Genomic DNA, 72,089 nt, shown 5'->3' on the forward strand with positions numbered 1-72,089 from the left:
TCCACACCATCCTTACTGCTGCCCTTCATTATCCACAACATCCTTACTGCTGCCCTTCAGTATCCACAACATCTTTACTGCTGCGCTTCAGTATCCACAACATCCTTACTGCTGCCCTTCAGTATCCACAACATCTTTACTGCTGCGCTTCAGTATCCACAACATCTTTACTGCTGCCCTTCAGTATCCACAACATCCTTACTGCTGCCCTTCAGTATCCACAACAGGCCAAAATGTTGAAACGGTGGTGATGGTTTTAACTTGTGAAATTGTGCGATATCGTGAGTGTTGCCAGACGAATCAAACCTGGCAGTTGTGCCACCACCAGTAGAACTTGTTTTTAACGCAAATTATTACAACCAGTTTAATATAAGTGAATTATTTGGAAGTTTAAATCCTTTCCCTTTTATATCCACAGGTTGATGACAAATGAGGTCATGGCGAAATTCAACATGAAGGGGGGGAAGGGCTAGCTTGCCTTCCAAAAGCTCCGTCTCTTCAATGTTATCACAGGTAAAAATCATATATCCTCACTCAGTGTTGTCTAGTGTCTATTTTGGTGTTTTAGTCGAAAACAGTAACCACGTAGCACCGTGACCACCTGTGAACAACCTGGCTGCGGTGCCGCGTCTCTGTGCCGACAGACTGCAGTGCCGACAGACCGCAATGCCGATAGCCCACAAGCAGAACCAGCTGAGTGAGGCGGTGTGCAGCGTGTCGGGGGACCGGCTGGAGCTAACCTCTCCCAGCTACTCCCAGGCCCCATGCCTAAACCTAACCTCTCCCACCCCTAATGCCTAAACCTAACCTCCCGCAGACCCTAACCCTAAACCTAACCTCTCCCACCCCTTATGCCTAAACCTAACCTCCCCCAGACCCTAACCCGAACCTCTCCCACCCCCCACGCCTAAACCTAACCTCCCCCAGACCCTAACCCTAAACCTAATCCTCTCCCACCCCCCACACCTAAACCTAACGTTGGCATTGCGGGCTGTCGGCACTGCGGGTGGTCGGCATAGCGGGTGGACACCCTGGCTGTTACCCGCAAGAAATGTCCGATTTTCAGAGTACTGTTTAAATGTTTTCTCTAGTGCTGGATGGATGTGTTTCCTATTCTTTGACATCTTTAAAGGGATACGTCAACATTTTGGGAGTTTAGGCCATTTGTCATATTGCCTATCAAAACTAGAATGTACATGGCTTTACTTTCAATCTGCAAAGAGCGGTACAGCCATCTATTCTGGTAGTTTATTCAGTGATTGAGCCTAAAACAGCGGCCTAAGAAGCAGACAATGGGATCCAACGATTAGACAAACATTCCTATGCACACTGTATGAATCGCTCCAGAAAACCAGATGGCTGATTGAGGGGTGAGTGTGCTCCCAAAACCATCTGTAACACCAGGGCTAGTGGCGCAATGGATAACGCGTCTGACTACGAATCAGAAGATTCCAGGTTCGACTCCTGGCTAGCTCGATGTTAGCTTAAAGGGCTAACACATTCCTACTGTTTATGTTCGCACCTCTGTCTAACAGCCTACCTTTATGTGCTAGGTTAGATTGTTGCCTGAAAGAAACAAGTGATTATTGCCTGTGCCATTGTCGTCTCATGGAATGGACCAGCATCTACAATTTTCTCTCCATCATCTTCGACATTTAGCTTGGAAGGAACATCTCTTATTAGCATCACTCCTTTACACAGTAGTTCATGGCAACCGACTCGGGTGGCGCTATCTTGCAAAACACTTGGAAGCTGTGCATGGTTATGGGCAGGACGAAGAAAGCCAAAAGAGAAGACAAGCTAGCATAAAATCGAGTCATTCATTTCAGTGAGTACAATGAATTCATATAGTTGGATAAAAACTCCCAAAATGTTTACCCTCTGCACTTTGATAGATGCTGAAGCTTGAAGTTACATAAAAAAATGACAACAAAGAAACAGCAAGGTTAAATGAGGAGAACATTATTTTTTGAATGGTAGACCCTACCTTGATGTTGAAAGGTGCTTGGTCAAAGTCAGTCCCTCCGTGGAGCTGGCTAGCCGTGATCGTATAGTGGTTAGTACTCTGCGTTGTGGCCGCAGCAACCCCGGTTCGAATCCGGGTCACGGCATAGATTCCTTTGTTAGACCTTCAGCCCTGCTGTTTTATGATGCCTGCTTTAGAATCCAATTCTTAGCAAAGCAGTGAATGTGCTGTACTTAGAGGATACTGGCTATATACTGTTGCTGGACATGGCAGCACGTGAAAGAACATGAAGGACAAGGTGGACGAGGTGGCCGATTGGCCAGCAAAACCATTCCTAACCTCTCCTAACCAAGTCCTAACCAAAACCTAACATTTCCTAACGCAGTCTTAACACGTTCACTGCCAATGACGAGATATCTCGGCTTACAGAATCCAACCGTTGACTGCCAATGACGAGATATCTCGTCTTAAAAAAAAAAAAAAAAAAATTGGCGGTGGGACGTGGATCAACGCCCCCCACGTCTCCTATAAAAATATTAGAGCCACCGAACGTGTACAACCCATTCCACCGACCCACTAAGTGGCGACAGTGCTCTCCAAACTAGAAAAAGAGGGAGCCAAAACTGCACGGGAACGCGTGAGGAAACCATTCTCTCTGTCAAATGGATTGGCGAAAACACTTTCGCTTTCGCGCATTATCGCGCTGGGAGCTGGCGGTGGGGGGTTCCAAAAATAGACTGGGTGGAAAACACACTTTGAAATACGCAGCATAAAGCCTAGAATCGCACAAAGCTTCATCAAAGCTCTCAAACCCAAGAAACGAGTGAGCCCCGTCCACACTCGCTGCCAGGGAGGGAGGCTGCTCAAACTCGCAGCAGCAGCAGCAGCAGCAGAAAACTCGCTTGTGACAAACGCTGCTGAAAGCCACCAGACACGCCCACGGAGGGAGGAGTTTGAAGGAGAGGGCGTTCAGAACTATATTGTTTAGATGTCTGATCTCTCACTGATGCCAAAAATAAATGGTTAAAGTGACTGTTCTGCCTGTTTGATTGAATTTCACAAAACTGCGATTATCTCAGCTTTCAGTCTCAGACGCTGAAACCACTCAACGGCTAATATCTACATAACTACTAACTCTACAAACTAACTCTTTTAGACAGAGAAAGCACACATTCTATTAGTACTTTTGTGAACTTTGTGTTCACAAAGTCCAAGCAGAAAATAATCCTCGGCTCTTGTAAAATGAGCCAGAATCCTCAAAAAAACCCTCTGGCAGAACCTACCTACAGTAAAAAAAAAAAGGCTGGCAGTGAATGTGTTAACATGGTTAACTAAGCCGAGGCTAATGGTTTGTTAATGTTCGCTCGCTGAATCTGAGATCACTCTCTGTAAGGTGCTCATACCGTCTGGTTGTGGAGTCAACAGTAGCATATAGCTAACTAATGTGTTCATGTTGTCTGAATTTACTCTGTCAAGCTGTAGCTGTAGTGACATCTAACATGTGATATGTGTCTGACAGCCAGCCTGCCCAGGTGAAAGGCAGCAGGTGGAGTGGAGGAGCTGAGAGAAAAAGAGGAGTGAGCAATGCTCTGTCAAAACTGAGGCAGGAGATACACATAAAGATTATTTGTCTGTAGGACTCAGACAAGATGATTTTACAGTGACTTGGACTCAGAGGAAGGTGAGAATAACACTCAGAGTGAAGCCAAGGGGAGAGATGCTGCAGCTGGAAGGAGGGGGGTGATGGAACGGGCCAGGTTGCTGCCATGGAGACGACTGAAAACTTTCACCGAAGCATAAATTACAAACATCTTCTATTTCTGCCGGACTTATCAAAAAGGCGGCAAGCGCTCTACCATAAATTACCCTTTATTGAGGTGATGTGCTTTAGATGGCCTCCAGAAGGAGCGCCATGGGTCTGCACAGGATCTTCTATTTTCCCTCTTTTTGTGTACATGCATAAAAGCCCCAAGTAATGTTTAGAGATTTATTCTACACATTCCCATCCTTACTGCTGCCCCCAGTATCCACAACATCCTTACTGCTGCCCTTCAGTATCCACAACATCCTTACTGCTGCCCTTCAGTATCCACAACATCCTTACTGCTGCCCTTCAGTATCCACAACATCCTTACTGCTGCCCTTTATTATCCACAACATCCTTACTGCTGCCCTTCAGTATCCACAACAACATCCTTACGGCTGCCCTTCATTATCCACAACATCCTTACTGCTGCCCTTCATTATCCACAACACCATCCTTACTGCTGCCCTTTATTATCCACAACATCCTTACTGCTGCCCTTCAGTATCCACAACAACATCCTTACGGCTGCCCTTCATTATCCACAACACCATCCTTACTGCTGCCCTTCAGTATCCACAACACCATCCTTACTGCTGCCCTTCAGTATCCACAACATCTTTACTGCTGCCCTTCAGTATCCACAACATCCTTACTGCTGCCCTTCATTATCCACAACACCATCCTTACTGATGCCCTTCAGTATCCACAACACCATCCTTACTGCTGCCCTTTATTATCCACAACATCCTTACTGCTGCCCTTCAGTATCCACAACAACATCCTTACGGCTGCCCTTCATTATCCACAACACCATCCTTACTGATGCCCTTCAGTATCCACAACACCATCCTTACTGCTGCCCTTTATTATCCACAACATCCTTACTGCTGCCCTTCAGTATCCACAACAACATCCTTACTGCTGCCCTTCAGTATCCACAACATCCTTACTGCTGCCCTTCATTATCCACAACACCATCCTTACTGATGCCCTTCAGTATCCACAACACCATCCTTACTGCTGCCCTTTATTATCCACAACATCCTTACTGCTGCCCTTCAGTATCCACAACAACATCCTTACTGCTGCCCTTCAGTATCCACAACACCATCCTTACTGCTGCCCTTCAGTATCCACAACATCTTTACTGCTGCCCTTCATTATCCACAACATCCTTACTGCTGCCCTTTATTATCCACAACATCCTTACTGCTGCCCTTCATTATCCACAACATCCTTACTGCTGCCCTTCATTATCCACAACATCCTTACTGCTGCCCTTCAGTATCCACAACATCCTTACTGCTGCCCTTCATTATCCACAACATCCTTACTGCTGCCCTTCATTATCCACAACACCATCCTTACTGCTGCCCTTCATTATCCACAACATCATTACTGCTACCCTTCATTATCCACAACATCATTACTGCTGCCCTTCATTATCCACAACATCCTTACTGCTACCCTTCATTATCCACAACATCCTTACTGTTACCCTTCATTATCCACAACACCATCCTTACTGCTGCCCTTCATTATCCACAACATCCTTACTGCTGCCCTTCATTATCCACAACATCCTTACTGCTGCCCTTCAGTATCCACAACATCCTTACTGCTGCCCTTCATTATCCACAACATCATTACTGCTACCCTTCATTATCCACAACATCCTTACTGCTGCCCTCCATTATCCACAACATCATTACTGCTACCCTTCTTTATCCACAACATCCTTACTGCTGCCCTTCATTATCCACACCATCCTTTGCTGCCCTTCATTATCCACACCATCCTTACTGCTGCCCTTCATTATCCACACCATCCTTTGCTGCCCTTCATTATCCACACCATCCTTACTGCTGCCCTTCATTATCCACAACATCCTTACTGCTGCCCTTCAGTATCCACAACATCCTTACTGCTGCCCTTCAGTATCCACAACACCATCCTTACTGCTGCCCTTCATTATCCACAACATCCTTACTGCTGCCCTTCAGTATCCACAACATCCTTACTGCTGCCCTTCATTATCCACAACATCCTTACTGCTGCCCTTCAGTATCCACAACATCCTTACTGCTGCCCTTCAGTATCCACAACATCCTTACTGCTGCCCTTCAGTATCCACAACATCCTTACTGCTGCCCTTCAGTATCCACAACATCCTTACTGCTGCCCTTCAGTATCCACAACAGGCCAAAATGTTGAAACGGTGGTGATGGTTTTAACTTGTGACATTGTGCGATATCATGAGTGTTGCCAGACGAATCAAACCTGGCAGTGGTGCCACCACCAGTAGAACTTGTTTTTAACGTGAATTATTACAACCAGTGCTCCATCTATCATCCTGCTAAACTGCAGCGTGTGTGTGTGTGTGTGTGTGCGTGTGTGTGCGTGCGTGCGTGCGTGCGTGCGCACTTGTCTGTGTGTGTGTGTGTGTGTGTGTGTGTGCGTGCGTGAGCGTGCGTGCGTGTGTGTGTGTTGTGGAAAGGGTTGAGGAGTCTCTAGCTACTTCTCTATACAGCAAACAAACAATGCCACTACAATCTCTCAAATATATTGATATCATTGCTTATAACAAAGTTAGCACTCACATTAGTGTCTAGGCTACTACTTGAAATGATGACTATTGATGTAGTGAGCGACCACTTTTAGTTTTATTTTGGAAATTAGAATGGAAATAGAAATGGATGTGTTATCTACAGTTCATGACTCGTTATGCAGGGCAGTTAATGTGAAGCGTTACCAAATGTTCTATGAAAGAAATATTGAACAGGAATTTATTGTGAGCTTCACAAATACATAGCTTGACATTGTAACAATAGGATTGTTAGTTCCTAGTGCATGTTGTTCGGGGGAACAATAACAGTGGGACACCAGTCGGATACTGATGAGTACAGCAGCTAGGCTAGACTAGAGCAAACGTTAGGTTTATGTTATATATATGTCTGTTACAATAAACGTTTGAAAGTAAGCAAGAGTCAATGCTTTAACCGTCCATTCTGTAGGGTCATTAATACAAGGCGGACCAGAATGAAACAGACATTGCCTTGTTTTTTATCTAATGTTTGCAGATATGACTAAGACAGGAAAGCCAGATAGCTACTGGAAGGACATCTGCTTGAGGTATGCCCAGGGAAAGTTCCATTTTAGTACCGGCCAACAACCTTCATCCAAGAAATGGAAAAAAAAACCTGGAGCAGATAGATGCTTGACCCTGCAGAGCAGGAGCAAGGTGGATCTGTTCAGGAGACCCGTTAAATGCTCCTGTGGGTTCCATAAGGTAGGTGAAATAATATAAAACCACCTTGAGTCCCTGTAACATGTGGATATTTTTATGGACAATATACAGTAGGCTAGATATATCTGCTCAATTCTGGAGAAAAATAACAGTGTAAGATACTTGCAAGTAACATGGCTCTCTTTTATATTTCTCCTCCCAGCAGGTAGATGTTTCATCAGGGGCTGGCTCCAGTGAGGCAAGGCAGACAGAGATGGAGGCAGCAGGCGGAGACACAGAGGCAGCAGGCGGAGACCCAGAGGCAGCAGGTGGAGACCCAGAGGCAGCAGGCGGAGACCCAGAGGCAGGGAGAGGAGACAAGGAGGCAGCAGACGGAGACCCAGAGGCAGGGAGAGGAGACATGGAGGCAGCAGGCGGAGACCCAGAGGCAGGGAGAGGAGACACAGAGGCATCAGGATGAGACTCAGAAGCAGGAAGAGGAGACACAGAGGCATCAGGAGGAGACCCAGAAGCAGGGAGAGGAGACATGGAGGCAGCAGGAGGAGACACGGAGGCAGTGGGAGTCGAGATGGGGGCAGGGCCGTCAGGGGCAGGACAGGGAGTGAAGTGTTATAATTGTCATAGGGTTGTGGAGGGGGACAAATACACCGCACACCTCTCCGACTACCATGTAGAGGAAATATGTGACAGCTGTGGGGCCAAGGTGCAGGGCATTCAAGGCCTAATGCAACATCTTGAAGAGGCCCACTATAAACCCTTCATTGTGCCATCACCACGGAAGCAAGTGCCATCCCCGCAGAAGCTTACGCCTACACCGCGAAAGCTAACGCCATCACGGCAAAAGCCAACGCCTGCACCAAGGCTCACAACATCGCCGCTGCTCACGCCATCTCCACCGCTCACGCCATCTCCACAGCTCGCTCCATCTCCACAGCTCACATCACCATCTCAGCAGATACTCCTCCAAGTAGCTCCGCCCCGCCACACCACACACTTGGACCACCTGTGGTTGACTGGAAAGGTTTTCTTCCCAAGCAATTCCAGCAAGTCATCGCGGAAGCAGACCAGGTGTGGATTTCTAAGTGCCTGTACCATGATAATGGCAAGCTGAAGCAGAAGTTGCAGGGAGGCTGGTTTTATCCACCACTGCTGCCCAAACCATCTCCTCCTGAGTCCGGGTGGTACCATCGGCAGAAGATGTTCCTCTGGGCACCAATGAGGGTGTGGGGGATTCCAGTCAACTGCCCAGAATGTTCCCGGAAAATGTCCCAGTCCGGGATCTACCCGAAGGCCAGGGAGGTGATCGATGTGGCCAGCCGCTACTACCTAGTGGGAGCGGACTATCCAAGTTGCAACCCATGTAGTAAGCTGATCTGCCCATGGAGCCAGGAGATCCTTACCCAACTGGATGTGGCACACAGGAGACAGTTCCCTGCTGTCCTGACTGCATTTCATGCCCTGGACAAGAAATGTATGACATTCCTGAAGCCAAGGACCAATGGGAACAGTTCCTCCTACTTCCAGTCTGCCTTGGAAGAAGCGCACAGCGAGGAGTGGGCAAATCAGACCATCAAATACTTTGCTGACTGTGAGCTCCATAAGAAGAAGGCTACCTACGTCTCCTCTGCAGCTGTCTATCTTCCTCCTCCACCCTTCAGGCCCCTTCCACCTGCTCAATGGTTTGAAGAAGTCCACTCCAATGAAATCCTCGGCCATCTGGATGAGATGAAGGGGGTGATCACCTCTACCTATGGTAGAATTCTTAAGATGGACTCTACCAAGAAGGTTAGATTTCAGCAGTAACAAATTATACAACCGGTAGTACAATTCATACAAGCAAATGCAGGGCATACATAGTGATTTACATAAAATAACTTCAACGTTTACTGTAGTAGTGGGGCAATGTCTTCAGTTTGCTAAAGAAAGTCATGTTTGTTTTACAGATTACCAAGAAGCTGGCTGGCGCTATAGAAGACTCTGCAGCTTGGATGACAAACATCGGCAATGAGTTTGGCCAGGTTCTGAACTCCGTTCTGACAACGGGTGAAGGTGCAGGGCTGGAAGAGCTGTGCCAAGGCATCGTCACCCGCTACAGGAATGCTTGCCAAGCTGAACCTGAGGTGATCTATGTCGACCGGGACTGCTGCAACCTGTCAGGTGGGTGAAAATTGCTTTCTATATCAAATATATTTAAGTGCTTTAGGCTCAAGTTATATGTGTGTAAAAAGTATTTTGGTGATGGTAATCTAAAGTAAAACTATCTCAACCTGAGCCCGTGCTCTACATACACACACACACACACACACACACACACACACACACACACACACACACACACACACACACACACACACACACACACACACACATTGTGTGTAACATCAACATTGTTGTATGTATGCCTATGTAATTTGGTTGTCTTTCACAGGTGTGTCTGCAGTGGAGAAACTGTTTCGGCCATGGAGGACTGCGGTGCGCTTGGACTGCTTTAATTTTATGCGCAGCAGAAGCACTTGGAGTGCCTCCAAGACCCTACAGGTGTTGCATTGTACACTAAGGTGGGGACACTCCAGAAGGGCGGCAAAGAGCTGGACATCCTTAGATATGCGAGGGGGTCCTCCTCCCTGGAGAGTTTTCATCGCTACCAGTGTACTTTCAATCCAGGTACATTCGAGTCTCAATGTTGTATGTCATTCATTTAAAAATGCTCCTTTCTATGTTATGACAGAGAATGTGCTTTATTAACACAGTAATTATCACTGTATTCAATAGATATTCATATGTATTCACTTTATAATAATGGTTTATTGAACCGAGTATTTTGTTTCTTAGGCTCGCGTAGCAATGCGAAGCACACCCAGATGTACACGCTGGAGGGACTATCGAGATGGAACATGGGACGGGCCAAGGAGGCAGTAGCTGTGGTGGTGTGGCTCATCCCTCAGAACCTTCAACGTCAGCACCATGACTCACCTCAACAGCATGAGCCAGCGGGTCCTTGGTCATGCTCTGGTTCCAGAGTTCACTCCACCTGGGAAACCTACTGGTAAGAGAGCTCTCAGCGCAACACTTGTGGAATATTACATCCTCTCTGCTTTACTTTTTTGTAAGCCACCCCCCTACTCGGAGGACATGAAGATTGTGCTGTGCTGTGAGTGTAGGAGATGTGTGTATGTATATCCTTTCCTCATTGTTTTTGTGCCGTTTTTGTACATTGTTTTACAGGGGAGCACATTGCTGTGGAATATCTGTTGGCCCAGTCCAACAGAGGCGACCTGATCCCGAAATCACTGAGTGGCCTGAGGAGGATGAGCCAGACGCCACTCTGTGCCAGGCAGCTGACCTTGGGGCTGGTGATTCGGATCCTCCGAGTGCTGTGGAAGCCCAGGTGTTGCTGGAGGGTGACACTGAACCCGGACCTGTCGTTGAGGAGGTCAGTAACAGAACACCTTACTCTGTAAAACCGTACTGCTTTTCTTTTAAAGTAAAACTGGTAACATATTAAAGGCACTATGTGTGATTTTTTTGTCCACTAGATGTCGCCATTTCAAACCAAAACAAAAGTTGTTTACCCAAGCAATCTCGATCCCACCCACCAGCGCAGAGCACTTCCTGGTTCCCCCGCCTCCCTCCCTACCAAGCAACGGAGAAATAAACAACTATTTTGTGCATAGCCTACCTACTGCAGACGTAAGTACATAAAACAAGCACGAATGCATCTCGGCTATGTATTTGGCTTGAGTAATGACAAATTTCACATGATAGTCATAAACCTTTAGGATATTGACAATAGTCCGCTTGGTAAGACTTATTTGTATCATCTGCTAACCGATCAAAATCCATGTCACGGTTACATGGATTTTGAAAAGGTTAGGTTACATATAGGTTACATTGTAACCTAACCTTTTGCATAGCCTGCCCTATTGCTAAGTACGGTTAGGCAAAACGTTGTCTAAAACTAGTTTGACATAGCTAAATTAGGATGATTTCAATTCAATGTTGGGGACATCGCTGGCTAACCACAGCTGTCTGTCAACAGTGAGTAGCTTAGCCTGTGTTTTTGTTCCGTCTGCTAATACCAAGACATGGCCAAAATGTATTCATAGTGCAACGCTAGTATTTTCTCATTGTTAGAGTTGTTCAAACTAATTTCAAACGCTTGAAACACTGCTGTTTTTTATAGGCAGGCAAACCAAGGTGTATGCCTGAAGCCCAGGCTAGCACCAGTGGGACACGGAGGAGAGGAGGCAGGGTCGCAGAGAGGAAGGTCGGCTGTTGGATGATAGCAGATCTTGTCAACATCCTGAAGAACCGCATAGCTGATGGAACTGGTCACGTCATTCTGGTGTAGCCCATATTTTAGTTTTGCAAATAAAGTATTTTTTCTGATAAACGAAGTTGTGAAATCAATGTACTGAGAAACATCACATACACTGTCTATTATATAAAGTAGGCTATATATACACAGAAACACAAATACTGGTAGGCTACTGTAGCTAGACACACTCAGCTTTAGGCAAATCTAATGTTACAATGGAGAATAGTGGCCAAGAGACATGTATGAAGTCATATCAACTTTTCTGGTGTACAGAAGATTGCAGACAGCAAACATAAAACATGATGGAACATGTATTATACAGGTTTGCTATAAAAGCACAATTTCTCAAATATCATAATCGTAGGTCCACTTGTTTTCTATATTGACTATCGTCAGCTCTACTGGATGACTGGCACCTTGAAAATCAGACAAATGGAAATGTGTTTAGTATTCATTTGAATCATCTATTTTGTAGCTGCTAGATATCAAGACAGGGTTCGTCCACATTGTCATAGATACTTTTACCAAACCTTGATTTGTTTGGACGGTGTTACAGCTATTTTCTAATGTAACGTTGCTTAGGTAAATATATGATATATGATATATATGATATATGATACAGAATATAAAAACAAACTGCTAACATCAGCGAAGCTAGCTTTTCTCCATGGCGTTTCTAAGTGTTTACACATTACTATACCATTCTGCGTCATAGTGACAGCAACTGGACATAATTATAACAGAAAATGCATGCTAAATGTGTAATGGGAAGTAACGTTATGTCATGCATGTCAACTTGTCACCAGAATGTCTGTGTATAAGTTATACACGAACGACAAGCTAATCAAATCCTGCAACAGGCCATACTAGCAGTGTAAAGTCATTTGAATATCCGTGAAAAGCAAGTTAGTGTAGAGAGAATTTAGATGTTGTTATACCCCTCCTAGCCATAGGGGGGCGCTAATTGCATAAAGCTACTCTTTGTTGTGGGACTTCAGAAGAAGTCTATAAAAGGACGTGACTAACAGGAAGAGGGGGTCATTTGCCAGCTACAGGAGGTTGGGAGAGCAGGCAGTGAACCGGATCCGTTTTGTTGGACTTTTGTTTTGTAAATAAACTGTTACAATTTACTCTCTAGTAAATGGACTTATTTAAAGGTTAAAACGAAATATCTCACCACAGTTTGGTTGCCGAAACCCGTGGTCGAGGGGGGAAGTGTAGTGGGTTTAGTTGGGCAGGCTTTGGGCCTGTGTTTGGGCCTTTGTTTCACGTCGGACCTGAATTCCTGTGGAGCGCGCAAATCAACAACAACACAGTCAGAGCAGGCCGGCGAGAAGCAGATGGAAGCCAAAGGTGAGTTGTGATTTGATTATTTACAAATACAAAAGTCTAAGTGTGTTGTGTGTTAATTGTGCCCAATAGATGATTGGTTACCGAATGATTAAAAGAGCTTAAAGAATAGCGTGGAAGAAAGATCGCTATGTTGCTATTGTGAAATTAGATTAAGAGGCAAGTTATTTAGCATTGGAGCCTCAAGGGTCCACTAGGTGGGAATCATTTAAACATTATAAGGTAACTGGGTTCGGTAACTAATCATATTTGTTGATGTAACAGAGATTCTGCTGCGGATTGTGTAGGCCTACTAGTGAGAGAGAATTAAGATTAACCTAGGTAAATAAATAAATAAAATCCTTAGAGGAAAATCCTTAGAGGAAAATCCTTAGAGGAAATAAATAAAATCCTTAGAGGCTGTGCGATCCTTTGTTCAGTAGTCTCTTAAAACAGACTGTTTCATCTACATCTGGCGAATGCAGCTATACACATGGTGGAAGCATTTGACCATTAGATGTTTTTTTTATCAAAAGCAGAATTGTTCACAAGATGAGACCTTAGAGGCCTGTAAAGTTTATGCTCTAGAGATAAAGACCTGAGGCGTAAAATTGAGAAAGCCAACGTGTCTGTTCTGGGAGACTATATGTTTAGTACAATAGTTAGCAGTGGCTAATGTGCTAAGAAACGAAAGGGGAAGTCGCATTGGCGACCCATGAAAAGAGACCACAGTAAAATCCTTAGAGGAAGAGGAGCATTAAGCTTTGAAGTCGCCGGATTTCCCCCGGTTGGAATATAATTAGCGCTATATAAATCAATAAGGAATAAAACGTACGTTAGTCATCCAGTGACTGAATTAGCTAAGCAAATCTAAGTGTATGGTAAGAAATGTTATGGGGAGTATATGTGAGAAACGGTAAGCTTAAAAGCTGGCCGCTCTGAGACAGTGGCACTCGGGAGATTTTGCATATTACTGAAATGAAAAGAGACGCTTTACCATTTGTGGTTGCACACATTTAATAGGGAGATGCTTCGAAGTGTAAGTGCTATTCAGTTGCTGGGATGAACAATAGTAGCAGTACCTGTTACATGTGGCTGTGTTGTCTACCGCGGTTGTTTGTAAATCGGTTTGTATGAAAGAAAATCATTGACTATCGCATCAATAGTTTCTATCCTTAGCTGGGGCTTAATAATTAGGGAATTAATTTATAAGCCAGCAGCTGATTTACGCCGGTTCTTTTATTGTGTGAGTTGGGAAGCACATGGCTGTCGGCCATTTTGAATGTCGTTCACAAGGACAATGGGACTTGTAGTCTTTGTGTGAATGAATGTAATGCATGTGTAAAACTACAAATATTTTACTCAACGTGATTAGAAGTAAAGCACATGATTATAAACTGTATAGTAAATAAGCAACTTGGTAAAATAAAGTAGAATTAGAGGAAACTTTGCTGTGTAATAACCTATTTGTGTAATTTTCAGAAATGGAGTTGAGAAATCCAGATACTGAAATCCTGCCTATCCAGCGTATGCTGAGTCTTCATGGGCTCATAGCAGTAGAAAGGACAACTGAATGGTCTTATTGGACAAAGGGGTTGTGGCCAGCTATGGGCACTTTTGAGAAAGCTAAATTGAATGCAGTGTTAGAACAATTATCTCTTAAACAATTGGATGACCAGGCCCGAAGGGAACATGAAATAGCCTACAATTTATGGGCTGCTCAGATCGCCAAAAGACAAGGAGAGGAATTCTTAGTACAAGCTATGCGTCAATTACAGATAGTTAAACAGGAGAGTGTAGAATTATTGACAGGAGAGGAGAAAATAAGTATAACTGAGGCATTTGTGAGTACAAAGCAAACAGGAATCGAACAAAAGGCAGAGCAGCAGCCATTTCGACCCAAAGGAAGGAGAGAAGGACTTCACAGGAAGGAAAACCACCCCCGCTCCAATTATGGCAGAAGAGGGGGGTGGGGTGTGACAGCAGGGCAGCCTGATCAAAGACAAAAGAACCGGACAGGATGCTTTTGTTGTAAAGGTGAAGATCACTGGATAAGAGAGTGTCCTTACAATGTGCAGGCTGGGAGGACTTAGGGCTCTATTCTCCCACAGGCCATCGGCGCTATTACGGGCCTTAACCGCAAAAAAACGTGCCTTGCGCCTGTTTCGGCAAGATAGCAATAGGCTTTAGGCTGCCAAATGCGCTTTAGGCCGAATGGGCGTGGCGCAGTCCCAAAGTGGGCGTGTCGGCGCTAAATACCAGCCTAGTGATATCTTGGGACCTGGCGTACATTTAGCGCTTTGCGCTTTTGAAAAGCAGGCCTATTCTGTGCCTTCACTGCCTCTTCTCTGTCACCCTTCTCTCTCTCTCTCTCTGAGTTCCCAGCATGCATTGTGTTTCTCCATTTCGCTACTAAATAGCAACCAAATGAGCCAAAATAGATATAAAAGGTAGTTCTAAATTAATGTGTAATGGTAACACAGCCTGCCATTGTCAACATTTCAATATTGGACCAAATAAAACATCGAAATGAAAACACCACCCTATGTGAAACATATATGTCCTCCTGGGCCTATATATACCCCTTGTCGAGTTAACGTGATTTAGAGAAGTAACAGCGGAACGTGCTTCGGAACGCGCTTCTAATGGCATCTGCTATACTGTGATGTCCCTCCAATAACTTGGCCCTATTTCACATTTAGTTTTACAATAAAAACACATTTATGCAATGACTTGACATAATGTAGGCTATATTTATGTGCATCATCCTTCCTGCAGCAGGCGAGAGAAAATGATATCTTTCTGGACAAACTTTCACCAATCTAATAGGCTATATTTTTCTAGCTGATGCATAGAACATTATTTTCACTTTGATATTGCTATAGTGTAGCGTATTTAAATGCTTGCAGTATTTAAACTGCAGTTAGATTGGTTTGAGAAGCATCATAATATGGAATAATAGCCGATATATGGAGACAGACGGGATGAAGGGAGGTGGGGGGGGGGGGGGATCAGAGGCTTGGGTTTCGTCTGGTTTTGCGGGACCAGTGGAATTGGAGCTAAAAAGGCAAGCGTGCCATTCGTTTATTGCACTTATCCAATGAGCATGACAGTGCATAATTTTATGCCTAAAAGGCGTGGTTGTAATGCTTTGGGCTGCATCTAGCGCCAGCACGACGATATCAAGTGCGCCTGTCCATGCCCACTGCTTTGATCTGCGCCTGCCGCTCGGCCTAGAAACTGCGCCGATGCAACGATAGGGCCCATAGAGTTATTTAACATAGTGACAATGCATCTCACCCCTTCTTCCTAAACGGTGATAAGAAGAGTTGAAGTAGGGGTGAGGGGGTAGAGAACAATAACATTGAATGAGACTTTAAAATGGTAAGATTTCAGCGTGGAGTGAGGAGAGCAAAATGAAAATTTGTTTGGGAATAAATAACACAGAATTGTCTAATTATGGTAATATCAATATCCATATTTTGAGTTGAATTTCAGATTCTTCCAATTTATGTTGCCATAGAATTAGAGACAAGGTGGATACTATAAATTTAAACAACACAGTGAATTTCATGTCCGATGAAGTCACTTTGGGTTAGAATTCCTTTGTTAGTATATTAATGTGTTACACTGCTTTATGATAATCCATATTTAATTTTGCTGAAAGGTGAGAAGAAGAGAAAATGAATTGTCTACCGTGATTAAGTCACAAGTAAATAAAATACTATGTTCTTTTATTTCAGAAGGAGCTCAGCTGAACTGGAGAAAATGAGAGCACAGAAAATTAAGGAATAAATGAAAGAGTGGGAAATCTGTGCTAGGGTTTAACATATTTTGTGTGTGTTTCAGAGAACTTCACATGGGCTGGAGGAGGAAGAGAGAATGCAGTCGTTGCAGGAAAAATGTACATTATGAAAGCGTATTAATGTTGGTTTTAACATTTCAGAAACAGGCCGAGATGAGATGGAGGTGCTGGAATTAAAAAACCACAGTATGAATAACTGATAAATTTCATTCATAGGACAATGGGAGGAAAACTTGCAAATAATCTAAATGCTAATTTTCTTACAGGGGACTGTAGCATGAGAACAGGTTATGTCATGCAAATATCTTAGAGATGAAACCCTAACATTGCTTTACTTGCAGAAAGGAAGAAAAGGCGTTATTACAGAAAAGGAGTTGTATCGAATTTGATCTTTTTCTATTGCAAACATTTGGTTACAGGAGAAGAACAACAGCAAGGCCCAGTCCATGTTAATCTGTTATATCAATGAGTGTCATTTAAGAATGATGTAGCAGGGAAAAGAATTTGGTACTAATATTTTCCTCTCACAGAAAAGGAGTTGAAAAGAATTGGAAGTCATGTTGATCAAAGGCTTTTATTGCAGCAAAAGTGATTGAAATGCTAATTTGAAGACCGAGGAGAGCTGTCTGTCTGTCATTGTAAACAGAGCGAAGATAACATTTCTTTCAGGTTAACTGAGGAACAAACTAAGTTCAAAGCAGCTGGAGGACGTGAACTTCACATGGGGTAAAATCCAACTAAAGTGTATTGGTTAATTGATATTCAGTCTAATATAATATTTCGTCATATAAGGAATTGGAAAATATAGGTCGGGTTTTATCATTAACACTAGCTGATGTGCAAGGAAACATAGACCACGTAGCATATTGACGCTTTGTCCCGTCCCTTATGCGCCACTTGTTACTAACATGGTACCCTTGAGCGACCCATGAAACGACTTGGGCTTTCCGACTAAACTCAATGCAAACCCATAGAAGTCAACTTTGACGCTTATGGCAACTGCTCCCCCATCAGCCTAACTGCTCGCCCATTAGTCAACTGCTCACCATTAGCGTCTGGGGGGAGGTTAGGTTTAGGCGTGGGAGGTGGGAGAGGTTAGGTTTAGGGTCTGGGGGAGGTTAGGTTTAGGCTAGGGTGGGAGAGGTTAGGGTTAGGGTTAGGGTCTGGGAGAGGTTAGGTTTAGGCATGGGGTGGGAGAGGTTAGGTTTAGGGTTAGGGTCTGGGAGAGGTTAGCTCCTCCAGACCCTAATGGGCGAGCAGTTGACTAATGGTGGAGCAGTTAGGCTAATAGGGGAGCAGTTGCCATAAGCGTCAAAGATGACTTCCATGGGTTTGCATTGAGTTTAGTCGGAAAGCCCAAGTCGTTTCATGTGTCGCTCAAGGGTACCATGTTAGTAACAAGCGGCGCACAAGGGACAGGACAAAGCGTCAATATGCGACGCGCTCAGAGTGAGAACGGGTTGGTGTATCATGTTCTGGTTGCAGATGGAGAAACTAAGTTGCTTTTAAAGGGTGTAAAGTGTCATCAATAATATATAAATTGATTAAGGGGAAGATAATTCAATGATGTCGTATCATTTAATGTGATCTGGCAAATCAGCATCCTGAGTAAAAGTCACTCTTATTTAGAAAAATGTACCTTATAGAGTAACTGTGAGATTAATCTTAACAGAAAGATGTTCCATTATTTGTGAGTGCAATGACTAACTATAATTGTTTGCTTAAATCTATTACAGAGGAGGAGTGGAGTAGAAACGGGAGAAAGCTTCCTGATTCAAATGGTACCGAGAGAGATGTTCAAATGAATTTCTGGGAAAATACAAACTCTAAATTTCAGATTTACTTTGCTTTAGGAAAAATTGTCATTTTACTTTGAGAATGGAAAAGCTTTCATTCATTCATTTAGCTAGAGTTAAAAGGAGCAGAGGGGACTTTGTTGCCTAAGGCATGTTTATATGCAAATGGTCTGAATGGCTCATTCACTGCCTGAGGAAAATAAGAGAAATCTTTTTCTGAACAAACATTTAGAAAACATTAGAAAGTTAATTGAGTTGCAGACATTTACTACTTTCCAAATCTATCATTATTACTGTTATATTCTGATAAGTAGTCTCAAAAGTAAGACATTTACAAGCCATGTGTTTTGCAGACAGTCATGATGCAGTGGAATTTGCACTTAATAGAAGTGTGATTATATAGTGATAAGGTGCAAACAGACACTAGTTGACTGGGAGACAACAGCTGGAGGGCTGCTGAGCCAGGGGGCTTGACAAAACAAAAGAATAATCAAGGAGTTGTTGATACAGAGAAGTTACCTTCTCAAAGTCATAAATAGTTTAACTGCGTCTAACAGGAACAGCCACAACTGCAATCATTCTATACCATAGATTGAAAGTATCGTAGGTTAAAAGTAGTCTATTATAACGTTTCTATTATAAATGCTCAGAAGAAGTTAACACATTGACTGCCAGCCCTTTTTTCAATGCTGTAGGTAGGTTCTGCCAGTTTTTTTTTTGAGGATTCTGGCTCATTTTACAAGAGCCGAGGATTCTTTTCTGCTAAGATTTTGTGAACACACAATATCTCAAAACAACTAATAGAATGTGTGCTTTCTCTGTCTAAAAGAGTTAGTTTGTAGAGTTAGTAGTTATGTAAGCATTAGCAGTTGAATACAGCATGGTTTCAGCGTCAGAAAAATTATTCCGAGATAAACGGCTTTTTGTGAAATTCGATAGAACAGTCACTTTAACCATTCATTTTTGGCATCAGTAAGACCTAAACAATAGTTTTGAACAGTAATTTCCTCCATAACAGCAGGAAACTCCCCTCTGCTTCCAACTCCTCCCTCTGTGGGCGTTCTTCTTGGCTGCAGCCAGCGGCCGTGTCACAAGCTTGTCACCAGTCTCACTGCTTTGCTGCTGCTGTGCGGCTGTGCCTGTCTGCGCGGCCGCTCTTTGAGGAAGTCTGGTTGGACTCGCTCGCTTCTTGGAGTTTTGGTTGAGAGCTTTGATGAAGCTTTTGCGATTCTGGTCATATTTATGCTGCGTGTTTCAAAGTGTGTTCCATCCGTAATCTATTATGCAAATTTGCAATCCCGCACTGCCAGCAATCAGCGCGAAAACGAAAGCGTTTTCGCCAATCCATTTTCATGAGAATGGCTTCGTCACACTGCTTTTTGCTTGCCTTCCTCTAGTCAGGAGTGCACTGTCGCCACTTAGTGGGTCGGTAAAATAGATTATACACATTCAATACCTCCAATTCTGGTATAGGAGACGTAAAAGGGGTTGATGGATGTCCCACCGTCAATTTTTTTTTTTTTTTATGTAAGCCGAGATATCTCGTCTTTGGCACTCAACGGTTGGATTCTGTAAGCCGAGATATCTCGTCATTGGCACTCAACGTGTTAAGATAAAAGAAACATAAGTCGGAAAAATGTCATAATGGGCACGAGATGAATGCAGTGATTGGAAGCGGAAGTGAGATGGGTAAATGCAGTGCTTAACATGGTAAGTGGAAAAGTACTTATCATATTACATTTGAACATGAAATGAAAGCTACAGCCTAAGTATGAAATATAGATATGTTAACAGCGAAATTATAAATGAAATAATAAACTTACAAAGATATGAAATGGATTCTTATTAAATAATATCTGTGTACAGAATTTCTATTTGCAGAATGAAGAGAGTGAAACTCTAGATATAGATCTGTAGAAGTTTCAGAAGGGGGGATTATAGAAGATATGATTTTTTATAGAAGATATGATTTATTTCATTGTGATGTGTTGCAAGAAAATATTGTTGCAGATTGGAGAGACTTGGAGAGATGGCGACACCACAGGGAAGTGATGATCAGAGGGAGGTATTCTGACTGGACTGTTGACGGGACTTATTGACTTGACTGAAATGAGCGCATGTAAATATGTACAATAATTATGGAAATGTTTGTTGGGGGTGAGGCAAACATTTAAATTCAAGTGTGGTTTGGGGCATGTGGTGATGACAAACTAATCACTAACTAATTAACATACTAATCATGAAATTACTGTGCCTTTTGAATTGTGCATGAAAATAGTTGTGTTGTGGGAAACCTTTGTATTTGAAACAGATTGATATGGAAGAGACGGAGATCAAGGAGCGATGGATCAGGTTTCAGTGGCTGATTGACTAAATGGATGGGGAATTTGGCAATATGTGAACATTTGGTTAAAATAGCGAGATGGAATATATCTGAAATGTAGAAATTGATATGGATGTACTGTGAAAAGTAATAAACTATTAGCATAGTATTTGGTTAATGCATGAATCCAAATTCAATTGTAATACGTAAATTAAATTGAGATATTGCCAAATCTCCCATACCAAAGTCCCAATGAATCAGGCTTTTTTATTTATTTATTTATTTTATTTTTACTTATTTAATAAGTTGATTACAAAGTGACACATTTGTATAATGTTTTTGTTGCATACATATTCATTTATTTGTAAATGAAGTTTGAATGTTAGTGTTTTATTTGAATGAGAAAATGTGTTATCTAAAATGGCGTATCAGTGTACAGGGTGATTTTATAGCCCATATGATGTTGGAGCAAGGCATTTTCACAATGGGATTTAATTTAAAAGACCAATGATGTGGAACTTAAGGATAGATCATAGAAGTCCATCAGATTGTAATTGAACATTGATATTTGGTTTGTTTGCATTGCAGAAATGCGGACTAAGATGGCGGACTGACATCTATAGAGTGCTATTGAAGAAATGGAGGAAGAAGACCTATGGAGGAGAATGGAAAATAAGCAGGTGTATCGCTATTTACTACTAAAAGTACATTTAGCCTTTTCAACCAAAGATCCTTAGGGGGGAAAGATAAAGGGTCAGTGTGGGAGGTTCTGATGGTACACTGATTCATCATACAAGTTAAATTATCCAAATTAAATAGTCAATACAATTTAGAGTTCATCCCAAATTAATTTGAATATAACCAGAGTTCTTGAAATCCCCTGAATATATCCTTTGTGTTAATAGCTAAAATAAATAATTGTCTATCTGGAAGTATGTGGCATTGATGATTTTCACATGTAAGGGGTTATATAGAGTGAAAAATATTAAAACATATTGCTATAGAATAGAATACCACACTCAGATTATATGTCATTCACAGAGAGGAGACGGTGAACGAAGAGGGAAGATCGGAAGACCGGAGCAGAGGGGATGACAACGACTTGGAACATGGATTCAAGACTCCAATGATGTCAACATATTCGGAATATGAATGAATGGGAATAAACAGGATGTGAGGGTTGGGATGGATGATTGCGAGTATGAATGAAGCGTCTAAGGGAGAGTGCAGATGCTGAGGAGGAGCCAATGGAAAAGCCATGATGACATCATTATACTAGTGTCTGAATTTTAATATCTGTTATAAATAAATGATAGAGCAAACTTGTATGGATGGAGCCAATGGAGACGACAAGATGACATCAATCACGTCAAATATTTGAACTGCTAATGAAATTATGTTGTATTGTATGTACTTTGTATATAATGTTGAAAAGTGAAGTGTATGATTGTAGTGCAATGTTTCATATGTTATAAGTCATGTATAGTGTCTAAGCTTAGCAATGATAGCATGCTATAGTTGTAATGAGATCCAACAACTTTAAACTGGTAGATTAGGCCAATCTATCAGAAGTATATTATGTAAATAACTTGGATTAGTAAGGAGTACATCATTACATGGAATGATATAGCAGTAAGGCACATTTCAAATACAGGCTTCATTAAGTGATGTCCCAAAAGCAAAGAGAGGGGGTCGCAGAGGACTTCTCTAGACTGTACATAGACAGAGTTTATAATCTGCATGTATTTGAAATATTTATAAGCCACTGCATTCTAAAGAGGAGTACACAGTTGGATTCGGAATATGGCAAAGTAAAGTGTACTTCTTTTAACAAGAATGTATATATCACACTCTTAAAAATGATGGGTTAAAAACAACCCAATCTGGGTATTTTTTTACCCAACTGAAGGATCAATATTGGACCAACCCAGCGCTAGTTAATGTGACCCTTCAAAATGGGTTGCTCATTTAACCCAGCAAAATGGGTTAAAAACTCTACACAATGCTGGATCAAATTAATTACAATGCTGGGTTAATTCTACCGGATGAATCGCTTAAATATTTTACCCAACTGCTGGATCAAATGAACTACAATGCAGGGTTAATTTTACCACATTAATTGGTTAAATACTCTACCCAAATGCTGGATCAAATTAACTACAATGTCAGATTAATTCTACCACAGACATTGGTTAAATGTTCTACCCAAATGCTGGATCAAATTAACTACAATGTCAGATTAATTCTACCACAGACATTGGTTAAATGTTCTACCCAAATGCTGGATTAAATATACTACAATGCTGGATTAAATTTACAACATAAATTGGTTGAATATTCTATCCAAATGCTGGTTTATCTTAACTGCAATGCTGGGTAAAATAAAAATACATTATGCAATAAACACTTTTAAACAATGTTGGAATCTGAGAAAAATATTTATTTTAGAAACATAACTCATTTCACATTAACATTAACAGTTTCATTAACACTTAATACTTTGCCCATAGCCACTGGCAAGCAGGCGACAGAAAATAAAAAATAAAATAAAACAAGAAAGGGTTCTTTTAAAATACAAACAGTCCCTCAGCCACATTCATTATTCAGGGCTTGACATTACTTGCCCCATCGGACAAGTTAAGTCTCAAACAAACTTTACTTTGGTGGGCCGCCCAGGTATATTTACGGCCACCCAAGTATATTATGTGGGGACCCATATTATCCATTTTTATTCTGCTTTGTGAAAGATGATGACAAATGTATCAGTAGAACTGAGTGAATTGTCCATTTGATAAGTTAATTTACATTTTTAATGACAAGACCAATGCCTAAAAAAGTTAATGTCAAGCCTGATATATAAAAGATGGCTGCCACACAAAAACCACACAAACAAGCCAACAACCACTGGCTTTGACATCAATAATGAAGACACCTTACTCTGTCATTGGGAGCACACACTGAACAATAAAACGTTTTCCCCCTTTCTAATAATGAATCCTATCCGTTTCAACTCTCAACAACATCCAGATCTCTACAAAACAGTTGCGACAGTAACAGCTAGCTAGTAGCTACATGACAAGGAGAGACTCCCCTGGTCTCTGATGAACACAAACTAAATAGAACATATTTGTGCAGAGTTTAAAGTGCCACTGTGTAAATTGTAAAAAAGTGCAATTAAAGGTTTAGAGATCAATATGAGAATTTATTCATGCTTCATATGTGCCAAAAAAAAAGTCAATCAGCCTGTAAATATTTTTCCAAATTATGCTGGAAGAATCCACCATTTTAGCCCTTTGCCTCAACACCTAACTTGCAGTAGACTCCCTGTTTGAGCATATGGTGTAAATATGAACTACATTTTGCATCATGAAAAATACTAAAACACGAACAATGCCCATGTAAAAGTCAAGAACAGTTTGCTTTAACCAGAGATACATAGAACTACTCTGAGCCGATGGGCAGCAGAAGAAAAAGGACTACTAGCCTCTACTTGCAAGCAAGTATTGAGGAACGGAGAAATTTGACCTGTGTAGACTCCCTTCCTCCCATTTCATAGACCACTGTCTGGAGGAATTCCCATGTGTGCGCACACTGCTTTGGGTACTCGATGTCAAAGATATAAAATACCTTGAAGCACACATCAACCGCCTGAAGCAGTGTGCTTTGCTCCAAAGCCTGTCCCTCGAGAATGACGAACGCCTGAGAGGAGCGGTGGTTGTCATTTCCCAGTGACAGGACGTAGGGGTACGGTCTCGACGACTTAGCCTGATGGAGGTACTCCACCATGTTTGTTCCAGCCTAAGAAATAAAGAAAGAAAGCAAGACAGAAAGACAAATCAAACAAAGTAAAAGATTATGTTGCAAAGCAAAGAGTAAGCAGGATAGAATACCAAGTTGGGGTGTAATAACAATATCGATACTGAATAAACAAGCACACATTCGCAATAGCTGTGACCACATATGCAATTTTCCAAAACTAGGCATCTCTATCAGTGTGTGTGGCACAATGCCTCCGACATCACTGATGTCACAATTTATGACATCACTGATGACATCAGTGGTTTGACATCACTAATGATGTCATCAGTGGGACTGATGTCATTGGTGGTTTATGACATCACTGATGATGTCATTAGTGGGACAGACAGAAGAGCCCCAGCTCCCATTTATATACTGATGATGATAGATAGATGCAGGATGGCAGGTGCAGGCCACCCTGCATTTTGAAACCCCCATCCCCCACCCCCCTTTTAGCCAATTGGCATGAACACAACACACCTTCACACACTTTACCTCCATGACACATTTCAGCCCTGTGCCCCTGCCATCCTATCCTGCTTTTCGAAAATTGCCCACCCCCCATGTGCCCTTCACACACACTTGACCTCCATGCCAAATTCCAGCCTCTAGGGTGAAAACTGTACCCGCTAAAGGGTGGTGAACTTTTTGTGGACCGAGCAACTGACTGACTTCTAGAGCTGCTGGTCACAGCTAAAAAGGAAGCAGCCAAGTAAAATCCTGTTAAAGAATTGTCTGTTAAAATCAGGCAACATTTTGCTTTCCCTATTTCATAAGGCTAAAATGTGCATGCTGCTGACAAAAACAACAATACTGTGCCATTCAGCACTATAAACAGACTTAAATGGCCAACATATTTGGAACACCAGTATAAAAGAGCAGTCACATGTTTAAAAAACATACAGCCCCTGTTCTGAATCTGATTACACTGTTTTGTGACTGTCAATTCATGCACAGCTTTTACATTATAGCTCGAAGGAGCAAGGTGTAATACAATGTAATGCAATGTGACCAGATCTGCCTCACCACATCTGGAAGTGTCTGGCTCGACATGATCGCACAATTTGAACAGCCAACTCATATTTGTGAGGAAGCATCGCCATCTCCCCACAATTTGGAAAATGTCAATAGATCAATTATTTTTTACATCGGGTGTCATTGGTCCTACTTAAAGGAATAGTTTGGATTTCTTAACATGTTGTTGTATGAGGTACAAGTTTGTAGAAATGGAGAGCTATCTGCTGAGTGAACAGGGTCATGGCAAAAACCTTTTTTTTTATTATTAATAATAATAATGATAATAACAAAACAAAAAAATGCTTCCATACTGCTCACCTCCAAGTCTCTGCAAGCCCTGAGATGCCAAGTTGACTTGAAAATACATCATTTTACACCTTGTTTTGAGCTCTGTAACCCAGGTGCTCAAGTGATAAGGAGAGCAGCTACTATAGCCCTCTACAATGCCAATTTCAGCTAAAACTGCGTGTAAATGATGTCTTTTCAAGTCAACTTGGCATCTCAGGGCTTTGGAGACTTGGATTACGCTAACTGAGCAGTATGGAAGCATTTTGTTTGTTTTGTTTTGTTTGACCTCTTTGCTCATGACCCTGTTCACACTCAGCAGACAGCTCTTACTTGCCTGACGTGGCCTGTCTTCCAACTGGGACCGCACAGGCTGCATTAGTACACTGACTGTATGCAAGTACCTCATACAACCCAACATCAAAAAATCAGAACTATCCATTTAAAAAGGCAAGATGACTAAGATCTGAGATAAAACAAACATGTAAATGCAAAGAAAATTATTAAATATCACCTGATTGACTTTTGGACTATTCATCTCACCAGGTGTGAATTTCACAATGCCCGTTTTTATTATGGTTAATATTATGGATCAAATTTTGTGATTACTAGTTCATGTTCAGAAATACATCTATTTACTGAATTATTCTGGAGCCCGGGAATGACATGCACATTCTTAAAATGAATAACATTTCCCTTTAAATATGCAGAAGGACTTACAGGCTTATGGTCAATGAAGGCCAACTTGGGAGTCCTCAATGGTGTGCCGGTACACTTTTCGGCCAACTCTGTAAACAGTTGGTGGAAGCATTGTGGGTAGCTGTCTCAGGGCAAGTTCCCCCTTGGCATCTGTAGGAAAACAATTGTATATGTTGGCATATCTGTGATTTGGTCATTTAGTAGCCAAATATAATAAAACCTATGCTAATATTGACATTTGCAAACTCTGCTGGACAACAACAATTACCCAGTGTTAATCCGTCTAAAGGAAATGTGAGTTTCCCTTCCCGTCTCGCCAGGTGCAGGATCTTCTGTGCATATACAGGCAGCCATGTTTCAAAAAGTTTTGGTGCAGCCTCTCCATGCAAAGCCAGAAAGTCCTGTGCAATCTAAAGAATGGAAAACAAGTTTTAAAACACAAATTCCATATGGCAGTTGCCATACTAACAAAAGATGTTATAAATAATGCATGCTCATTATATGTAAAATTATATTCCAATAAACATACCATGCCCGGAGTGGTTAGATGTGGGAACTGTTCGAGGATCTCGTGTATATTAGAGTTGTTTCCCCTTATCCACTTGGCCCTGTACACGACTGTATCCTGCATGTACGTCTCCACCTGGGTGCGGGGCTGAGAATTGAGTCTCAGCCATTCTTTTAGCTGTTCGGCTCGCTCTTCGGATATGGTAGATTCTATAAAAAGTACACATAAGAATATTGGCAATAACTACATTATATTGATATTTTGCTTCACCAACTTATTTTTCAGTTCAACCATTACCTGGTATGTATGCCCTTTCACGAGCGTCTCCTTGGCGCTGCGGTGGTCTCTGTGGCGTGCTCTGCGGCGTGCTCTGTGACCTGCTCACGGATCTCAGCCTCTTTCTAGTGTTCCGAAGCCTCTCTTCAAGGAATCCAGTGGCTGGACGGTGGTTCCGGCCTTGGGTGTACCATATTTCCTGGCAAGAAATGAAAATCTTTGGTGAATAGAGATGAGGCACATTCTGATTTCGACAGCGTGGCCACAGGGTGTGGCTAAGCCATCTAGAACAGGGTTTGTCTGTACGTCTATCTGTCTGTCCCCAGAAAAGTAGACCAATTACAGCTCCCACTGCTTGGTGCATGACAACAGCATCAAACAGCATGGAAGTCAAAGGAGGCACTCACAATTTTCAGTCCACCAGAAATGTTAATATCTGCACAAATATGAAAGAATGACAAAAAGTCAACTCGGACACTCATGGACGCCGCGGCTCATTTCCCGGCTGGCGGTCGGCTCTCACTCCCCAGCTGGGATGCGGTTGTCGAGAAGGTTTGCTACTCTGGGGCTGGGACTTGTGTGTCTGTAACTGACAGTTTCACATTTGTCCAGTAAAATAAATTCTTTATGACAATTTACACACGTTAATCCCACGTGCCCGACGTACAGCCAATCACAATGCGTGCGCGATCTGATCTGGTAGGCGAGCAGATCTTACACCCACACCGGATGCGACCTGTAGTAGAATCGTTGATTTTAAGAAGTGACCAATGAAATGCATCGTGATTCACTGAAATATACGTGGGGAAGGCAAAATATATTGTGGGTTTCATAGGATTTTCTTTTAGCCTGGACAGTGTAGTTTTCAAAGTTGAACTTCAGACATGGCTGACGAGGCTAGTGAAGCAAGTGCCATTCGTCCCGAGCACGACAGCTATTTAGACTGAGGATGAAAATAATGACTTCAATTCAGATTTATTTATCTCGTGTTTCAATCTGCTAAGCCTCAAGGTTTTAGTGAATGTTGGCAGTTCTGCCACGTTTCAGACAGTAAAATAGCTGACGAGCTGAATGGAGTATGAGTTACTTGAGGACGAAGACATCAATGGAAAAGACTATTCAGACCCAGATGATGTGACTGTTGGCATGCTAGCAAAGGCTCTGAGTGACAGTTCAAGATGACTGCAAAACGGGGATCGCTAAACATTACTGGGGCTGCAGTAATTGTCAACGTTCACTAAAACCTACATTTCTCAGCCTCTATAGTAGCTAGAAACATGAAATAAAAAGCATTTGAGAGCTCTGGCAAATATAATCATTTCTAATGAAAAGGCCCATGTCAGAATCTCATTTCAGGTATTCAAAGATTTTTGTTTTACATGAGTGATTATAATGTGTAGATGAAACACCAGGTTATGTTGAAAATCAAGCACTTTTCAAGGAGGATATTCAAATTCAAGCATATTCCTAACCTTGAAAACATGACTGTTAAAATCAAGCATTTTCCAAACTTTCAAGACTTTGTACGAACGCTGAAACAAAGGTTTTAGGGAACGCCGACCGTTCCGTCAAATTGTTCACAAACCTCAGGGATAGAGGGGGTGGTTTCAAACATGCATTAGGTTTAGAATGCCGTTCCAGAGCGCGCGCTTGGGTATCAATAGGTTAAGCTCCTCGACACCATGGAACAACAAGCCTCTTTTTGTCTTTTCCATTTTCTACTTTACACAAAATATCTGATAAGCCCCAGCACTTTAAAATGACTATAAAGGTCACTAATAATTGCATTTATCAAGCACATTCACGTGTTCTTCAAAAAACAAATGTTTTTCTATTTAACATCATTATGAGGTTTATCAAAAACTACTCACGCTGCCACTGCCTGATGAGTCTTTCAAGCAGGGAAATCCTTGAATCAAAGCTGAAGCCATGGCCTTTTTGGTCTCAGAGGTAGGACTGTAAACATAGAAAAACACAATGACATACATCTAGGGCTGTCCCTGACTCGGCGGTTAGTCGAAGTCATCGACTACGTAAATACGGCGATTTGCATAACGTGCGTAGGTATTAAGTGAAGAAAAGATCATTAATACACTAGATAGCTCAGTTCCAATATCAGATTTCAAAATAAAAGTTTTTAATGGCTTCTGTGTGCGTTAGTCTTGTGTGGTATGGCTTTTCGGGGGAAATCTGACCGGAAGTCATATTGTTATTGTTGTTGCTAGCGGAAGCCAGCCGGCTAACGTTAGGTAGAGAAGATGGCTGCGCTCGAACAGCGGCCCACGCTGGCACGATGCTCCTAAAAGCAATATGCTTATTGTTTTAAATGATTTGGCATCTTCTATTATTGTCAACACCAGTATTGTTGTATTGTAATAATATGCCATAAAGGTTTATTGAGATCCTAAAAAACAAACAAAAAAACTACTTTTTTTTCTGTAGAATGGTAGCGGAAACACTGCATCAATGATGATTTCATCGGTCTGAGGCTCGAGAGAGAGAGACTGAGGCAACAACCATTTTTAACAAATTTTTCCTCCTAATTTGGATTATTTATCTATTATACATAATATGTACAACAGTGATGTTCCCTTAGATTGGGTTGTTGTATACAGAATAGACACATAATTTGGATCATTAAATTGAATGTGGCAAATGTATGTTTCTCCATATTTTGTGTAAAGCCATACATGGAATGCATGATAGGTAGAACAGAGTTTATGGTTCATTTGGACCAAAAATAAAAAATAAATAAAATTTAGCATTTTTATTTTTGACCAGAGTGAAATGTTATATGGTCTCTGATTCTAAATATAGCTGAATCACTTGGTTTGACCAAGTAAAACAATCCTTACAAGCATTTTACGAACTGTCGATGGGAAAATGAATGGCAGATGAAATCCCTTGGTTCGTATGCCTGGAGAGGGAGTGACTTTGGCTCCACTCCGTTCACTTATGAAACAGAGAACGTGAAGTGCAGTGGGCTGCACTCTTTACAGTGAGTGTGATATGGCATACTTTCAGCGCAATGCACAGAGTTGGAGGCAGTCAAGCAGAAGACAGATTTGTTTTTATGCCATTTGATGTGCAATCTGGGAAGCCAGAAAAATAGACTGGGTTCCCAGATTGTTTGATGTGTAATGAGTGAACAGTGCCTGGCTGATATTAGCTGTCTTTAACCTGGTCACACACGCAGCCCTGCTCCCCAGTGCTTCACAGACTGCTGTTTTGTCAGTCTGACGACCGCTGCCAATGCAGCGAGGTGTTTTTGAAGCAGATGCGACGAGAAGCTGTGATGTGTATTTCCTGGCTGCCGGACAGCGGACTTTATGAGCCTCCCACACAATGAATCACGATGCATTTAATCGATCACGTGTCTTGAAAACGACATCTGACCCGTCCTACTCTGCCTCTGATTGGCCCTTATAGCGCTCAATCATCACTCGGGTAGTTTGAGAGAGAGAGAGACCGACCAATGTGGAGTTTGGAGGGGGAACTACGTCAACATCTGTTGTGGCGGTGCGCCATAAATGTATTATGAATGGGAAACACTGATGTGATGTCATCAGTGATGATGTCATAAGTACGGCAACCATTTTAGGGCATCCTCGCCCGTCAGAGTATTCATAGCTTTCAAGGGGCGTTACGTGCTGCTGGGAACGCCCACCTGGCGGTCAAAAAACAAACTTGTTCATTCGCTGCCAGCCGCGTCGACTAGTTTCTCATGCTGTTTGTTCAGCCGTTTGTACACACGTCTTTGCGGCCAACATTTCCTCAAAGGTAAGCTCAAGTAACGTTACAATAATGATTAAAATACCCCGTTAACGTTACTTGAGCTTACCTTTGATGAAATGTTGGCCGCAAAGACGTGTGTACAAACGGCTGAACAAACACAGCGTGAGAAACTAGTCGACTTGGCTGGCAGTGGAATGAACAAGTTTTTTTTTGACCGCCAGGTGGGCGTTCCCGGCAGCACGTAACGCCCCTTGAAAGCTATGAATAGGCTATCGTTCCTCAGTCTAAGCGTTGACAACTGACAACGCTTAGACTGAGGAACGATAGCCTATACTCTGATGGACGAGGATGCCCTAAAATGGTTGCCGTACATAAGGGCGCACACACACACACAAGGAGGCATTGTGACAAGACTGATTAGTGATGTCACACACACACACACAAGGAGGCATTGTGACAAGACTGATCAGTGATGTCATAGGGGGGCACACACACTGATGATTAGGGCTGCAACAACTAATTATTGATAAAATTATTTTTCATGGGCTAATTGTTTAGACAGCTCTTGTCCATTAAAGCAGCACTTTTGTGCACTAATAGTCAATTTGGGACATTTGTTTTTTTTATAAAATCAGCGCATTTATTTTGATCCGATTAAATCGATTAACCGAAGAAATAATAGACAGATTATCAAAATAATCGTTAGTTGCAGCCTTACTGATGATGTAATCAGTGATATAATGAGGCACACAAACACATACACATGGAGGCATTGTGACATCACTGATGCAATAACATTTAGTGAGAGCAACACACACACAGGTGTGCCAATAGGGCAGGCGAGGCCGAGCTTGGGCTAAAGAAATAACAATTTTCCATAAGAATATTTATAAAAAATAAAATAGAAACCTTACCTTTAAAACTATCTATCAGGTGTTTGAGTTGCCACTCCGCCAATGTGCCCCTGACAAAAACGTCCATTGGCCCAACCTGAAACAAACAAAGGGAGCTACAGTACACCAATAAAATAGCTATTTGAATGCCTGTTATGATGCTGATACGAGGGATTTTTAAGCTGATACCTATAACAGACAAATATCTTGTTTTTTGGAGCCACCGACCAAAACAAAACCTGGACGCTTTATTTTGGGTAAAGCATGGGTTTTATATGGATAAAGTACTTTGAATGCGGTGATGTTTGGTCACAACAAGCTTGACTGGCTGAGCTAACGTTTTCCAGCAACAGCTAAACAGTCCGCCATGTACTGTGTGCACCAACATAATAAACACCGGCCCGCAAACCGTTTTCCCATATTATAAATTACAAAGTGTATGCCCTGCCACCCAGGCTAACTAACGTTAGCTTACAGCTATGCCAAACAAATATTGGCTAGCCATAAGCAGACAGTAGGCATTGACATAGCCAGCCTAACTAGCGTTAGCTAACAGAGAAACAATGGCATGTTAGGCTACTACTGGTACGCTAGTTATCTTAGCCGTTCCCTCGCAAAACAGCCAACACGTCTAACGTTAGTTGCATATGATATAAGAGACTTTAATTTGTCTTTAAAACTAACGTTAAGCCCGCACGAGCCTTTAGCTGAAATGTAAATAGCTAGCTACGTTAACCAAACAAAACGAGGGAAAATAAATAACGCTAACACTAGTTATCTTAGCCGTTCCCTCGCAAAACAGCCAACACGTCTAACGTTAGTTGCATATGATATAAGATACTTTAATTTGTCTTTAAATCTAACGTTAAGCCCGCACGAGCCTTTAGCTGAAATGTAAATAGCTAGCTACCTTAACCAAACAAAACGAGGGAAAATAAATAACGCTTACACTAGTTATCTCAGCCGTTCCCTCGCAAAACAGCCAATACGTCTAACGTTAGTTGCATATGCTATAAGAAACTTTAATTTGTCTTTAAATCTAACGTTAAGCCCGCACGAGCCTTTAGCTGAAATGTAAATAGATGGCTAGCTACGTTAACCAAACCAGCTAACGCTAACTAGCCTTGATAAAAAGGGGGGGAAAAACAGGCTACATGATATTAGGTAATATTAGCTAACGTTACACAGACAATGATAGTTCGCCCGTATGGGAATTAGCAATGTAGGTCTAAAAGTGTACACAAACCTTTTATTTGATATTATCCTGCTTCCTCGAGGATCACGAAGACACGCAGCCAAGTCAGCCAGTCTGGACTCTGGGTGAGCAGCAAGTTCTCTCTCTGTGTGCCCTGGGCAGTGTTGCCAGATGCAGCGTTTGGTTTCCAGCCCACAGAGCCTCATACACTGTTCAAAAACAGCCAAAACTCACGCCCAAACTGGCAACGCTAGGTAGTGGGTAAACCACACTGAAATAATCAACACAGTGGGTAGATGAGGGAGGGGAGGTCTTGTCTGTGACGTCAAAATCGTCATGAGGGCTGTCCAATATTTTGATTCAGCGCATGGGTTGCACAAATATGACAAATTCCATGTATAATAACTCATAAAGGGTCAAAAATTGCATAACCACATAGTTGGGTATAATAATAACTAATTTGTTCTTAGAGTGCAGCATGGGATGATGAATACAACTAAGAGTAAGTTGAAATGCAATATAACAACTTCTAAATAAAATAGTTTTACTATTAATAAGTAAAAAGAGGAGGGAAACTGTAGAGAGAATTTAGATGTTGTTATACCCCTCCTAGCCATAGGGGGGCGTTAAGTGCATAAAGCTACTCTTTGTTGTGGGACTTCAGAAGAAGTCTATAAAAGGACGTGACTAACAGGAAGAGGGGGTCATTTGCCAGCTACAGGAGGTTGGGAGAGCAGGCAGTGAACCGGATCCGTTTTGTTGGACTTTTGTTTTGTAAATAAACTGTTACAATTTACTCTCTAGTAAATGGACTTATTTAAAGGTTAAAACTAAATATCTCACCACATTAGCCAAGTGATTACAACATTCCCAGAACAAATTCACAATATCGATAACAACTTGTACATTTCGCTATCATGCGTAACGTTACTGAAATGGTACATGCAAAAGCTATAACGTTAGTTACCATATGTAAGTACAGGAGAACACGCCAGCTCCGAGTCACTTTGCAGGCCAGATATAGCTGCTCGTAGGGCTCTCCATCTAGTGAAAGCCAGACCGGCAAGGTTGACTCTGGTCTGAGATATTTCTTTTCGGCGGCGATTTGGCTAAAGTATGAAACCCCAAACATAAGGTGGATCAGAGGATGGAATGTCTGGAATGCCCGCATCAGGGATCCGCCATCTTTGTCTACAAAATTTCTGTTTTGGGCTGTGGGCTGGGAGGGGCTCACTAGGTCGGCCTCTCGGGGGAGGGGTTTCTATGTAAACAGGTTCGGGTTGTAGGGGGAAGAAGAGAGAGGGCCATCACAACACAGGGAGGGGGCGTGGCTTAGTTGTAAACACAGAAATTAATCACTGTAACTCCTCAACATATACAAGGTATTGGTTTGGTGATATTTAATAGTGCAGAATCCTACACATAGTGCCTTTAATAAGATATATGAATAATATAAATCGACATCGCTCACATAATTAGAAACAAAAGTGTATATTTATTTCCTTGTTTTATTCTTTTTCCTACTTATCACTTTTCAGAATAGCCAATGTGACTCCAGAGGCGTGGTGGGCTGGGAGGCGGTTGATGCCCTGGCGGCCTACCTGGTTGGCTTGAACCGGACTATCACCGCGTTGTCACAGAAGGAGCAGGCGGACATAGTCCAGTTGTACACGGCTCTCAGTGACATGGACAAGAAGGCTTCAAGGTACAAAATAGAAATTATTTTGATAATTGAACAAACCTACAGAGCAGATCAAGAGTGTATGGATATTCTCTTTCACCGTTTAGGTACATCCAAAGCGCTAAGAAGTCAGGATGTCCATCAGGAGGATCTTGGAGAGCAACGAGGAAGCCGAGTGGCTCTACTCCTGGACAGCAGGCGGCAGAAAGGTGATTGGCCACAATTTGCAACCATTTTGGTTCAATACAAACCATTGAATAAGATACTGCACTGTCTCTCTGTCTCTCTGTCCTCCTCTCTCTTCTAAATCTTTTAAACCATATATTTTGTACAGAGAGAAAGACTATGAGTGGGGGGGATTTACAGATTTAATAAACTAGTCAAATGCATTTCATTTCATCATTCAGGATATTATTACACAGTTCATGCAATGTTTTGGTGGATGCTGCCACCTATAGTAGGCTAGGAGTGTCCTAGTACATTGGGATCTTGCCACAGCGCAGGTTCGAATCCCATCCGTGAAGTGAAAATAAAAGTGATGGCATCCCTTGCAATAAGTGCAGAAGTGTTTGAAAACACTGTTGAGAAGATAATCAAGTAGAAATAAAATTATATATTGTATGTTTTCCTCCTTTTTTCTCCTTTTCTTTTTCCCTCTTCCACCCCCCCCCCCCCCTCTTTCTCTTTCTCTTTTTCTTTTTCTCTTTCCCCTCCGCCGCAGTCCCTTTTGCCCAATTTTTGGCCGAGTGGCTAAGGCAATGGACTGCTAATCCATTGTGCTCTGCACGCGTGGGTTTGAGTCCCATCCTCGTCGTGATCCAATATTTCTTAAACAGAAGGAGCACGTGGACACAGCTCATGATGCAAAGTTCTACGATTCCCTCAATGAAACTCCTCTGCAAATGCCAGTAGAAATAAAGAAGTCACAGTCCATGTTTTGCTGAAACAGCATCTGATCTGCCCCTCAGTCAGAGCGTTGGACAAGTAGGTGATGATGGAGCTTCCTTTACTTTACTTGCCGTCTTGTTTTCCAGGAATGACCAGTCCTTGGGTCTAACTCAAGCCATGCAATGCATTGGCTTTTTCTTTCTGCATTCTCCTGTGTTCCTTTCTTTAACGTACAAACACCAGTCATAGAGAGCCCCAGGGATGACGTATTTTTGTAGTCAGAACGCGGAAGTCCCGGACTTCCTGGTTCTTCACTGTTTCTGCCTATGGGATTTTTGAATGGGTTTTTGCCGCGATGCTTCAAATAAGGTCTCTGGGCAACGCAAGCTTAATCAAACGTGAACCAGTGTTCAGCCAGATAATCTTCACACATGAGGACCACTTTCATGAGTTTTGAAGCGTAAATGCAAGCCCTAGAAGTAAAAAGCTTGTGCTAAGCTAATCCAGAACTACACACAGTGTCGCATAGGCTTCCCCGTCACGTCACCACTCAACCTGGACTGTTGGTGATGTGTGCGCTGCTGTGCACTGATTACCCCGGGCTGAACCAGGTGAGGGAAAGATAATTTCCGTGTTCGTGCTTTGAAGTGATGACGTTATTGACGTATAATCCCCGTCGACTCAACAGTGTAGTCTCATTTAGCCGTTTGCTAGCTAGCCGCCATTTTAACGGCACATAAAAGCTTAAAAACTTGTGAAAGTGTTCCTCGTGTGTGAAGATTATCCTACTGAACACTGGTTCGTGTTTGATTAAGCTTGCATTGCCCAGATACCTTATTAGAAGCATCGCGCCAAAAACCCATTCAAAAATCCCATAGGCGAAAACAGTGAAGAACCAGGAGTGTTAGCATCGATGATTTCCGGACTCGTTTCTGGGGCTCTCTATTGGGTGTCAGCTAGTCTAGTGGAGCATTGGCTTTATTAGTCTGTGTTGACAAAATTTGACAACAGAGTGCATTGGCTGGGAATCGAACCCTGGTCAACTGCTTGGAAGGCAATCGGATCCAACGATTAGACAAACATTCCTACAAGCACTGATGAATCGCTCCAGAAAACCAGGTGGCTGATTGGAGGTCTGAGTGTGCTCCCAATACCAGCTGTTACTGCAGGGCTAGTGGCGCAATGGATAACTGACTACGGATCGAGAACATTCCAGCTAGCACTCCTATGTAGCCGTTGTTAGCTTAAACTGCTGACACATTTCTACTGTCTCCATTCCCTCCTCTGTCTAAAAGCCCACCTTTACGTGCATGTTTAGATTGTTGGCTGAAAGAAACAAGTGATTATTGCCTGTCCCTTTGTGGTCTCATGGAATGGACCAGCATCTACAATTTTCGTTAGACCTTCAGCCCTGCTGTTTTACTGATGCCTGCTTTACAATCCTATTCTTAGCAAAGCAGTGTATGTGCTGTACTTCCCCGTGTACAGGCCGCGTCAAAAGTGGTGTAACAGCGCTCGCACACATGCTGCACTTTACCCGATCAAAAGGGGGGGGGGGGGGGTGCGGGGTCGTGATATCAGACACACAGCACGTATTTTCCTTGCATGATCATAGCCTACTTTTCAGCCACCATTTGCAAGCGTATATGCCAAGTTGAAAGCTTTTCTTTCTTTCTTTATCTCTCGCTCTCTCTCGTTTCTCAAGCTCGCTGCACCCCGCCCACATCTATCAGCGGGCCATCACCAGTAATTAATTACCTGCGTGTAGTGCGACCGACAGGCGCTGCCAATTGTGCACAATAGTCTCTCCCTCTCTCCGAGCTCTGAGTATGAACACCTCGGCCCGAGCGCGGAGTGCGCTCCCGGTTTGCGGAGCTTTGCCTCGCGCTGCAGGCCAAATCTGCAGACAAGAGGCGAACAGCAACAGCGTGAGCACAGGTTATCTTCCTTTCCTCCTCTGATTGGTTGCGCTCAATAAAGGTCAGCAACAAGTACATACAGAGACATACAAGTCCAATGCCATTACCACACATAGGGGTGCTGTCAGTCTGTCCGAGGTGCTTTAACTGGGGGCAGCGTATTTCATGCCAGCCTGACTATTGAAACTGTCGGACAGTTGATTCTAATGACTACTAAATAGTTATTAGAATCACTGTAATTGCACATCCCTGCCATTGAAAAGCTTTTGTCATTTTGACAGAAAAAGGGCAAAAAGGCATGTAATCCGAAGGAGGAAGCAGATTCGATGATTGAAGACCTGAAAAAGGAGTTCATGGCAAAGCAAGCATATGAAGCAGTAAATTAGCTGAATGTGTACACGTTTTATAGTTTAGGTGAGTTATTTTGAGTTGCAAGTAATTACATATTAAGTAATTAACTAATAACGTTTTGCTGCCACAGTAGATGCAGACTGTTTCATCCTGTGTTTGGCACAGTAGATTTTTATTAATTAATTTTATTTTTTTGATGATAGTGTTTTGGTGTAGTCTACTGACTATGACATGTCAGCGGATGAGGACCTACCACCCAGGAACTGGAGCCAGGCATAGCTGCAGATAAAGGGGCTGAAACAAGAGAACAAGATGCTGAGAGAAGGCAGACGTGATGACCTACTCGATGCCATGAAAGGTAGTTTTATTCATTTACAGGGCTCCACTTGCAACCATTTAGTCGCATTTTGCGAAAAATTTGGAAGGCAGTGCAACTAAATATTATAACTAGAGCACTAGTGACTTCCAAATATGCCCCGTTTTATTTTCACCGTATATCATGAGGGAGCGCGTTGTGGATTTCCCCATTTAAACCTACATGGGATGCTGCAAATAAACAAACTCACGTTTCCCAGTGTGTCTGCCATGGACAACAGTAGGATGAGATTTAGCCCATTCCTCAAATATGTGTCACGTTAACCTAAACATTAAAAGCAAGTTGGTAATTGAACTGTGAGGGAGAAGCATTTGCTAACCGGTAAGCTAAATAGGCTACCTAGTAGATCTGGAAAGCACATAAACGAGTGGTTCTCAGAGTGGTGTCCGGGGACTCCCAGGGGTCCTTGAGGGGTTTCCAGGGTGTGTCGGTTTAGGTGTCCTTGATGTGAAAAAGAAAAAGAACCACTGGTGCAAACAACTGTAGGATTAGTGAGAAAGTTGCTAAAAGCACAGAGCTACAGTATGAGTGCTTGAGCAGAACTGATGTAAGTTTATATGCACATTAAACTAGTGTGTTCAAAGCATCAAAAATACATTGGGATAGATTGAGGGCCTTGGAAAAGCCCACACATGTGTGGCACTAAATTATTGTCAAAAAAATTCTAAAGTTGAATGTAATTTCAGGTGGGATAATAAAGTGATAAAATGTCTTATATTTATCTTACTGAAACCTGCAGACACCCTGGTATGTATATATATATATATATATATATATATATATATTCCCTATATATCCCCTATATATTATATTTCCCTTCTTATTTGCTTGGAGGAGGACATGCCGCATAAGATGTGCCGTAGCCACTTTTCTGCTGTGCAGGCAGACTGATATGACAATGGCCTAGTAATCATTGTTCCCCATCTGAAGTTAAAGGAGAACTTCACTGAAAAACAATCCTGATTTATTTTTCACATGATCCCAGGCATATCCGAAAACTGTTAACAGTTTTGCAGACATTCATTTAGTTGGACCCACAACTGAACTCAAATCAAACTCTCAATAACTGTCAAACTAAATGTCTGCAAAACTGTTTACAGTTTTTGGATATGTGTGAGATCAGGTTCAAAATAAATCGGCATTTGTTTTCAGTTTAGTCCACCTTTAAAGCTGTAATTTGGTCTGTTTGTCTTTTTTGTCTGGCAATGCTAGCCGCAGTCAGCCGGCTGAATCGACACTGCTATTGGACAGGGCAGTAAGACAGCAAAGGGCCACGGTGCATAATTTTACGCTTAAAAGGCGTGGTTGTAATGCTTTAGGCTGCGTGTAGCGCCAACACCAAGATATCGAGTGCGCTGGTCCACGCCCACTGATCAGCGCTGAGCCAGGCGCTCAGCGCAGTTTCTACGCCGATGCAACGATAGGGGCCTGTCTCTTCTACATTCTGCAAATGCACCATAAACAGTCTGTAATTCACGCCCACAGAACATGCCCTTCAGACCAGAGAAATTTGAACCGATGCCGGTGATTGGAGAAATGGCGGGACATCCCCCTATCATTGCTCATTATTTTCCCAGAGTTTCCCTTTCCGTTTTCAGGGCTCCAATTACAGATGTTTCGGTGGTAGCATTTGAAATTGAGAGAGAGCCAACCATCTGTTTTAAGAGACTAGTGTTTCCCCCTAAACTGTGTGGGGTGAGACCGTGTGCCGCCTACAAAATTGTGTATTGCCGATCTATCATATGTCCCCTGTCATCATCACCTTTGGAGGACTACTGCGCAAGGCAACGGCAGGACGCATAGTAAGGCACTAGCCCTTCCTCTCAGTATTGTCAGTGCTGCCAATACTATTTTACACTGTTTTTTGCCCCTCAGACATGTAATTTCTCTCTGTATCAACCATTCGCTAGTCGACTATCAAAACCACTAGTCGACACTGTGCATCACAGTCTACTTTTAGGAATAAACAATCAGTTATGGGGGACAGCGTTTCCGTTCCGTTGGAATAAATTCTGGACACATATTAGATCTGTGTTTATTGAGCTTAACACAGTGGTAGCGCTGTCGCTTCACAGCAACATGGTCTTGGCTTTGTTTCCCACCTGGGACGCTGTGGGGGCTGAGGGTGTGTCCCCATTCCCATGTTCTCAGTGCCTACGGCCCAGGTGGGGTTGTCAAAAACGGCCTTTCTGTGTGATCCTGATTCGGTATTTTGTTTTTCTTTATTTTATGTGCCAAAAAATATATAATAAACATTGACCATGGCACGCCATCTGCCTAGCCAATTTTATTATACGGTTAGGATTTTATTATACGGTTTGGATTAACAACCGAAGCTCAGACATTATCTATGTAATCGATAAACAGTACTTGTTTCTTCACACAATTGAAATCCGCGCTCATAGTTTTGACTTGCTGTCTGCCCTCAGTAACAGTTTTGTGATGTCAGTGTCCCCAAGAATACAGCTTTAGCCCTTGTTTCAGCCTTGAAAGTTTATGGTAATAATTTGTTTTTTATTTTATTTTTTTGCAGGCATTTAAAGGCAGGACGTCCCACGTGGGAGGATCTCACTATTCCTCCCAGTTCCCCTCCCCCTGAACAGGTCCCCCGTTCAACCAGAGGAGGCACTGGACGTGCAGTGGCCAAGACTCTTGACCCACGTCACGTGGTAAAAACAGAATTCTCCTTTAAAGGGGAAGTTCACCCAAAAATGAAATTCCTGTCGTCATCTGTCATTATCCTATATACAGTATGTGTGTGTCTATTGTATTGTATTGTATATTGTATCAAGTTTGTTTTTCTTCTAGGTTTATGTTAGGTTTTAAAGGATGTGTTTTCATCTTTGCTTAATTATGTGATCTCTGTCAACTTGTTAACTGAACTCTGCTGTGTGACCTATATTTTGTAAGCTGTGCTTGATGGAACATGCATATGTGCTTTCTTCCACCGAAGTAAAGCCAGGTGCGACTCATGCACTCGATGTGGTTTTTGGTGTCATAGCAACAAACCTTCCTGCAGAGAGATCCCTGCAAGGGGAAGTGAGACACTTTAACTATGCGAACGGAAGTCACTGTCATGATACAACTGTTTCTTTAATTATGCATGACCTATAAGCAAGTATGTTAACGGATGTTTTGGGAGTTTCAGTTCTATGTGAAACTACCCGTAACGTCAGACAGCCAAGTGCCCCTGTTGTAAAACAAGGATATGTACCTGTCTAGCTTTTAGTTTCATGTCCTGGAGAGACGTCATGTGTGTACGTGCATTATATGATAACAGGAAATTGAGAGGGCCAGCCCTCATGCTAATTTGTATGCAATCACTTCATTCAACTGAATCACTGCTTATCTCAATAAAAGGCGTGCACTGAGTGACGAGCGACAGTGTGATCTTGGGGATGAACCGAGAAGTGTCGTCTCGTCACACTCCTTGTACAAGTTAACATTGAGAACTCGAGTCTGTCTATCTTTGAGTCTGAGTGGATTACGATTCGTGGTAAAGAACCTGGGGAAGCTTGCCTTACAACCAAGACCCCAACAGTTTAAATTTCTCCCCAATTCTACTTGGCCAATTCCCCCTGCTGTCCCGGTCATTGCTCCACCCCCTAACCGATCCATGTGCTTCATTTCACCTGACGGCGAGGAGCCCCCGTTCAACCAGAGGAGGGACTGGACGTGCAGTGGCCAGGACTCATACCCATAGTCCGGCTTTCCACCTGCAGACACAGTATTGACACACTATTGCAGACACAGTATTGATGGAGTAGTGCAGGGGCACTCAATTAAAATTCATAGAGGTCCAGTTAGAGAAAATGTCCTCAAGCAAAGGTCCGGAACATTGTAACGTACAGTAGCTTGCGTTATGATTCAGTGCCATTGAACTTAGGCTACTTCAATGATTGCAGTAGCCTAATGGTACAATGTCTGTATGTAGTCAACGACTGACTGTTAAATCAAAATAAACATCAACAATGTTTATTTAGTTTGCATATTTAACTAGATTAATTATAAATAACTAGCCTACAATAATAATAAATACATGTTATTTTCTCATTTCAAGTAAAATAATGGCTGCATTTAAAAATAACATACAACAGAGTGCTTTGGGAAAATGTGCATCTTAAAAGTGTTTTAATTTGAGAAAGAAAATCTTCTTTTCTTCCTTTTACTCCACCTTTTCTCTTGAGAGAAGTGAGCTCCCTATCTATCTATCTATCTATCTATCTATCTATCTATCTATCTATCTATCTATCTGTCTCAGTGCCTGTCTCTATCTATCTATCTATCTATCTATCTATCTATCTATCTGCCTGCCTGCCTGTCTGTCTGTCTGTCTGCCTGTCTGTCTGTCTGCCTGTCTGTTGCCGAACTGATCTATCGATCGTTCGCAATGCAAACGTCACATGCCGTTGGGCAGTGAATGTGTGAGTGTGCCCTCAGTCTGGATTTGAGTGTGTTTGCTCCTGTGGCGCTTTCACAGACAGGTTAGGATCGCATCGCACTGACATACTGCCTGGTTTTGAACTGCCCGTGAGAACAATGAATGAACATCAAGAGTCTGCCTGCTCCGGATTAAAACGAAATCTTTGTTTTTGCGGTCTACTCGTTTCTTTTGAGCACACCATGTTAAATGACTCTCGCATATCTCCGTGTCTGACAATCTCTCGCCTGCAGCACTGGAACCGACTGTCGACTGGAACAGGCAGAATCAAAACGGATATTTGATTGGCTCAGTAGCATCACGTGTGATGATTTACAGCGCATGCATTGGTCTGTGAGCTTCCTGGCAGATTAAACCAGTAGCCTACCGTAGGGTAGAAAAGCATGTGCCGGCTCGGTGAAATGTAACAATTCTCAATGATTTGTAGGTTATAGGGCTCGGTCCGGATAGGACGGCCTCTGGGTCCGGATGCGGACCGGAGTCCGGACTTTGGGGATCGCTGGAGTAGTGTCTTGAAATGTGTACACAATAAGCCTGCTCCCACCATTTATATAGCGTCAGCCAGGACTGACATCACTTGATGATAACATCCCTGATGACACTGGTAATTTTATAGACCCCTTATACGCTGTGGGAACTCTGATTCAAGCCAGTAGTCAAAAGCAGGTTTTAAACGCAATATGCGTTGTTTTATTCAACCAACAAAAGAAAGTTCATCCCTTCTCGGGGAAATCCGGGAAATATAACTCATTCGGCCAGGGTTAGCCTGCGGCTCCGTATGGGTGTTCTCCCCACCACGTAGCCCGGCCTCAGTTCCTCGCTTTTAATCGCTCCAATATCTTGCCTGGGAATGAGAGGAGAGAGTCTGGGTCAGGTACCAGCAATATCATCACATGCGAATGTTTAGGGAGAGGATCGGGAAATGTACTTACCGCCCGACAGCAAGGAGCTTCCTTCTGGAGGAGAACCGGCCACACAGTGAGGTTCAGAGCGGTGTCTGGTTTTCTATGGCCCTTAATTGGGGGATCCGCTCCAGCCGTGCGCTCTGCTCCTAAGCGTGCCCGGCTGTCAGCGGTCCCACTGATTCAACATGAAATTGGGGAAGTACCTGTTGTCGATGACGCGGCCTAGACACCGTTTCTGTCGGGAATCCCCGGCTCTGACGTCACTGTGGTGGCTGGTTGTCCTCCCGCTCTCACCTGTCAAGCAGTATGTTACCGAGACTCCACAACGCCTACGTCACAATGACAACAAAGCAAGCTGCGCGCGCAACGTGTAGGCAGAAAACCGTCAGCCCAGCATTCACAGACAGTGAAAAAGCCCCGCTGTCAGGACTGCTCTATGCCCATCTGCAACACACAGTTATATTTTAGTTTTAAAATGCAGTTCTCGGCTTACTACCACAGCTTATCGCCTAGTGATAAGCAATGTTATGCATCGAAATTAACGTTGTTTAATGGGATATGTCTTACAGACCCATACGCACTGGCGCTGGCAACAGTGTGACTCAGCTGTACAAAAAGCTGCTGGAGCAACACAGTGAAGCATGGATGCAGCGTGTCCTGCAGTACCAGCTTGTGAACCATTCACAAGGTCCTCTGTTGTGCTCCCCCCTGCATTTGCTGAGCCTCCCCCCTTACCTGCCCTCCCCAAGCCTAAGTGGCTTTTAGCTGTGTATGCCAGGGATGTTCTTGGGCGACTGCATGAGGTGAAGGCCAAAATAACCTCCATCTTTGGCTCTGTCCTAAAGATGGACTCCACCAAAAAGGTCACCAAGAAACTTGCTGGTGCTGCTGCAGGTACAGCTGCCTGGTGCACTAATGTGGGCAACGAGCACGGTCAAGTTCTTGTCTCAGTCATGACAGCTGGTGAGGGACAAGCACTGGACGCTATGGCAGCTGGCCTAATGAAGCGGTACAGGGAGGCAGGAGAGGCGCCACCAACAATTATGTATGTGGACAGAGACTGCTGCAGTCAGCATGGCCCCTGTCGGGTGAACGCCATGTTTGCAGAGTGGGACGGGCTTCAAGTGCGCCTTGATATATGGCATTTCATGCGCCGGTTTGCTGCAGGCGTCACAACGGAGGCGCACCCCCTGTATGGCATTTTCATGGCACGCCTGTCCACATGCATTTTTGAGTGGGATCCGGAGGATGTTGCTGCTCTTCGCCGTGCCAAGGAGGGTGAGCTGGCAGCAAGGAGTATTGGCCACATCTCGGAGGAGTTGGTGACCACTCGCATTAAACGGAGAGAGTTGGCGCTGCACTGCAGGAGGAGGACCAGAGGGGTGGAGGAGACCATCAGACTGATTGGGTCATTGATCAGTCTGTTTGACAGTGCAAGCGGGAAGGACACTCTGGGCGTTCCTTTGCTGGACCACGAACGGATCCAGCAGATATGGCAGGAGCAGGAGAAACACGTGGGCTGTATCCAAGACCCAGAGGACTTCTCGCTCTACCTTCAGACAGGCACCCTGAAGAAAGGTGTGGAGCTGTGCTGCTACAGGTGTGCCCGTGGCTCTACCTCCCTGGAGTCATTCCACCTCCACTTAAACAGATTCATTCCAGGTATTGCATACATATACATATACATATACAACGGCTGCCCTCAGTCTGGACTGTTAAGTTTTCATAGTACAACTCCCCTCTCTTCCCTCTGCCCCCAGTCTGGACTTGAACCCATAACACACATCCACACTCAGCACCAGTCACTTCATGCATATTAATTACTATGTCGCTTTGTTCATTTTCTTGCACTTCTGGCATCACTATTTGCACTATCCGACTTTTATTCCAGTGACCTTATTTATGACCCCTACTGTAGTATTTTATTGTATGTTTTTTTTATGTATTTTATCTTAGTATTTTATGTTGTGTGTTGTCTCCTATCTGTATATTGAGTGCACCGTGGATCGTGAGATACGGAATTTCGATGCTCTGTATGTCTTGTACATAGGTAGTGATTGACAATAAAATTGACTTTGACTATGGGTTACTAGTTTCTGTTTTACCGTAATATTACAGTCACTAGTTTAAGAACTCTTTTTCTCTGTATGTCTGGTTGTAATGACAATTATTTTTTTAACATAATTCTATTACATGTTACAGATTCTTCATAGCATCTCATATGTAGTGAATATCTTGTTCAAATGTGACAAACGCTTCTTTGTTTATTTAACCTTCAGGAACCAGTGCCAGTGATGCGCATTTCCAGGCGTATCTTCTTGAAGGGCTGATGCGCTGGAATGATGACCGGATGGAGGACGCCGTAAAAGGAGCGCCTTCCATCCGCTCTTATGGCAGTGCTCTGAGAGAGGCAGTGGACCAGCTCAGCCAAAAGGTGCTAGGGAGATGCTGGGATCAGCGTTATCGCACCCCTGGAGCATACACAGGCAAGAAATAATTTAGAATAACTTAATTAATTTGTTCTTTAATAGCACTATTCATTAATCAATGTTACCTGCGCAACTCCGGCCTTGTGGCTACGTCCGAACAACACCGGTGGATTATCAATTACTAACCCCACTCTCACTCATGCTATATTGCTTAAAAATATTAAGAATACTTTATTTTTTCTGTTTTGTTTTTGTAGGTGAATTGCTGGGAATGGAGTACTTGTACAACCAGACCGGCAAAACACTGACTCCGGTGCTCCAGAACCCAGAGGAGGAGGACAGGCTGGTGGAGGAAGTCAACGATGAGGACCTACAAGATGAGGGATTTGTAGAAGAGATCACGGAGGACATCACAGTTCCTGTGCTCTTTGAGGATGACCCCGGCCTTCATCTGGAGAACAGGCCCTCACAGTTGATGACGAGTCCTCAGGCCTCTCCACCTCAGGCCCCTGCATCACCTGCTGTTCTGCCGTCCACGTCACGCGCTGGAGGACAACATCCTGCCACTGTCCCTTCAGTGCTGCCTGACACCGCTGAGGCTGCACTGGAGACTAAAGACGATCTGTCCGACGAGGCTCAAGTAAGACACGTTGAGGAAACGTGTAGAATACGACTCAGCAATTTTCTAAGTAAAAGACTACTGCTAGCGCTAGTCAGCCAGGTAATGCTAGGCCGGGGTGGACAAAAAAGGTCAATTTTGCCCCCTATAACATTACTGGACTCCGTGGACGTTACATAAATAATACAATAACTCAGCCAACAACATTTACATTAGGTTACCTCTTGCTGATATTCTCCAGTTTGATGTTAGTGTTAAGGTTAGCTAACGCTAATTAGCTAACACTAGCGTTAGCTTGTTGCCCGCGCACATTTAAGCTGCACAACTCATACTAGTTAGCCCGTTGAAATTCTGAATTTTAAGATACAAAACCAACTGAAGTATGGTGAGCATCAACATTAAGTTATTCTAACATGCTGCTTCTGTTGAAATGCCAAATAATGTGTTTAGGGATTAACTTACCGAGGTCTTTCTGTGCTTTTGCGTGGAAGAAAATGGCGGTGCTGCTATGTGGAGAGGAGCAGAAGATGGGCAGGGCTTCCCAGTGTAATTAAACCACATGGGTGTCTAACTCGTCTAACTATGGAAATAAACACCAACACTAGGGGGTATTTTACTCCATCTGTTGTTATAACTCCCAAAGTGTCTATCAATTTTGACACAGCACTTTTAACACTAGGGATTTTACTGTGTACCTGCCTCTGCCATCAGACCTTTACAGTGCATTCAGAATGCTGCAGCCCGTCTGCTGTTCAACCAACCTAAATTCTCTCACGTCACTCCCGTCTTCCGGTCACTTCACTAGCTTCCCATCTCTGCATGCATCAAATTCAAGGGTTCCATGTCGCTGTTCCGACCTCTCGCTGTTCCGACCTCCCCTCTCCCAGCCCCCATGCCTAAACCTAACCTCCCCCAGACTCTAACCCAAAACCTAACCTCTCCCACCCCCACGCCTAAACCTAACCTCCCCCAGACCCTAACCCAAAACCTAACCTCTCCCACCCCCCACGCCTAAACCTAAGGTCGGCATTGCGAGTGGTCGGCATAGCGGGTGGACACCAATTCAAGACTCTGGCACTCGCCTACAGGGCAGTAAAGCAGACTGCCCCTACAGGCCAGTACACCAGACACCCCTCTTTATGTGCAATCTATAGTCAGGTTCCAAACCTCACCTCGCTCCCTTCGCTTTTCCACCCTTGCCGGTCGACTCGCCTCTCCTTCCCTACGTGGACTTAGAAGTCGCTCATCCCTGTCGCGACTCTTCTCATCCCTGGTGCCACAATGGTGGAATGAGCTCCCCTCTTCTGTCAAAACGGCCCAATCACTGCCCAGCTTTGGACAGAAGCATCTGCTAAATGACATAATGTACTGTAATGTAGCGGGATTGATCCCTGCATTCTCCTGAAGCTTGTGCATCTCCTCGTTAGTATAGTGGAGAGTATCCCCGCTTGTCACGCGGGGTCAGCCGTGTGTTGTTGTGACAGATTTACAGCCAATGAAATGGACAGGTTTTTCATGTGACATAGGCTACAGTGTTAGAACGCTGAGTATATAATTTACAACACTTGGCAGGAGAGACACAGGTTCGAATCGCACCTAGGGGGACACCTTTTTATGATGTAAAGGTTTATTTACCCCACCTCAAACAATTGTCATGCACCATTGCTGATAACTAAAACATGTTTTTAGTCAACATTAACAACAGTTGATTAATTTTAATACAAAAATATCAACTATTACATGATTCACACTGCAGTTTGCTGGAAGAAGATGCAAATGACAGGTGAATGCAAATGAAGTCAGGCACTTTTCTGCTTCCAGTTGAAGTTTTCAATAAAATTTCACATGAGGCAGCTTAGCCTAATATCTACATCAGTTCAGTAGTTCAGTTTGAAATGTGTAGGCTATAGCATTTTTTGTACAGAGAATTGTAGAGGAAGGCCCAAAGTATAGCCTGTAATAGCATAATTATTACACTGCATAAATCATATTTATACTGTACTCAAAACTGTTGCATTCAAAATTTGATAAACAACCTATTTGACCTATTATTCTTGAAAACAAGCTGAGCAATGCCCTTGAAGATGAAATCAAGTGAAACAAATTATTTCCTTAAAATCAATGTTTTATTAAATCCACCCAATACACATACATACACACATACCATATATACAAGCAAATAAAGTGAATTGGATGAATCACTACACAATATACACACAGTAGCAATTTACCGGGCTCCATTTAGATCCCATGTGATAAGATAGACATTTTGGCATATCAAGGACCCCTAATGCAGTCCACATTAGAGCCACAGACCCCGATTTCATGAGATTCTGTCTCTCGGGCCCAAATCTGAGAATATGTTTTACTGTCAGATATGATTTTGTCAATCTGTACTGTTGGTAGAGAGATAACAGTGAAACTATGATCAACACAATCATTCTTCTACATTCTCTCATTGTATCAACTTCTTGTAAATTAAATAATGCAGAAATGTACAACAATTGATCATTTTGCTAGAGACCCACTGAAACCCTTTCAAGGCCCGCTCGTGGTCCCATGTCATTTCCTTTGTCTTGCCTTTGTCTTTGTATAACGGCCGGAACACACATCTTGCGTGTGCTGTGCGTCTGCGTGGCGTTTTCATTTCGGTTCCCATGTTAACAGGTTACAGCAGCCACACCACCGGCATCAGACGCGCGTCTCAGGCGCGTGTCTTGCGAGCGTGAGACGCGCGTCATCTAGAGAATAGAAGCGAAGCCTATTTTTTCAGCGTTCCGCGCGCATGTCTCTAGCGTCTCTACAGAAATACACATTAAAAATGACCTATTTCTGTTCATAATCATATCATACAAGCACTATTTTCAAAGCAGACATAATAACTGTTAGCAGAGTGGGTTAATGCAGCAGTTCTCGCGTGCACTCCCAGAGCAGCAGCAAGACGGAGGAAATAAATATACACGAGGAACAGTTTCTCTTTCTCTGTGGTTCTTCTCCCATGGAGCTGTTTAATGACACTGGGTCAGAGACACACACACACATACATACGTTTTCCGTGCATGTCATTGGCTGTAACCACCTGTGTTGCGTTCAGGTAACATCCTAAATTACAATGTTATACAATTGAGAGCATATTCTCTTTTATATCAACAATAAAATTCTCACAACACTTCCGTGTTTATTTCTCTGGGCGAATTTGCGGCATATTTCTTTTGACTCTGGTTGCCAATCAAGGCTCGTTTTGATTTGAGACGAGAGGATGAGCTGAGCTCACAGCTGCAGTTCTCCTGCCCTCTGAAAACCAGATAGGCTACAACGTGGCTTCGTTCCTCCCCTCCCCACCACACACACACACACACACACACAAATCATATTGCCTCGATTCTGAAGTGAGCCCAAGCGATCTTCAGTTAAAATCATCATTGTATTGTTTATAGCTAATTTAATAAAAGGTAAACTCTATAGGAAGATAGTTGGCAGACAGGCAGCAGCTGCACGCAGCAGCCACGCTGCCTGTGTGGATGCCGCGGACGTGCCAGCCGCAGCAAGCACGCCACGCACACAAGGCCAGGCGATTGTTGACCATTCTTGTGGTGGCCTTGCACCTCAGTGCACGTTTTCGAAGCCTTCACAGAGGAAGGTTGCTGCTGTTCTGTTGCTGAGCTGTGGATTGTGCCTGTGCCCTGCAGTGCATTGTTTGTGCTAGTGTGAATGACTGTCTGTGTTTGTGTTGAATTGCTAATGACTTTGCTGCATAGCCTACTTTTTCGGGCCTTTTGTAGGTATTGGTTTGCCACTTGTCCACCAGCTCAATTGTTCTCTTGACATCTTCACTCACAGGGATCATGCCTTCATCGTGATTTCCATCATAAGTAAGCACCACAGGGACTGGAGTGCAGGGCTGAGCCCCAAAAATATCTGCACGTTGAACTGTGATGGGCAGGCCATGGCCCAAGCCAGGCCTTGTGTTGAAGATGAGGATGTTGACCCTGTGGACATGTGCCAAGCCGTGTATAATTAGGTCTCCTTCATCTATGGCGTAGACTCCAGACTTCCGCAGAGGTTGAAGCACTTTCCTCCACTCCTGATCAGTGTAGCCAAGCATTTCCTGAGCCACCTTAGTCTGCTCCAAAACAGATACAAGATGATCCCGCCAGTAGTTGCTGTTTCTGTCAGGATCTCGTGTAGGGACTGAAGATAACTCTATATGGAAGTTAATTTGGTCAAGTACAGACTCTAGGCTGCAGTCTCCTGCTCCGTTGTTGGCAACTCCGTCCTTCAGCCTGATACCATGCACTTTTGCATTGTGTTGAGCAATTCTTCTCATCCTAGCAGTAGTTTTTGCCAGGTCCATCAGTCGCTGAACAGGACAGTGCTCTGGTGATGTAGGGACTAACTGCATAGAGGTGTCCATGTGTGGAGTATAGCTCCTGTTGTAATACTGGCACCTCTTCATCCCAGCCTTTTCTCCTTCCTTTCCTGTAGTTGCAAATCACAACCTGCCACCTGCTGGAGTCAAAATGTGTGAAAATGTTAGTGTTTGTCATACATAGATTTCCCTGGGCAGGTCTGTAAAAGTTTGAGACATGCTTTTGCCAAAGTAGATTAATGTGCTGTATGTGTGTGAGAGAGAGGAGCAGCAAAACCTAGGCTATAGTGACGTAGTAGCAGTGTAGTAGTGTGGGAGTGTCTTTGTTGGTGGCAACTGAAAGGGAAGTTTCAGGAGGCTTGAGTGATGCCTGTACATACCAACTTTGTCTCCTTCGTTTCCTGTCTTTGAAAAACGTCTTCATAGCAGCTTTTCGTCCTTCCTTTCCTGTAGCTGGAAATCACAATTGAACCCTAACCTGCTGGAGTTGAGATGTGTGAAAATGTTGTCATACATGGATTTGCCAGGGTAGGTCTGTGAAAGTATGAGACATGCCTATGGGTAGTTCTGAGATAAATGTGATGTGTGTGAGAGAGTGAGCCAAACCTAGGCTCTAGTAACATAGTAGCAAGGTAGTAGTGTTGGAGTGTCTTTGTTGAGTCCCTTTCAGACATGCCCTGGAACTGAGGAGTTATCTAGATGTGACCTGGGTAGCAGTGTATGTATGAACACATTTTGGCCTGCTCCCTCAGTGAGTGGGAGGAGGCGGGGGAGCTGAGAGAGACAGAAAGGCAGCGTGACAGATTATTATCTATCTATCTATGTATCTATCTCTCTATATCTATCTATCTATCTATCTATCTATCTATCTATCTATCTCTACATTTGGCAATGTGGACGGTTTGTTTTCTATTATCTATCTATCTATCTATTTATCTCTAAATGTGGAAATGTGGACGGTTTGTTTGTTTCAAGAATTTTGGCCGGCCACAGCTATGCAAGTTTTCCATGCGACGGGGCTGACACTTTCAGGAAGTGCAAAGAGCACCCGTGCGGGTGACCTGATGGAGACAGATTTTTTTAATTAGGCAATTGCCCTAATTCCGTAATGACATCAATGATGTCATCAATGGCCCATTTAAACCAATATCATTTCCAGGGGGGAAGTCAAGTACAAAGTAACATTTGCTTTGTAGACCGAAAAAGTCAAATAAAATAAAAGGGGAATTTCCCCACTGTGATTGGAATGATGTTCAACCCAGACAATAGTTGTATAAGGCGTAAAGCAGGAGTTTGCAGGCAACTAGAAATTAATATCTGGCAGTCAAAATGTATTTGTGGTGTGGGAAACACTGCACACGCACATGCGCACACACACACACACACACACACACACACACACACACACACACACACACACACACATACAAGCCCCTTCTAAACATGCAGTGGAATCCGGATTATAACCAGTTCCTAGCCAGTTGGCCTGCATGTTTAGAAACAATTAGCCGGGTTATGCGCACTCCCGCGTGTGCGGATCATGACCATCTGAGCCGCATTATTGGAAAAGCGGCTGTTGTTTAACACTGGCAGCTCATGATCCGGATCATGTAGCTGTTATGTCTGAGTGGGCGGGTGGTGGCACTTTACAAACCATTAATGTCCCAGTGATCATTATTTTCATGAATGGATGTAGCGTTAGTTATGTGGCTGGATTATTTGCAAGAGAGCCAAATTAGGTGAGTAAACAAGTAAAAGTTGAATCGTTTCTTTGTCCCCCATCTGCCAGTTTAAAAATGCAACAAGGAGATGATAGCCTACTACTAGAGTTGCGCGATCTTGACCTCAGTCAGATCTCAATCGCCACCCTTTGACATGTCAATACACGATGTCATCGCGCAAGCACATGGCTAATTAATATGGACATTAACATCCATATTAAATAGCCATGTGCTTCAGCTGCCCTCGGTACTTTGCTAACTTAGCATCGATGCTAGCAGGACTTACCCAGCTATCGTCATTGCCTGCTTACTGCTGCTTGCTGGTAATGTTAATCCCATGTCAGAAAAAGTCTCCAGATTTGTCGCTAACGTTAGTCTCTTCTGAGAAAGATTGTCTCCAGGAAGTTAAATAGTTCACAGGCAACACTCTTCTCAAGCATTTGAATTTGAAATGGACGTACTGTAAGACTTTTTAATACTTTTAATCGTATTAATTTAGCCTAAATGGATTTATCAACTTTTAATACTTTTCAAGACCCCACAGATACCAATAGGCCTATAGATAGATACATAGATAGATAGATAGATGCAGTATAATCTACTTATTTGAACACAAAAACTTCACTGAATGCAACTTTAAGATGGCAACAGATAGCCTATTTTACTTTGGCAACATTGTGCATTTTTATTATTGAACTTGAAAACACTTTCTTTGAACTTTGAATGTATTTGAACTGAAAAGGAGAAATAAATGTAAAAAAAAAAAAAAGTAAATGGACTAACTAAATAAAATATATATTTGTTTATATTGTTATCTTGTTTTCATAATTGTGGGAAGCAATTTTTTTTGTTAATTGTACTGCCATTTTGTCATTTAATTAGCATGTAATTTGTAATTTACAGTTGAAGTAGTAGGCCTAATGTTTTTGGGGGTGTTTTGGGGGTCCCCGAGTTTTTTTTTTATTGGTTAAGTGGTCCTTGGTCTGAAAACGTTTGAGAAACACAGCAGTAGATAGATAGATAGATAGATAGATAGATAGATAGATAGATAGATAGATAGATAGATAGATAGATAACGAGTGGGAGGAGGCGGGGGAGCTGAGAGAGGCAGAAAGGCAGCGTGACAGATGATCTATCTATATACAGGGTAGGGTTGAAATGAGAGAACATTATTGTAGTAGGCTATTATAGTAGGCTAGGCTAGTGTAATTAATCCAGTTAAATATGAAAGCTGCGAGCTGCGACGGGCAGACTGTGAGAAACTATAGCCTACATCACATCACTTCTATTGTGACATTCTGAAAGGGATTGCAGCGACAACTACATTAATTGATGTGTGATGTATTTCTCTCTCTCTCAACCCCCCTCTTTCTCTCTCTCTCAATCCCTCCCTCTCGCTGGCGCACAAAGGACTTCAAAGGGATTGCAGCACCAACCAAATTGACGTGATAAAAACATTGGCTGTAACGCCAGGAGACAGAGTTCATGTCCGTAGGACAGTGTAGTTAAAGCAGCTACGAGCAAGATTTTCGATTGTTATTAAACAGTATAATTATAATATTGATGCATCACCACCTCTCTCTGAACGTCTCCAAGACAAAGGAGGTCATTGTAGACTACAGAAGGGCATCAACGGCACAGTGGTGGAAAGGGTGGACAGCTTCAAGTAGCTGGGAGTCAATATCCAACAGCGACTACACGGACTCAGGCGCCTGAAGAAATTTGGGCTGAGGCCAAAAATCCTCAGGGACTTCTACAGAGGCACCATTGAAAGCCTGCTGACTGGCTGCTTCACCACCTGGTACGGGAACTGCACCATGGACCGCAGGGCGCTAAGAAGGGTGAGGCGCGTGGCCCAGCACGTAACAGGATGTGAGCTGCCAGAACTGCAAGATCTGTACAACCAGCGGTGCCTCAGGAGGTCCCTGAAGATCATCAAAGACACAAACCACCCCCACAACAGTCTGTTCTCCCTGCTACCCTCAGGGAGGAGATACAGGGTCCCAAGAGCACGCACAAATCGCTTGAGGGACAGTTTCTTCTCACAGGCCACGAGACTCCTTAACATATACAAATAGTGTAGTAGCCGTACTGTACCGCACTGTAGATGCCACCATTATGTATGACTAATGTTCAATAGTATGTTTAATTAGGTATACGCTATTTGCACCTAACAGAATGTTATTATGTTTAATTATGTTTAGTCTTTTTAGTCTTTTTTTTTTTGACTCTGAAGAAGACGCAGTGCGCGTCGAAACGTCAGTTTTGTACCTTTATTAAATTTATTTAAGTGACTTCGTGTGCTCCAGCTCACTCATTGGGTTAGTCCTTTGGAAGTGGCCCATTGACCTGTTTACATTGTTTTGTCCTGTTCTGAGAGCACCGACCTCCCTCTGTGGAGGGGTTGAAGCGCAGGAGATTCCTTCTACTATGTTTAAAGTATGTTCATGCCATTTGCACTATGGGCAGTGAATACGCCACTGTCTGTGGCGTGTCTTACTGCTCTATTGCTCGTTGCCTCTTGTTTTTTAGGGGTCCAAGCACGAAGTGCGTGGATCCCTATTGTATCTGTTCCGATTATTAGGGGTCCAAGCACGAAGTGCGTGGATCCCTATTGTATCTGTTCCGTTTATTAGGGGTCCAAGCACGAAGTGCGTGGATCCCTATTGTATCTGTTCCGATTTTTTTTTTTTTTTTTCTTCTTCTCCGGTAAAACTGTATGTACAGCAGAAACTGTAATGCTCAGCGTAGCCAGACTGGGCACATAGATTGTAAATGTGCCTCACTACTCAAAAACAAAAAATTACCCATATCGGCCAGATGGTGGCGCTATAACAGACCATTTCGCGTTATGGTCCATATCTTCTGAACCGTGAGGCGTAGAATCAAAATTCCACTTCGGCTGTATTCCCTGGATCAATACGCATCTATCCATATAGGCCACGCCCATTTGCGTGTGCCTAGATTTTCCGCCATTTTGAATTTGATCAAAAACCTACTTTTGCTATCTCCTCCCAGGCCATTTGCCTGAATGAGCCTAAACTTTTTCTGTGGCATCTCTGGACTTACCTGACTCAAAGTTATTAAAGGATTTTGGATACCTGAAACCGTCTTGAAATGATAAATGTTTAAACTTTTGTGTATTTACTTTTGTTCTTTTCCTGCCCTAAAAGTGTGTGGATCTCAGAAACCATACACCCCCCATCACCCAAACTTTCCACACAGGTTCACGACATCACCCACTACTCAGAGTAAAAAAGATTACACCAATCCACCAGATGGTGGCGCTATAACAGCCAATTTCACGTTTGTCGGTCCATAACTTCTGAACTGCGAGCTGTAGAATCAAAATTCCACATCTACTGGTTTCCCTGGAGCATCATGTATCTAACCCACTAGGCCACGCCCATTTCTGCGTGGTAGATTTTCCGCCATTTTGAATTTGATCAAAAACCTACTTTTGCGAGCTCCTCCTAGACCGTTTGGCCAAATCACACAAAACTTTTTCTGGGCCATCTATGGACTAGCCCGACCTAAGGTTAGTAAAGGATTTTGGATACGTGAAACCGTTTTGAAATGCTAAATCTCGAAACTTTTAATGAAACACACGCCAACACTAAATTGCCCACAACTCATTAACCGGTCAATTACAACTACTGCTGCTACTACTGCTACCACTCCCACTACTACCAACACTACTACTACTACTATTACTACTTCTGCTACTATTACTACTACTACTACTACTACTACTACTACTGGAAGTTGGAATGTAGCATTTTGGGTGGGGTTAATGTGTTTTGGGGTTCTGCATCTGCTGTAACATAATACACAGTTGGTTTAGATGTCACACAGTAATGCCCGATCCACAAAGACTTGACACCCACGTTTGAATAAAAACAAGTTTATGCCATAATAAGGTTACATCTGTGCCTCGTCATTGCTGTGGAAGGATGGTGTAGGGGTAAAGTAGCAGACACCAAAGCTGGAGGTCCTGGGTTCAAACCACGGCCAGGTAACTGTTTTATTTTTTGAAAATGTAGAATAAAGGTTAATCTGGATATAATTATGTATAACGCTGCTGAATACACACTGTGTACATAGCAGAATAACTGAATATGCCTATTCATGGTAATGTCATATTTCGACGTCATCTTGACATTCCTGTGTAGATGTCTAAATGATCCTCAAATCGGCTGTGATTTGGCCTAGTCCTGGACGTCACTGAAAGATGATATCAGAACATCATCATGATGTAATTGTGTTTGCTGGGAGCCTTCTTTCAGATGAGAGAGGAAAAACATTCCAATACATTATTGTGTCTTCACATGTGAAAGGTCCAAAAAGAGAATTCAATCTGAATTATCCTTGTCACTCATGTGCTCATTGTAACAGCACAACCCACACCAATTAGTTCAAACACCTCCATTCAGGGCATACTTTTAATGTAAAGTGGTGCATTATGTGTGTAATACAAAAATGTCCTTAATGGTAAATGGACTGCATGACAAGCTGCCATGCAGGGTGCTGGCTATAGTCACCAAAAGCAATTTCAGGGATAAACCCCATCAACCTTCTGTAGTGGACGCCACTACGCCCTATGGTTTGATGTGTGTGTGGGAAAGACACAATGACAACTGAAAATTCTGATTTCAGAACACAAAAGCTCCATCATGAGACAAGAACTAACCTCTCCTGTTGCAAAACACGTTCTTGAACACAGCCACGCAATCTCCAGCTAACATTTCCAAGATATTGAAAAAGTTCATGAAACACCGCAAAATAAGGAGGCAGCATGTGGGGTTTTAATTAATGTCACTGACTTAACTGTCTGAAGTTGAAAGTTTTTCATCCCACATGGGGTTTGAACTTTGAGCGGCAATGGTCTTTAGTTAGCATAAGTCATGTGCTTTACCAAGTGAGCTATCCAGACTGTTGTATTTAACTTTGTAGACCATATTATATGTATCTGCAGAGCCAGAGAAGTACTTGTCGTATTGACAGTATGTTCTACCCAAATACCACTTTCTGTCCAGATACTTAAAGGGATATTGTACACAAAAACTGCTTTCTATCCAAGTACTACTTCAAGTTTCAAGACATCACCCACTACTCAGAGGAAAAAATTACACCAATCTACCAGATGGTGGCGCTATAACAGCCAACCACCACTACTACTACTGCTGCTGCTGCTACTACTACTACTACTATTGGCTACTAGTGGCAGCTGTGGCTCAGGAGGTAGAGTGGGTTGTCCACTAATTAGAAGGTTGGTGGTTCGTTCCCCGGCTCCTCCAGTCCGCACGTCGAAGTGTCCTTGGGCAAGACACTGAACCCCAAATTGCTCCCGATGGCTGTGCCAGCACCCTGCGTGGCAGCTGGCTGCCTTCGGTGTGTGAATGGGTGAATGTAGGCACATTGTAAAGCGCTTTGGATAAAAGCGCTATATAAATGCAGTCCATTTACCATTTACTATTCTTAGTACTTCTGCTGCTACTACTGCTACCACTCCCTCTACTACCAACACTATTACTACTACTGCTACTACTACTGCTTGGAAACCGTCAGGTCACCGGATCTCAACCAAACTTTGTTTACTTGTGCATATTAGTCTGAATAAATGTGCACTATCTGACATATACCCCCCAAGTCACCGGAAGCTTGGACCCCGCATCGCCGCTTGCGGCTATATTTAGGGGTCCAAGCACGAAGTGCGTGGATCCCTATTGTATCTGTTCCGTTTATTATTATTCTTTTTATTCTCCGCTAAAACAGTATGCACGGCAAAAACCGTAAGGGGTACAGTAGCCAGACTTTGCACATAGGTTGGAAATGTGCCCCACTACTCAGAGACAAAAAATTAGCCATATTGACCAGATGGTGGCGCTATAACAGACCATTTCACGTATTGGCCCATAACTGCTGAACCGTGAGGCGTAGAATCAAAATTCCACTTCGGCTGTATTCCCTGGATCAATACGCATCTATCCATATAGGCCACGCCCATTTGCGTGTGCCTAGATTTTCCGCCATTTTGAATTTGATCAAAAACCTACTTTTGCGAACTCCTCCTAGACCGTTTGGCCAAATCACAAGGGGATTTTTCTGGGACTTCTATGGACTACCCCGACCTAAAGTTATTAAAGGATTTTGGATACGTGAAACCGTTTTGAAATGATAAATGTCTAAACTTTTGTGTATTTGCTTTTGTTCTTTTCCTACCCTAAAAGTGTGTGGATCTCAGAAACCATACACCCCCCATCACCCAAACTTTCCACACAGGTTCACGACATCACCCACTACTCAGAGTAAAAAAATTACACCAATCCACCAGACGGTGGCGCTATAACAGCCAATTTCACGTTTGTCGGTCCATAACTTCTGAACTGCGAGCTGTAGAATCAAAATTCCACATCTACTGGTTTCCCTGGAGCATCATGTATCTAACCCACTAGGCCACGCCCATTTCTGTGTGGTAGATTTTCCGCCATTTTGAATTTGATCAAAAACCTACTTTTGCGAGCTCCTCCTAGACCGTTTGGCCAAATCACACAAAACTTTTTCTGGTTCATCTATGGACTACCCCGACCTAAGGTTATTAAAGGGTTTTGGATACGTGAAACCGTTTTGAAATGATAAATCTCGAAACTTTTAATGAAACACACGCCAACACTAAATTGCCCACAACTCATTAACCGGTCAATTACAACTACTGCTGCTACTACTGCTACCACTCCCACTACTACCAACACTACTACTACTACTATTACTACTTCTGCTACTATTACTACTACTACTACTACTACTACTACTACTGGAAGTTGGAATGTAGCATTTTGGGTGGGGTTAATGTGTTTTGGGGTTCTGCATCTGCTGTAACATAATACACAGTTGGTTTAGATGTCACACAGTAATGCCCGATCCACAAAGACTTGACACCCACGTTTGAATAAAAACAAGTTTATGCCATAATAAGGTTACATCCGTGCCTCGTCATTGCTGTGGAAGGATGGTGTAGGGGTAAAGTAGCAGACCCCAAAGCTGGAGGTCCTGGGTTCAAACCACGGCCAGGTAACTGTTTTATTTTTTGAAAATGTAGAATAAAGGTTAATCTGGATATAATTATGTATAACGATGCTGAATACACACTGTGTACATAGCAGAATAACTGAATATGCCTATTCATGGTAATGTCATATTTCGACGTCATCTTGACATTCCTGTGTAGATGTCTAAATGATCCTCAAATCGGCTGTGATTTGGCCTAGTCCTGGACGTCACTGAAAGATGATATCAGAACATCATCATGATGTAATTGTGTTTGCTGGGAGCCTTCTTTCAGATGAGAGAGGAAAAACATTCCAATACATTATTGTGTCTTCACATGTGAAAGGTCCAAAAAGAGAATTCAATCTGAATTATCCTTGTCACTCATGTGCTCATTGTAACAGCACAACCCACACCAATTAGTTCAAACACCTCCATTCAGGGCATACTTTTAATGTAAAGTGGTGCATTATGTGTGTAATACAAAAATGTCCTTAATGGTAAATGGACTGCATGACAAGCTGCCATGCAGGGTGCTGGCTATAGTCACCAAAAGCAATTTCAGGGATAAACCCCATCAACCTTCTGTAGTGGACGCCACTACGCCCTATGGTTTGATGTGTGTGTGGGAAAGACACAATGACAACTGAAAATTCTGATTTCAGAACACAAAAGCTCCATCATGAGACAAGAACTAACCTCTCCTGTTGCAAAACACGTTCTTGAACACAGCCACGCAATCTCCAGCTAACATTTCCAAGATATTGAAAAAGTTCATGAAACACCGCAAAATAAGGAGGCAGCATGTGGGGTTTTAATTAATGTCACTGACTTAACTGTCTGAAGTTGAAAGTTTTTCATCCCACATGGGGTTTGAACTTTGAGCGGCAATGGTCTTTAGTTAGCATAAGTCATGTGCTTTACCAAGTGAGCTATCCAGACTGTTGTATTTAACTTTGTAGACCATATTATATGTATCTGCAGAGCCAGAGAAGTACTTGTCGTATTGACAGTATGTTCTACCCAAATACCACTTTCTGTCCAGATACTTAAAGGGATATTGTACACAAAAACTGCTTTCTATCCAAGTACTACTTCAAGTTTCAAGACATCACCCACTACTCAGAGGAAAAAATTACACCAATCTACCAGATGGTGGCGCTATAACAGCCAACCACCACTACTACTACTGCTGCTGCTGCTACTACTACTACTACTATTGGCTACTAGTGGCAGCTGTGGCTCAGGAGGTAGAGTGGGTTGTCCACTAATTAGAAGGTTGGTGGTTCGTTCCCCGGCTCCTCCAGTCCGCACGTCGAAGTGTCCTTGGGCAAGACACTGAACCCCAAATTGCTCCCGATGGCTGTGCCAGCACCCTGCGTGGCAGCTGGCTGCCTTCGGTGTGTGAATGGGTGAATGTAGGCACATTGTAAAGCGCTTTGGATAAAAGCGCTATATAAATGCAGTCCATTTACCATTTACTATTCTTAGTACTTCTGCTGCTACTACTGCTACCACTCCCTCTACTACCAACACTATTACTACTACTGCTACTACTACTGCTTGGAAACCGTCAGGTCACCGGATCTCAACCAAACTTTGTTTACTTGTGCATATTAGTCTGAATAAATGTGCACTATCTGACATATACCCCCCAAGTCACCGGAAGCTTGGACCCCGCATCGCCGCTTGCGGCTATATTTAGGGGTCCAAGCACGAAGTGCGTGGATCCCTATTGTATCTGTTCCGTTTATTATTATTCTTTTTATTCTCCGCTAAAACAGTATGCACGGCAAAAACCGTAAGGGGTACAGTAGCCAGACTTTGCACATAGGTTGGAAATGTGCCCCACTACTCAGAGACAAAAAATTAGCCATATTGACCAGATGGTGGCGCTATAACAGACCATTTCACGTATTGGCCCATAACTGCTGAACCGTGAGGCGTAGAATCAAAATTCCACTTCGGCTGTATTCCCTGGATCAATACGCATCTATCCATATAGGCCACGCCCATTTGCGTGTGCCTAGATTTTCCGCCATTTTGAATTTGATCAAAAACCTACTTTTGCGAACTCCTCCTAGACCGTTTGGCCAAATCACAAGGGGATTTTTCTGGGACTTCTATGGACTACCCCGACCTAAAGTTATTAAAGGATTTTGGATACGTGAAACCGTTTTGAAATGATAAATGTCTAAACTTTTGTGTATTTGCTTTTGTTCTTTTCCTACCCTAAAAGTGTGTGGATCTCAGAAACCATACACCCCCCATCACCCAAACTTTCCACACAGGTTCACGACATCACCCACTACTCAGAGTAAAAAAATTACACCAATCCACCAGACGGTGGCGCTATAACAGCCAATTTCACGTTTGTCGGTCCATAACTTCTGAACTGCGAGCTGTAGAATCAAAATTCCACATCTACTGGTTTCCCTGGAGCATCATGTATCTAACCCACTAGGCCACGCCCATTTCTGTGTGGTAGATTTTCCGCCATTTTGAATTTGATCAAAAACCTACTTTTGCGAGCTCCTCCTAGACCGTTTGGCCAAATCACACAAAACTTTTTCTGGTTCATCTATGGACTACCCCGACCTAAGGTTATTAAAGGGTTTTGGATACGTGAAACCGTTTTGAAATGATAAATCTCGAAACTTTTAATGAAACACACGCCAACACTAAATTGCCCACAACTCATTAACCGGTCAATTACAACTACTGCTGCTACTACTGCTACCACTCCCACTACTACCAACACTACTACTACTACTATTACTACTTCTGCTACTATTACTACTACTACTACTACTACTACTACTACTGGAAGTTGGAATGTAGCATTTTGGGTGGGGTTAATGTGTTTTGGGGTTCTGCATCTGCTGTAACATAATACACAGTTGGTTTAGATGTCACACAGTAATGCCCGATCCACAAAGACTTGACACCCACGTTTGAATAAAAACAAGTTTATGCCATAATAAGGTTACATCCGTGCCTCGTCATTGCTGTGGAAGGATGGTGTAGGGGTAAAGTAGCAGACCCCAAAGCTGGAGGTCCTGGGTTCAAACCACGGCCAGGTAACTGTTTTATTTTTTGAAAATGTAGAATAAAGGTTAATCTGGATATAATTATGTATAACGATGCTGAATACACACTGTGTACATAGCAGAATAACTGAATATGCCTATTCATGGTAATGTCATATTTCGACGTCATCTTGACATTCCTGTGTAGATGTCTAAATGATCCTCAAATCGGCTGTGATTTGGCCTAGTCCTGGACGTCACTGAAAGATGATATCAGAACATCATCATGATGTAATTGTGTTTGCTGGGAGCCTTCTTTCAGATGAGAGAGGAAAAACATTCCAATACATTATTGTGTCTTCACATGTGAAAGGTCCAAAAAGAGAATTCAATCTGAATTATCCTTGTCACTCATGTGCTCATTGTAACAGCACAACCCACACCAATTAGTTCAAACACCTCCATTCAGGGCATACTTTTAATGTAAAGTGGTGCATTATGTGTGTAATACAAAAATGTCCTTAATGGTAAATGGACTGCATGACAAGCTGCCATGCAGGGTGCTGGCTATAGTCACCAAAAGCAATTTCAGGGATAAACCCCATCAACCTTCTGTAGTGGACGCCACTACGCCCTATGGTTTGATGTGTGTGTGGGAAAGACACAATGACAACTGAAAATTCTGATTTCAGAACACAAAAGCTCCATCATGAGACAAGAACTAACCTCTCCTGTTGCAAAACACGTTCTTGAACACAGCCACGCAATCTCCAGCTAACATTTCCAAGATATTGAAAAAGTTCATGAAACACCGCAAAATAAGGAGGCAGCATGTGGGGTTTTAATTAATGTCACTGACTTAACTGTCTGAAGTTGAAAGTTTTTCATCCCACATGGGGTTTGAACTTTGAGCGGCAATGGTCTTTAGTTAGCATAAGTCATGTGCTTTACCAAGTGAGCTATCCAGACTGTTGTATTTAACTTTGTAGACCATATTATATGTATCTGCAGAGCCAGAGAAGTACTTGTCGTATTGACAGTATGTTCTACCCAAATACCACTTTCTGTCCAGATACTTAAAGGGATATTGTACACAAAAACTGCTTTCTATCCAAGTACTACTTCAAGTTTCAAGACATCACCCACTACTCAGAGGAAAAAATTACACCAATCTACCAGATGGTGGCGCTATAACAGCCAACCACCACTACTACTACTGCTGCTGCTGCTACTACTACTACTACTATTGGCTACTAGTGGCAGCTGTGGCTCAGGAGGTAGAGTGGGTTGTCCACTAATTAGAAGGTTGGTGGTTCGTTCCCCGGCTCCTCCAGTCCGCACGTCGAAGTGTCCTTGGGCAAGACACTGAACCCCAAATTGCTCCCGATGGCTGTGCCAGCACCCTGCGTGGCAGCTGGCTGCCTTCGGTGTGTGAATGGGTGAATGTAGGCACATTGTAAAGCGCTTTGGATAAAAGCGCTATATAAATGCAGTCCATTTACCATTTACTATTCTTAGTACTTCTGCTGCTACTACTGCTACCACTCCCTCTACTACCAACACTATTACTACTACTGCTACTACTACTGCTTGGAAACCGTCAGGTCACCGGATCTCAACCAAACTTTGTTTACTTGTGCATATTAGTCTGAATAAATGTGCACTATCTGACATATACCCCCCAAGTCACCGGAAGCTTGGACCCCGCATCGCCGCTTGCGGCTATATTTAGGGGTCCAAGCACGAAGTGCGTGGATCCCTATTGTATCTGTTCCGTTTATTATTATTCTTTTTATTCTCCGCTAAAACAGTATGCACGGCAAAAACCGTAAGGGGTACAGTAGCCAGACTTTGCACATAGGTTGGAAATGTGCCCCACTACTCAGAGACAAAAAATTAGCCATATTGACCAGATGGTGGCGCTATAACAGACCATTTCACGTATTGGCCCATAACTGCTGAACCGTGAGGCGTAGAATCAAAATTCCACTTCGGCTGTATTCCCTGGATCAATACGCATCTATCCATATAGGCCACGCCCATTTGCGTGTGCCTAGATTTTCCGCCATTTTGAATTTGATCAAAAACCTACTTTTGCGAACTCCTCCTAGACCGTTTGGCCAAATCACAAGGGGATTTTTCTGGGACTTCTATGGACTACCCCAACCTAAAGTTATTAAAGGATTTTGGATACGTGAAACCGTTTTGAAATGATAAATGTCTAAACTTTTGTGTATTTGCTTTTGTTCTTTTCCTACCCTAAAAGTGTGTGGATCTCAGAAACCATACACCCCCCATCACCCAAACTTTCCACACAGGTTCACGACATCACCCACTACTCAGAGTAAAAAAATTACACCAATCCACCAGACGGTGGCGCTATAACAGCCAATTTCACGTTTGTCGGTCCATAACTTCTGAACTGCGAGCTGTAGAATCAAAATTCCACATCTACTGGTTTCCCTGGAGCATCATGTATCTAACCCACTAGGCCACGCCCATTTCTGTGTGGTAGATTTTCCGCCATTTTGAATTTGATCAAAAACCTACTTTTGCGAGCTCCTCCTAGACCGTTTGGCCAAATCACACAAAACTTTTTCTGGTTCATCTATGGACTACCCCGACCTAAGGTTATTAAAGGGTTTTGGATACGTGAAACCGTTTTGAAATGATAAATCTCGAAACTTTTAATGAAACACACGCCAACACTAAATTGCCCACAACTCATTAACCGGTCAATTACAACTACTGCTGCTACTACTGCTACCACTCCCACTACTACCAACACTACTACTACTACTATTACTACTTCTGCTACTATTACTACTACTACTACTACTACTACTACTACTGGAAGTTGGAATGTAGCATTTTGGGTGGGGTTAATGTGTTTTGGGGTTCTGCATCTGCTGTAACATAATACACAGTTGGTTTAGATGTCACACAGTAATGCCCGATCCACAAAGACTTGACACCCACGTTTGAATAAAAACAAGTTTATGCCATAATAAGGTTACATCCGTGCCTCGTCATTGCTGTGGAAGGATGGTGTAGGGGTAAAGTAGCAGACCCCAAAGCTGGAGGTCCTGGGTTCAAACCACGGCCAGGTAACTGTTTTATTTTTTGAAAATGTAGAATAAAGGTTAATCTGGATATAATTATGTATAACGATGCTGAATACACACTGTGTACATAGCAGAATAACTGAATATGCCTATTCATGGTAATGTCATATTTCGAAGTCATCTTGACATTCCTGTGTAGATGTCTAAATGATCCTCAAATCGGCTGTGATTTGGCCTAGTCCTGGACGTCACTGAAAGATGATATCAGAACATCATCATGATGTAATTGTGTTTGCTGGGAGCCTTCTTTCAGATGAGAGAGGAAAAACATTCCAATACATTATTGTGTCTTCACATGTGAAAGGTCCAAAAAGAGAATTCAATCTGAATTATCCTTGTCACTCATGTGCTCATTGTAACAGCACAACCCACACCAATTAGTTCAAACACCTCCATTCAGGGCATACTTTTAATGTAAAGTGGTGCATTATGTGTGTAATACAAAAATGTCCTTAATGGTAAATGGACTGCATGACAAGCTGCCATGCAGGGTGCTGGCTATAGTCACCAAAAGCAATTTCAGGGATAAACCCCATCAACCTTCTGTAGTGGACGCCACTACGCCCTATGGTTTGATGTGTGTGTGGGAAAGACACAATGACAACTGAAAATTCTGATTTGAGAACACAAAAGCTCCATCATGAGACAAGAACTAACCTCTCCTGTTGCAAAACACGTTCTTGAACACAGCCACGCAATCTCCAGCTAACATTTCCAAGATATTGAAAAAGTTCATGAAACACCGCAAAATAAGGAGGCAGCATGTGGGGTTTTAATTACTGTTACTGACTTACCTGTCTGAAGTTGAAAGTTTTTCATCCCACGTGGGGTTTGAACTTTGAGCAGCAATGGTCTTTAGTTAGCATAAGTCATGTGCTTTACCAAGTGAGCTATCCAGACTGTTGTATTTAACTTTGTAGACCATATTATATGTATCTGCAGAGCCAGAGAAGTACTTGTCGTATTGACAGTATGTTCTACCCAAATACCACTTTCTGTCCAGATACTTAAAGGGATATTGTACACAAAAACTGCTTTCTATCCAAGTACTACTTCAAGTTTCAAGACATCACCCACTACTCAGAGGAAAAAATTACACCAATCTACCAGATGGTGGCGCTATAACAGCCAACCACCACTACTACTGCTGCTGCTGCTACTACTACTACTACTATTGGCTACTAGTGGCGGCTGTGGCTCAGGAGGTAGAGTGGGTTGTCCACTAATTAGAAGGTTGGTGGTTCGTTCCCCGGCTCCTCCAGTCCGCACGTCGAAGTGTCCTTGGGCAAGACACTGAATCCCAAATTGCTCCCGATGGCTGTGCCAGCACCCTGCGTGGCAGCTGGCCGCCTTCGGTGTGTGAATGGGTGAATGTAGGCACATTGTAAAGCGCTTTGGATAAAAGCGCTATATAAATGCAGTCCATTTACCATTTACCATTTACTATTCTTAGTACTTCTGCTGCTACTACTGCTACCACTCCCACTACTACCAACACTATTACTACTTCTGCTACTACTACTACTACTAGTACTGCTTGGAAACCGTCAGGTCACCGGATCTCAACCAAACTTTGTTTACTTGTGCATATACCAAGTCTGAATAAATGTGCACTATCTGACATATACCCCCCAAGTCACCGGAAGCTTGGACCCCGCATCGCCGCTTGCGGCTATATTTATTCTTTTTTTTATTCTCCGCTAAAACAGTATGCACGGCAAAAACCGTAAGGGGTACAGTAGCCAGACTTTGCACATAGGTTGGAAATGTGCCCCACTACTCAGAGACAAAAAATTAGCCATATTGGCCAGATGGTGGCGCTATAACAGCCGAGTGCACGTATTGGCCCATAACTGCTGAACCGTGAGGCGTAGAATCAAAATTCCACATCTGCTGGATTCCCTGGATCAATACGCATCTATCCATATAGGCCCCGCCCATTTGCGTGTGCCTAGATTTTCCGCCATTTTGAATTTTATCAAAAACCTACTTTTGCGAACTCCTCCTAGACCGTTTGGCCAAATCACACGGGAATTTTTCTGGGACATCTATGGACTACCCCGACCTAAAGTTATTAAAGGATTTTGGATACGTGAAACCGTTTTGAAATGATAAATGTCTAAACTTTTGTGTATTTGCTTTTGTTCTTTTCCTACCCTAAAAGTGTGTGGATCTCAGAAACCATACACCCCCCATCACCCAAACTTTCCACACAGGTTCACGACATCACCCACTACTCAGAGTAAAAAAATTGCACCAATCCACCAGACGGTGGCGCTATAACAGCCAATTTCACGTTTGTCGGTCCATAACTTCTGAACTGCGAGCTGTAGAATCAAAATTCCACATCTACTGGTTTCCCTGGAGCATCATGTATCTAACCCACTAGGCCACGCCCATTTCTGTGTGGTAGATTTTCCGCCATTTTGAATTTGATCAAAAACCTACTTTTGCGAGCTCCTCCTAGACTGTTTGGCCAAATCACACAAAACTTTTTCTGGGTCATCTATGGACTACCCCGACCGAAGGTTATTAAAGGGTTTTGGATACGTGAAACCGTTTTGAAATGATAAATCTCGAAACTTTTAATGAAACACACGCCAACACTAAATTGCCCACAACTCATTAACCGGTCAATTACAACTACTGCTGCTACTACTGCTACCACTCCCACTACTACCAACACTACTACTACTACTATTACTACTTCTGCTACTATTACTACTACTACTACTACTACTACTACTACTGGAAGTTGGAATGTAGCATTTTGGGTGGGGTTAATGTGTTTTGGGGTTCTGCATCTGCTGTAACATAATACACAGTTGGTTTAGATGTCACACAGTAATGCCCGATCCACAAAGACTTGACACCCACGTTTGAATAAAAACAAGTTTATGCCATAATAAGGTTACATCCGTGCCTCGTCATTGCTGTGGAAGGATGGTGTAGGGGTAAAGTAGCAGACCCCAAAGCTGGAGGTCCTGGGTTCAAACCACGGCCAGGTAACTGTTTTATTTTTTGAAAATGTAGAATAAAGGTTAATCTGGATATAATTATGTATAACGATGCTGAATACACACTGTGTACATAGCAGAATAACTGAATATGCCTATTCATGGTAATGTCATATTTCGAAGTCATCTTGACATTCCTGTGTAGATGTCTAAATGATCCTCAAATCGGCTGTGATTTGGCCTAGTCCTGGACGTCACTGAAAGATGATATCAGAACATCATCATGATGTAATTGTGTTTGCTGGGAGCCTTCTTTCAGATGAGAGAGGAAAAACATTCCAATACATTATTGTGTCTTCACATGTGAAAGGTCCAAAAAGAGAATTCAATCTGAATTATCCTTGTCACTCATGTGCTCATTGTAACAGCACAACCCACACCAATTAGTTCAAACACCTCCATTCAGGGCATACTTTTAATGTAAAGTGGTGCATTATGTGTGTAATACAAAAATGTCCTTAATGGTAAATGGACTGCATGACAAGCTGCCATGCAGGGTGCTGGCTATAGTCACCAAAAGCAATTTCAGGGATAAACCCCATCAACCTTCTGTAGTGGACGCCACTACGCCCTATGGTTTGATGTGTGTGTGGGAAAGACACAATGACAACTGAAAATTCTGATTTGAGAACACAAAAGCTCCATCATGAGACAAGAACTAACCTCTCCTGTTGCAAAACACGTTCTTGAACACAGCCACGCAATCTCCAGCTAACATTTCCAAGATATTGAAAAAGTTCATGAAACACCGCAAAATAAGGAGGCAGCATGTGGGGTTTTAATTACTGTTACTGACTTACCTGTCTGAAGTTGAAAGTTTTTCATCCCACGTGGGGTTTGAACTTTGAGCAGCAATGGTCTTTAGTTAGCATAAGTCATGTGCTTTACCAAGTGAGCTATCCAGACTGTTGTATTTAACTTTGTAGACCATATTATATGTATCTGCAGAGCCAGAGAAGTACTTGTCGTATTGACAGTATGTTCTACCCAAATACCACTTTCTGTCCAGATACTTAAAGGGATATTGTACACAAAAACTGCTTTCTATCCAAGTACTACTTCAAGTTTCAAGACATCACCCACTACTCAGAGGAAAAAATTACACCAATCTACCAGATGGTGGCGCTATAACAGCCAACCACCACTACTACTGCTGCTGCTGCTACTACTACTACTACTATTGGCTACTAGTGGCGGCTGTGGCTCAGGAGGTAGAGTGCGTTGTCCACTAATTAGAAGGTTGGTGGTTCGTTCCCCGGCTCCTCCAGTCCGCACGTCGAAGTGTCCTTGGGCAAGACACTGAATCCCAAATTGCTCCCGATGGCTGTGCCAGCACCCTGCGTGGCAGCTGGCCGCCTTCGGTGTGTGAATGGGTGAATGTAGGCACATTGTAAAGCGCTTTGGATAAAAGCGCTATATAAATGCAGTCCATTTACCATTTACCATTTACTATTCTTAGTACTTCTGCTGCTACTACTGCTACCACTCCCACTACTACCAACACTATTACTACTTCTGCTACTACTACTACTACTAGTACTGCTTGGAAACCGTCAGGTCACCGGATCTCAACCAAACTTTGTTTACTTGTGCATATACCAAGTCTGAATAAATGTGCACTATCTGACATATACCCCCCAAGTCACCGGAAGCTTGGACCCCGCATCGCCGCTTGCGGCTATATTTATTCTTTTTTTTATTCTCCGCTAAAACAGTATGCACGGCAAAAACCGTAAGGGGTACAGTAGCCAGACTTTGCACATAGGTTGGAAATGTGCCCCACTACTCAGAGACAAAAAATTAGCCATATTGGCCAGATGGTGGCGCTATAACAGCCGAGTGCACGTATTGGCCCATAACTGCTGAACCGTGAGGCGTAGAATCAAAATTCCACATCTGCTGGATTCCCTGGATCAATACGCATCTATCCATATAGGCCCCGCCCATTTGCGTGTGCCTAGATTTTCCGCCATTTTGAATTTTATCAAAAACCTACTTTTGCGAACTCCTCCTAGACCGTTTGGCCAAATCACACGGGAATTTTTCTGGGACATCTATGGACTACCCCGACCTAAAGTTATTAAAGGATTTTGGATACGTGAAACCGTTTTGAAATGATAAATGTCTAAACTTTTGTGTATTTGCTTTTGTTCTTTTCCTACCCTAAAAGTGTGTGGATCTCAGAAACCATACACCCCCCATCACCCAAACTTTCCACACAGGTTCACGACATCACCCACTACTCAGAGTAAAAAAATTGCACCAATCCACCAGACGGTGGCGCTATAACAGCCAATTTCACGTTTGTCGGTCCATAACTTCTGAACTGCGAGCTGTAGAATCAAAATTCCACATCTACTGGTTTCCCTGGAGCATCATGTATCTAACCCACTAGGCCACGCCCATTTCTGTGTGGTAGATTTTCCGCCATTTTGAATTTGATCAAAAACCTACTTTTGCGAGCTCCTCCTAGACTGTTTGGCCAAATCACACAAAACTTTTTCTGGGTCATCTATGGACTACCCCGACCGAAGGTTATTAAAGGGTTTTGGATACGTGAAACCGTTTTGAAATGATAAATCTCGAAACTTTTAATGAAACACACGCCAACACTAAATTGCCCACAACTCATTAACCGGTCAATTACAACTACTGCTGCTACTACTGCTACCACTCCCACTACTACCAACACTACTACTACTACTATTACTACTTCTGCTACTATTACTACTACTACTACTACTACTACTACTACTGGAAGTTGGAATGTAGCATTTTGGGTGGGGTTAATGTGTTTTGGGGTTCTGCATCTGCTGTAACATAATACACAGTTGGTTTAGATGTCACACAGTAATGCCCGATCCACAAAGACTTGACACCCACGTTTGAATAAAAACAAGTTTATGCCATAATAAGGTTACATCCGTGCCTCGTCATTGCTGTGGAAGGATGGTGTAGGGGTAAAGTAGCAGACCCCAAAGCTGGAGGTCATGGGTTCAAACCACGGCCAGGTAACTGTTTTATTTTTTGAAAATGTAGAATAAAGGTTAATCTGGATATAATTATGTATAACGCTGCTGAATACACACTGTGTACATAGCAGAATAACTGAATATGCCTATTCATGGTAATGTCATATTTCGACGTCATCTTGACATTCCTGTGTAGATGTCTA

At 42.9% G+C, this 72,089-nt stretch overlaps 1 protein-coding gene across 1 annotated transcript; it reads right to left on the reverse strand.

Moving 5' to 3' along the window:
• Nucleotides 1-16,417: 16,417 nt before the first annotated feature.
• On the reverse strand, nucleotides 16,418-34,654 carry LOC310779404 (uncharacterized protein; the record flags this gene model as incomplete). Its single annotated transcript, XM_083639940.1, has 8 exons — nucleotides 16,418-16,426; nucleotides 24,219-24,389; nucleotides 26,437-26,540; nucleotides 26,659-26,800; nucleotides 26,920-27,107; nucleotides 27,196-27,373; nucleotides 29,046-29,130; nucleotides 34,599-34,654. The coding sequence occupies 8 exons, from the start codon at nucleotides 34,652-34,654 to the stop codon at nucleotides 16,418-16,420; spliced, it is 933 nt and encodes a 310-aa protein (XP_083496066.1).
• Nucleotides 34,655-72,089: the final 37,435 nt, after the last annotated feature.

Source organism: Poromitra crassiceps (genome assembly GCF_964638095.1).
Source record: "Poromitra crassiceps genome assembly, chromosome: 7".
Lineage (NCBI taxonomy): Eukaryota > Metazoa > Chordata > Actinopteri > Beryciformes > Melamphaidae > Poromitra > Poromitra crassiceps.